Below are 71,934 nucleotides of genomic sequence, written 5' to 3'. Positions count from 1 at the left end.
CGTCTGGATTTTCCCGGACATGTCCGGCTTTTTGGTCGTCAAATCCCCATCCAGGGGGAAATTCCAAAAAGCCGGACATGTCCGGGAAAATAGGGAGCGGTCGTGGGGCTTGGATCCGCGCTGGGGCCAGAGCCAGAGCCGCTGGGGCCGGCGGTGCTCGGCCGCTGGCCAGCACCGCTTGGCCGGGGCCGAGGCCAGGGCCGGTGCTGGGGCCGAACGGGCCGGTGCCCCGGGGCCCGATCCGAGCTGGAGTCGCCGGGGCCAGAGCTGCTAGGCCAGTGCCCCAGGGCCGGAGCCGCTCGGCTGGGGCCGGTGCCTGTGCCCCGGGGCCCGAGCCGAGCTGGAGCCGCCGGGGCCGGGGCAGGCCGGAGCCGCTCGGCCGGGGCCAGCGCGCTCAGCCGGAACCAGGGCCGATGCCACGGGGCCCGAGCCGAGCTGGGCCGGAGCCACTGGGGCCGGAGCCGCTCGGCCAGGGCCGGTGCCCGTGTCCCGGGGCCTGAGCCAAGCTGGAGCCGCCGGGGCTGGGGTGGGCCGGGGCCGGCGCACTCCGCCGGAACCAGGGCCGGCGCCCCTGGGGCCTGAGCTGAGCTGGAACCGCCGGGGCGGGCCGGGGCTGGCGCACTCGGCTGGAACTGGGGCTGGCGCCCCAGGGCCCGAGCCGGGCCCGAGCCGCTCGGCCAGGGGGCCGGACTGGGCCGCGCCTCCTCGCGCCCCCCCGCCCCAGCTTACCTGCTGCCTGCCTCCCTATTTCAAGCTTCCCGCGAACATTTGATTTGCGGGAAGCAGGGAGGGGGAGGAGCAGGGGGCCGGAGCGTTCAGGGGAGGGGCGGAGTTGGGGCGGGGACTTTGGGAAAGGGGCGGAGTTGGGTGGGGCCGGGGCGGAGTTGGGGCGGTGGCGGGGCCCCTTAGAGTGTCCTCTTTTTGTTATTTTAAAAAATGGTAACCCTAAGCTCAGGTGGTTCATTTCCCCCATTCTCTTCTATGGACTAGACTCCTTGGCAGGACTACATCTTCCATGATGCACTGTGGTCTTCTCTCTAGTTAAACCGCTACTGTGAATCAATGACACTGATGCATCATGGGAAATGTATTTCAGACTGAGAGCCTGGCCCATAAAAGGCATGAGGCTGTTCTACAACTACATCACCCATAAGTCACCCTGGTAGATCAGGCAGATGCAGTTCAATGTCAAACGAAGCTGAAAGAAAATGTTTAGTCATTTCCAAACTGAAATATTTTGGAAACTTCCATTCCATAAAAAGTTTCGTTATCCTGGGTTTTGGGCCTGCTTTGGGATGAAAACAAATATTGAAATACTGGGATTTCCTGCAGGATGAAATCCCAATTTCCAGCCATCTCTAAGTATTTCCTGGGATGGGATGCAGACAGACATACACAGACACGTGAGCCCTACTCCCTGACCCCTACGCCCCGATCCATAAACCACTCTGTGGTTTCTGTTACACAGCAGTGATCTCTATGGGGTTTGAGGAGAGCCAAAATGATGATGGAAAAGTTCCACCAGATGCTTCCCTGCTTGTCATGGGTTTCCAGAAGATTGCACAGGTGTAGCTGGCAGTCAGCTGACCCTTTATTCATTAAGGTTGAGAGAAACCAGATCATGACAGAGCCTAGAGTGTTATGCTGCTTTTACATCTTCTTTTCTAAAGCAGTTATGTTACTGAGGGCCAGACTGCGTTCTCAGATACCCTGGCGTAAATCAGGAGTAACTCCACTGAATTACACTGGTGTCAAGGTGCGGCGAGACCAGGATCAGGCTATCAAAGCAATGACAGTGACTGATCTGGGCACTTCCATGTGGTGCAATTAGGTTTTGGCACTGGGAAAGACCTGAAGTCACAATTTTCTCAGAGAACATAATTCTTTTGTTTTTGTAGAGACAAAGGGAAAGGCTGGCCAAGCAGGCATCCAGCCTGTCAATTCTGGGAAGCCTGGAGAAAGGTGATAAAGAATTCCAAAGTCAGCAACAAATAACATGGTAGCAACAAAGAGAGAAGTCCTAGCTCAGGGAAAAGTGGTGGAGAAGAGGAGCCAGAATGGCCAGGCACTTGGGATTATTGATACAGAGGATGACCTAGGTCAAGGGGAGAGCATGCCACATGGGAACGGCAGCCAGCAAACTGCAACAAAGCAAGACTTCCCAGATGCAGCACCTCCCATCCTTCTGATTCATCCTCTGCTGTTAGGTGGCCAAAACACCACCCACCTCATCACTGCTCTGCAGTCTCCTCTGGTAGCTCGTTAGTTCTCCAATGCCTTAGTCCATCTGAGACTGAAATATTTCCCCTCAACCAAAATCTGAATATGGGAAAAGGGGGGAAAGTAAAATAAGATGATTCATATTTTTTACTAGCTTGACAAATGGTACCATGTCTAGTGTTATCCTTTTCAGGCACAGAGAATAGACAGATAGTTACACTCACTGTAACCTTGATTTTAGATTCAGAGACCAGCAAAACAAGAATGAATTTAGTCAGACTGCAAGTTCTTTGGGGAGGGACCATCTTTTTGGTTCTGTGTTTGTACAGCACCTAGCACCATGGGGTCCTGGTTCATGAAAAGGGCTTCTAGGCTCCACCACAATATACATAATTATAATGAACAAAAGTCAGCTCTCTGAGGGTATGTCAACACTACGAGAGTAGTTCGATTTTACTTAAATCGAATTAGTGGAACCGATATTACAAAGTCGAACGTGTGCATCCACACTACGAACAGTAATTCGACTTTGTGAGTCCACACTAACGGGGCAAGCGTCGGCATTGGAAGTGGTGCACTGTGGGCAGCTATCCCACAGTTCCCGCAGTCCCCGCTGCCCATTGGAATTCTGGGTCGAGCCCCCAATGCCTGCTGGGGAAAAAAATGTGTCGAGGGTGGTTTTGGGTAACTGTCGTCATTCAACCGTCACTCCCGCCCTCCCTCCCTGAAAGCGCCGGCGGGCAATCAGTTCGCACACTTTTCTGGTGAGTGACAGCGCGGATGCCACAGCACTGCGAGCATGGAGCCCGCTGCGACCATCGCTGCAGTTATGGCCGTTGTCAACACCTCGCACCTTATCATCCACCTTTTTCAGAGGCAGATGCTGAGAAATCGGGCGAGGAGGCTACGGCAGCGCGGTGAGGACATTAAGTCTGAGAGTGGCACAGACCTCTCGCAAAGCACGGGACCCCGCGCCGTGGACATCATGGTGGCAATGGGTCATGTTGATGCTGTGGAACGGCGATTCTGGGCCCGGGAAACAAGCACGGGCTGGTGGGACCGCATAGTGCTGCAGGTCTGGGATGAATCACAGTGGCTGCGAAACTTTCGCATGTGTAAGGGAACTTTCCTTGAACTTTGTGAGTTGCTGTCCCCTGCCCTGAAGCGCAAGGACACCCGGATGCGAGCAGCCCTGACTGTCCAGAAGCGAGTGGCCATAGGCCTCTGGAAGCTTGCAACGCCAGACAGCTACTGGTCAGTCGCGAACCACTTTGGCGTGGGCAAATCTACCGTGCGGGTTGCTGTGATGCAAGTAGCCAACGCAATCGTTGAGCTACTGCTCTCAAAGGTAGTGACCCTGGGAAACGTGCAGGTCATCATAGATGGCTTCGCCGCGATGGGATTCCCAAACTGCGGTGGGGCTATAGATGGAACTCACATCCCTATCCTGGGACCGGAGCACCAGGCCAGCCAGTACATTAACAGAAAGGGCTACTTTTCAATGGTGCTGCAAGCACTGGTGGACCATAGGGGACGTTTTACCAACATCAACGTCGGATGGCCGGGCAAGGTTCATGACGCTCGTGTTTTCAGGAACTCTGGTCTGTTTAGACGGCTGCAGGAAGGTATTTACTTCCCGGACCACAAAATAACTGTTGGGGATGTGGAGATGCCTATAGTGATCCTCGGGGACCCAGCCTACCCGCTAATGCCCTGGCTCATGAAGCCCTATACAGGCGCCCTGGACAGTGAAAAAGAACTCTTCAACTACCGGCTGAGCAAGTGCAGAATGGTGGTGGAGTGTGCTTTTGGACGTCTCAAGGGGAGATGGAGAAGCTTACTGAGTCGCTCTGATCTCAGCGAAACCAATATCCCCATTGTTATTGCAGCTTGCTGTGTGCTCCACAATCTCTGTGAGAGCAAGGGGGAGACGTTTATGGCGGGGTGGGAGGTTGAGGCACATCGCCTGGCTGCTGATTACGCCCAGCCAGACAGCCGTGCGATTAGAAGAGCCCAGCGGGACGCGCTGTGCATCCGGGAGGCTTTGAAAGCTAGGTTCCAGAGTGAGCAGGGTAACCTGTGACTATTAAGTTTGTTTAAAGAGAAGCTGAACCTGCCACCGTTTCTTTACCCAGTTAATGTTGACTATCCTCTCCAGTTACATACCCCCTTCACCCCGTTTCCCCCCTTCCAACACACCTTTAAAAATAAAATAAATGGAACTTTGTTCATTAACACCGTTTTCTTTATTAAGGGTTTCGTGGTAAAGGGTTGAAACTGGGACGCAGACTGTGGTGGGGAGCGGGTGTAGTGATGGAAAGGATGCTTCTAAACTCGAGGAATGACAGGCTCCTGCTCCTAGAGAGGTCCGCAGTGGTGGACTGGTTGTTTCAACGGAGCCTGCCACCCCTCCTTTTCGGGACTCTGTGTGTGGGGGCTATGTGACTTTGTGGCGGGGGAGGACGGTTACAGATCCCCTGCTGCATGGCTCTGTCATCCAGGCTAAGGACCGCTGCATAAGATCTGTAAGCGCCCTCCCCCGCCACAAACTCACATAGCCCCCCCACACAGAACATGAAAACCACCTCCCAGACTGACCAGGGTGCCTAGTGACTGCAATGTGTGTGTGACCTGCTGCTGAACCTGCCCCCGTGTCTGTACCCTGGTAAAGGTGACTGTCCTCTCCAATTCCCAACCCCCTTCCCCCCTTCAGACACACTCTCCTCTAAAAGAACCTGACGGAAATAGTAATTAAAAGAAACGTATTTTTTATTAACAACTGCACAGGTAGGGGATGACACTGGGACTGGGGCTTGGGTGAGGTGCTTTTGGACCGAAGGAAAGGACTTATCAAAACTTTGGGAATGAGAGCCGTCTGGTACTTGAGCAGTCTGCAGGGGTGGAGTGACTGTTTTCACGGCCTCTGCCACCCCTCCTTCTTGGGACTTTGGGTGAGGGGGGGATGGGAATTTGTGGCGGGGGAGGACGGTTAGAGATAGACTGCAGCGGGGCTCTGTCCTCCTGCCTCCGGTCCTGCAGAACATCTACAAGGCGCCGGAGCGTGTCCGTTTGCTCCCTCATTAGTCCAAGCAGCGTTTGAGTCGCCTGCTGGTCTTTCTGCCACCACCTGTCCTCCCGTTCGCTGTGTGATCGCTGGTATTGTGACATGCTCTCCCTCCACTGGGTCTGCTGTGCCGCCTCGGCTCGGGAGCAGCCCATAAGTTCGGAGAACATCTCGTCCCGTGTCCTTCTCTTACGGCACCTAATCTGCGCCAGCCTCTGGGAGGGGGATGCCGGGGTAGGTCAGGAGACACTCGCAGCTGTGGGATGGGAAAAAGGGAGTGAATTCCTCACAAAGATACATTTTTGTGAACAATGAACATAGTCTTTCTCTGTGAACAAGACCATGCACAGCACCTATCACATGCGCACTCAGGACAAGGTCAAATTTTCGGCCTTCCCATTCACTGCCTGGGGTCTTGCTGTACAGATCACACAAGCGGGGCAGGACAGCGGAATTCGGGTAGCAGGCGGACATGGTAAGCCATAGACTTTTGGCTGCTGAAAGCTCAATTTATAGCAGTGCCCTCCTTTCACGTTCAAAGCAATGCCCCTAGCGTTGGCCAGTTCCTGCTGCCAGCAATCCGGCCAGCATGAACTCTGCCCCTGTCCCACCCCCATCGCGGCTGTCCCCGGGAAAGATCCCTGTATGCTGCCCCTGTCCCGCCTCCACCGCGTGGCTGTAAACCGCCGGTTACACTTATGTAAAGGAACAGGCAATCAGTCCCAATACTAACATTCCCCTAATTTAAAGCAGGTCACCATGAGTGATATCACTTTAATGAGGATTTCGGACATTGAGAAAGACCGCATGCTGCGTGAATGCCAGCAAAAACCAGGGCCGTATGCGGCCATGCTGTGCGAGGCACTGATCCCAGAGTACTTGCTGATAGCCTGGCACGGAAAAGTTTCCTACCATGGAGGACGCAATAAGGCCGCTCTCCCCAGGAACCTGATGCAAAGGCTTTCAAATTACCTCCAGGAGAGCTTCGTGGAGATGTCCCAGGAGGATTTCTACTCTATCCCCAGACACGTTAACAGACTTTTCCAGTAACTGCACTGGCAAGGACTAAAAAGTTAAGCGCCTAGGGCAAAGTAATCAAGAAAAACCCATTGTTAATATTCCATTCCTGTTCTGTTCCAAATAAATGTTTACATGTTTAAAACACTTACCGACTGATCCTTCCCCTGATTCAGGGTCATGGTTAACGCCTTGGGAGGGTTGGTAGGGGATCTCCATGAGGGTGATGAAGAGATCCTGGCTGTCGGGGAAATCAGCGTTGTAAGTGCTGTCGACTGCCTCGTCCTCCTCATCTCCTTCCTCATCTTCCCCATCCGCGAACATCTCCGAGGAAGCGGCCGTCGACAATACCCCATCGTCAGAGTCCACGGTCAGTGGTGGGGTAGTGGTGGCGGCCGCACCTAGAATGCAATGCAGTGCTTCGTAGAAACGGCATGTCTGGGGCTGGGATCCGGAGCGTCCGTTTGCCGCTTTGGTCTTCTGGTAGCCTTGTCTCAGGTCCTTGATTTTCACGCGGCACTGCGTTGCATCCCGGCTGTATCCTCTCTCCGTCATGGCTTTGGAGATCTTCTCGTAGATCTTCGCATTCCGTTTTTTCGATCGCAGCTCCGAAAGCATGGACTCATTGCCCCACACAGCGATCCAAGACTTCCCGATCAGTCCATGCTGGGGCCCTCTTTCTATTCTGCGATTGCATGGTCACCTCTGCTGGAGAGCTCTGCATCGTTGCCAGTGCTGCTGAGCTCGCCACGATGTCCAAACAGGAAGTGAGATTCAAACTGGCCAGACAGGAAAAGGAATTCAAATTTTCCCGGGCCATTTCCTGTGTGGCTGGTCAGAGCATCCGAGCTCGGACTGCTGTCCAGAGCGTCAACAGAGTGGTGCACTGTGGGATAGCTCCCGGAGCTATTAGCGTCGAATTCCATCCACACCTACCCAAATTCGACATGGCCATGTCGAATTTAGTGCTACTCCCCTCGTCGGGGAGGAGTACAGAAATCGATTTAAAGAGACCTCTATGTCGAACTAAATAGCTTCATTGTGTGGACGGGTGCAGGGTTAATTCCATTTAACACTGCTAAATTTGACAATCTCCTACTGTAGACCAGGCCTGAGAGAGAGAGAGAGAGAGAGAGAGAGAGAGAGAGCACAGTGTGTGTGTCTCCTCTAATAATCTGCACTGAGCTATAAGAACAACAGGAACACTTAGCATTTAAATTTCCAGATAAAAAACAATGTTAAAATAGAGTTAAGGTCCAGACTAGTACGTCAGTAACTTCTGGATTTAAAACACTATATGTTGTAATTATCCCCAAACCAATGATTATATAAGCAGAAAATCCAGAGTTAAAATTAAATTTAAAAGTAATCCAGGCATGTTAAGAGATGGAAACACACAGTTAATTCATACTCTGCCCTTTGTGGTGCGATGCAATAACCTTATAGTTATGATTTCCACTTCAGTTCAAACTGATTTTAAAACACATTTTAATAGTTTTCCACTCATGACATTACTACAGGGCAGAGTTAAGGTTGTTTTGGTATATTTCCATACCTTGACAGGTCTGGGTTTCTGATTTAAAGGGGGAGGGATTCTTAACCATTAAAAGACAGCACTTCTTGAATTTGCTTATTCAGACCTTTGTGTGAAACAAGTGTTAAGAAAAACAAACCGTTTCATATTCCTGTCCTTTCTCAATTGCTCAGGTTTCACTTCCTTGGTGTCTGTGATGTCATACACCCATTAGGGCTCCAGTAGACCATGGAGTCTTCCAGGTTAAGCAGTGTTAAGATGGATGTGAATATCTAATGTAAAAAAGCCCCCCAAAATAATCCACCTTTCAGACCCTCTCTATGGGCCATCCAGGAGAAAAAAGGGCTTTGTAATCTCAGTAGTAGTCAATATTTCTTATTTTTGTGAAAGTTTTTGACAAAAACTAAAAAGTTTTAGTTTAATTTTTTCTTCAAAAGTTTTTGCTTTTCAGTGGAACCCAAGAAACTTTTGTCAAAATCAGACAGTGCTGGAAATGACGTTTATATCAGTTTTATGGACAGGCGCAGTTCCAGGTGTAAAGGAGCTTGGAAATCATTTTCCTGGGTGTGGCAGGGGCCGGAGAGTATGGGTTACTCACACTGACCAGTAGCCAGAGAATTTCTCCTTAGGCCATGCCTACACTACAAATGGACACAAGTCACATTGGCAAGAAGCAGACGCTGTTAATATATCACTTGTGCACGTGCATCAGCGCTGCGCATGCTCACCAAGAGTGCTTGTTTCAGTTCACAATACACCATGGGTAGGTCTCCCAGTGTGCAATTGGCCACCATCCAGCACACTATTTGGGAAGTTTTGGCAATTCACGGTGGGCCAAAAATGAGTTGAGCAGGGGTGACTACTCTCATGCTACTTTCTCCTCCCTATGACGCCATCTCCATCCCATAATTTTTGCATCTATTTTGAAAATCCAATGAACCCATGTGGGACTTGATGCCATCCACTCTCTCTGACAGAAGCATGGAGCCTGCACAGCTCTGTGCTATTGTCATGAGCATTGCAAGCACAGGAAAGCCCGATCCTCTGGTATTGGTAGAGCCTTATGAAGAGCCAGGTGGAGCATGATGACTTCCTGGTGGGCAGGTTGCTGTGAGACATAGCGAGAGCCAATTCAAGATTGTTGTTGGGTTTATAGGGCCGCTGCAGATGAGGGAGCCACATTTCTGGGCCCGAGAAACAAGCACTGACTGGTGGGATCATGTCGCAATGCAGGCTTGGGATGACAAACAGTGGTTGCAGAACTTTTGGATCCACGAGGTTAAGTTCCTGGGTCTGTGTGCCAAGCTCATCCCCATCCTCCAGTGCAGAAATACCAAAATGAGAGCAGCACTGACAGTGGAGAGGCGAGTGGCAACCCACGGTGGAAAATTGCAACACCAGATCGCTATCCGTCAGTGGGAAATCACTTTGAAGTTGGAAAATCCACTGTGAGGGTCATTAATCATGCCCTGCTAAGCTGAGAGTCACAGCCCTGCAATGTGCAGGACAGAATGGATGGATTTGCAGCAATTGAGTTCCCAAATTATGGCTACCTGGTTAACACATTCTTGGATGGTCTGATCCTCATGCTGGGGAGCAATGAGATCAAAGGTGTCGTCTAGAGGATGGTAGCCCAGGGCAGGAAGGGTCTCCATCTCTTGTGAGTGGAGGTTAATAGGGGACCTTTCAGGAGGTGCCTTCCGGGGGTCCGCTTCTCGGGACAGACTCTTTCCAGACCTGATTGGGGAGCCCCAGCACAGGCCCAAGACCGACTCAGCCCTTGAGCATTGCCTGCGGTGAGAGGCACAGAGTGTCTATTGAGGAGCATGGGGAGGTGCTTCCAATCCTGAACAGGATTACGGACCAAGGAAGGTGCTCTGCTACCCCCACCCTGAGACGCCCCACCTGGTTGGCTACTTGTAAAATAATAGAGGTGGCTGGGTAAGTATGTCTTTCCCCATGTATGCAGGAAATTTGGACCGTTCAGTTGGGTGCAAGGACTTTGGGTGGGAGCAAGTCTCAGTCACACTCCATCATGGGGTACTCTTGCCACACGTGTCCCGGCTGACCCCAATGATAACATAGGATTGAGCCCTCTTACACGGTTGACAAAGGCCCCCACGGAGTCTGATGCCTTGGAGTGCTGGGCCCTTGATATCCCTGGGGAGATAGGGATTATGTCCCTCAAGGGGGCCCAGTACTGTGGGTGCCTTCTTGTTCTGGGGGCCCCAAAACCCAGCCCAGCTCCAACGAGCTTTGAATTACCAGCTGGCACAGGAGCTCCTCTTCCAGCTGGTGGTGGCCACCACCCACTCAAACATTGTAGAAAGGCTTTGAGGTTATCAGAGTGAGTCAGTTCGGTTAGGATCGGCCCAGGAAAATCCTCGTGGGAGTGCTCAGCAAGATTTGTGCAAACTTCCTGGATGCCTCAGCCTGGAACAGCAGATTCCGTCCACATTCAGCCAGCTGGGCCTCCTACGTGTGCTGCTGGGTGGCTAGGAAGGCCTCCTGGAGCTGAAGATTTCCTCCATGGGCCCCTCTTGGAGGCAGGGAGGTTCACATCCCTGTTCAGGTGCCAAATGTAAATGAGTTGGCCACCCCCGGTGCCCTCTCGTGGCTGGGGTGTCTCGCCCTTCATTCTCCCTCTTCCAGGCCCGTTTACAGAGACTCCACACACTTGCTCGTCCAGTCACCACGTTGACTGGGGTCTGGGTTTATTCCGACAAATAACTCAAAAGGAAAACTCAAAGTCCCAAAAATCTGTCCCCAGGCATGGCTGTCCCCTCAGAGCCTGGGTGAGCAAAACGATTCCTTCCCAGAGTCCCATTCAGAAATGACCCACCCTAGGATTTGACTTGCAGCTGTCCTGCTCAGAGCTGACTTCCTAGAGTCAGCCCTGTCAAACAACTGCTGCAGCTCTCTTATAAGGAACCAGCTGCTGGAGATAGGGAACCTCCCCACAGCAAGTGTCATTGGTTAGCTCATTTAGCAAGCCTGCTCCAGGCTTTGAGTCTCCTGCAGACAGCTCCCTCATGTCCTCTGTCTCCCTTTGCTCTCTCACAATCTCCCTAGAGAGCCCGTTCCCCTCAGGGACCACAAATGAAGTGGCCCTAACTAACAAACACAGACTGCAATGGGAAAATAGGGAAATGGCCCACAGTGAGACACAGCTATGAGCTTCTAAGACCTGTGATGAGCCTTGGGATGAGGGGGAGGAATAGCTCAGTGGTTTGAGCATTTGCCTGCTAAACCCAGGGTTGTTAATTCAATCCTTTAGGGGGCCACTTAGGGATTGGGGGCAGAAATCTGCCTGGGGATTGGCCCTGCTTTGAGCAGGGGGTTGGACTAGATGACTTCCTGACCCTGACATTCTATGACTCCAAGTAGTGTGGGGGGCACTGAGGTCTGTCTGAGTCAGCTCATGGAGAGAAGAAAGGGCCTGAGGAGAGGAGGGGTAGGTCTGCTGGATTTGGAGGAAAGAATGTGGGACAAATCTGGGATGTGGGCAGAAAAGGAAGAAGTAGGAGCTCAGGCAGTTCATATAAAGGAAGTCAACATCATCAGGTGAGCACTCGGGCTGAGCCAAGCTCTGAAGAGACACAGGGGAATGACAGGGCCAGGATTTTAATCCTTTCCCAGCTCTCTGCTATGTCTCTCCCTTTCCAAGGTGACCTGAGCCTCCCTCATCTGGCTAACCGTGTGCTGGGGCCCTTTTAGCTCAACCCCCCAGAGAACTGTCTCCAGCCACACAGCAGCAGCAACAGCCTCGTGCCAAGCCTCTCGGCCCTTTGACCTGCTCATGGTAGTAATCCTGGGCAAGATGAGGAATGCTCATCTGGAACTGGGACTATTTGTTCTTAAAGGTGATCTGCAAAGGAATAAGAAAAGTTTGATCCTCTTTTCTCCTGCACAAGGAAGCCCTGATGGTTGGTTTTTTTAAATGTATTTGTTTAATTCCGCTTGATTTTACATTGAATCACAGATTTTAAGGTCAGATGGGACCACTTCGATCACCTAATCTGACCTCCTGTATAGCACAGGCTAGAGAACTTCACCCAATTACTCCTACATTGAGCTCAATACCTGTCTGTGACTAAAGCATCTTCCAGAAAGGCTCTGAAGACACCAAGAGATGGCGAATCCACCACTTCCCTTGTCCAATGATTAATCACCCTCACTAGGAAAAATCTATACCTTATTTCCAATCTGAAAAGTCTGGCTTGAACTTCCAGCTGTTGGTTCTTGTTTTGCATTTCTCTGCTAGGTTAAAGACTGGAAATACCCTGCCTTTTTGTCTGGAAGATCCTATGGATGACTTGAGGGCTAGTAGCTTTATAAATAGAGGCGTCTTCACTGGGGTTCTGGGCTGGCCCAAATAGACCTGTGATCACAGCAGCTCCAAGTCCAGATTCTCACCACCTGGTCTTTCCAGCTGGCAGTGATGTCGTCCTACTCCTCTTTGGACAATCTTGTTGCCCTGTCCTTTGCTTCTGTGCCAGGGCACCTTGGGCAGAGCACTGCAGGATCCTACCAGGCTCTCAGCTCTTCCCTCCAGGCTCAGACGGCTTACCTGACCTCTGGACTTGGACTCGTTGTTTCATACTGTGGTTCCCAACTGCCTCTGGATCTCTGCCTTGGCCCCAGTTCAGGGCCGCACAGAGGATTCAGGGGGCTTGGGACAAAGCAATTTTGGGGGCTCCTTCCATAAAAAAAAGTTGCAATACTAAAGAATACTATATTCTCGTGGGGGCCTGGGGCAAATTGCCTCCCCCCCCTCTGGGCGGCCCTGCCCCAGTTGAGACCAGGCCCCAGCCTGTGGCCAACAGGCAACGTGGTTCTCTCTAACGGACAGTGGAGGGAGCAACGCAGGCAAAGCAGAGGTTGGCTGCTGTGGATGTAGCTCATGGCTGGAGTGCACTGAGGGGTGCAGCTGCTGTTTGTACAGGTAAAGAGTGCCCCGCCTGGCCTCTTTCTGCCCTCCCTATTGGCTGGAAGCCTCTTTACTCTGAGGATGCCTGCAGACCAGCTGGAGAACATCTGTGTATGGGTGGATCAGGGAGATCAAAGGGTTCTTAGCACAGTCAGTTTCTCCTGGGCAGACAAAAGTCAAGGATTCTCAGCTCCCCCTATAGAGTAAGCCACTCTCATGGCACCCTTCATTTTAGGATCCTGCAGCACTTTGCAAACATCACTTAAGCCTTGTTGGATCATTTAATCCACCAAGGAAACCCAGCAGCCTGTCTAGGGCTCCTGTTTAGCAATGATACAAAGCAACAGAAGTTTAGTAGAGCACTAGGCTGGGGGTCTGCCTGATAGTGAATCACCAGCACGACTTCCTGACTTGCAGAAGAATTTGCTGGAGGCCTCCCATTGAAGAACTGGCCCATCCGTGCCCTGTGAGCTTGTCAGACCTGGCCAGAATGCAAAACAAGATGGCATGATGGACACAGGCCATAAGGGACGTCTAAGGGCCTGATGCAGCACCCATTGAAATCAAAGGGAGACTTTCTGTTGACTTCAGTGGACATAGGATGGGGCATACACCACAAAGAGAAAGCAGCGGCACTGTAGAATTGTTTTTCCATGAAAAGAGATTAGAGCAGGGGGGCTGGGAGTTGGGATTCCTGGGTTCCATTCCTGGCTCTGGGAGGATTGTGAGATGTCGTTGCTAGAGCAAAGGAAGGTAGGAAGCAGGTTTCCCAGCTCTGGAAGAGGAGTGGTATATAGTGGTTAGTACAGGGAGGACTGGGAGTTTGGATACCTGGATTCTATTGGGGTGGTTAGCGTGTAGTTCTACTCTAGTTGTTAGAACAGGAGTGTTGGAGTCAGAACTCATTAATTTAATTCCTGGCTCGGGGGGTGGGGGTGGGGGATGTGTCAGGGATCGAGTGGTTGGGGGCAGGGGAGGCTCCTGGTTTCCATTCTCAGTTCTACCACTGTTTATGCAAGTCTCCTAACGTCTCTGTGCCTCAGTTTCCCTGACCATAATATGGACATAACAGCTTCAGCACGGACTGAATTCCTCAATATTTGTACAGTGCTTTGAGACCCTCCAATGAACAGAGCAACAGAAGAAAACTTAACATTGTGTTAAAGCTTTTTGCTTCCAACTTACTTTCTGATCTCAGAGCCAAAGCAACTCTCCAGATAAAGACACCCATGATCCTACAGATGTTCTGAGCCCAAACCCACACTCATGTTAGTAGCAGCCAATTTTGAACATGCTGTTTTGTGCATGTCCCTTTGCAAAAGGAGAAACCACGGCGGGGCAGAACCTACATTGCTGTCAGCAAAGTAAGTGCTTCTGCAAGGATCTATCTGAGTGACTGCTGCCCTGGGGCCCTGAACATTTTCCCTTGGAAGGAGAACATGCTTTGCTTGGAACTGGGCTGAATAGTTTCAGTGCGATGGAGCCTATTGGCCTATTTGTGTTTGGTATCAAATAAAATAAATAAATATATCCTATCTCTGGAAGGGACCTTGAAAGGTCATTGAGTCCAGCCCCCTGCCTTCACTAGCAGAACCAAGTACTGATTTTGCCTTAGATCCCTAAGTGGCCCCCTCAAGGATTGAGCTTATATCCCTGGGTTTAACAGGTCAATGCTCAAACCACTGAGCTATCCCTCCCCCCTATATTAATGAAGAATTCCCTGAGCTGAAGTGAAAGGCTGCCATGGAACCCAGGAGCGCAGCAAACTTCGGAGCCTTTCAAGCATCCAGAGGTTGTTTTGTTTGCACTTTGATTATTTTGAATCATGTTTAAATTGCAGTTGTAATGAAAACCACTTTGGGTGGAAAGCCAGCCCCTGGGTATGGCGTAAGCAAAAAGCATAAGGATCCAGAGCATTGAAGCAGCTGGCGTTTGCTTTCTCAGCTACATGCCAGCTGGGTATTATGATTATCATCCTGCATTACACGTAACACTGGCATACCTTACCGTGAAAATGCCACCATTATTGCCTCTCCAGAGCAAATGTGCTAGTGGACAAGAAGAAAGATGTTTGTTTGTTAGCTGCCAGTCTAGCAAACTCTCTTATCGCTTGTACAGCAGCACTGCAGGGACTGATTGCAGGATCTCTGCATCTAAAAGCGTGCGTCTTTACTGCTGAGCTGAGCTATCGGCTTCCATAACTGTAAGGCAGACTCATAAATGGCTATATGTGGATTAGCCAGTAGAGGGGGGCCAAGATCCACATTGTTAGTGGGGGGTGGGGTTAGACAAGGATCTGAGAGTCAAGCTGGGTTCATTCCTTCACATCTGTCGTCACCAGTAAAAAAGGTTCTGCAGGCCTAATTCGGCACTTAGTGACACCTGTGTAGTCCCATTTCCCATAGATTATGCCCTGGACTACACAGCCACACAGGGGTGCCAAGAGAAGTAAGACCCCAGCCCCTCACCTTGGGTCTGAGTATGCAGAAGTCAGCAGGTGTTGCATGAACTCCACGCCCTGAGCTGGTCGGCATAGAGCTGGAGGGGAGGGCTGGGGATTGGGCTGAACCACAATGCACAGCCTAGCAAAGCTGAGCCAGCACAGAGGGGGAAGTATTTCAGTTATTCAATTCAATGAGGTATACAAGTGAGAAAAAGATGGACTCCTCTCCGGTGTCTGTCACAGTGTTGCCAGTTTTATCATGAGCCTTGCAATATTTGGTGTTTTTCTTAAAGCCCCAGCTCTGGGAGTCATGTGATTAAGTAAAAAATCTCAGCTTTCATTAACTCCCCTCATAAGTTTCTCTCCCTCATGGTTGCAGAGCAGCGGCGGCAAACCTGAGCCTGAGAAGGAGCCAGAATTTACCAATGTACATTGCCAAAGAGCCACACTAATATGTTAGCAGCCCCCCATCAGCTCCCCCCACTCCAACCTGCAGCACCTCCTGCCCGCCGGCAGCCCCACCAATCAGTGCCTCCCACTCCCTCCCCATGCCTCCCGACTACTGCAATCAGCTGTTAGGCAGTGCGCAGGAGGGTCTGGTGGGGAGGGGGGGAGAGCAAGGGCATGGCAGGCTCAGGGGAAGGGGTGGAGTGGGGCCAGGGCCTGGGCAGAGCAGGGGGTTGAGCACTGAGCACTCCCCGGCACATTGGAAAGTTAGCATCTATAGCTCCAGCCCTGGGGTCAGCGCCTATGCAAGGAGCTGCATATTAACCTCTGAAGAGCCACATGTGGCTCCGGAGCCACAGGTTGGCCACCCCTGGTTGCAGAGAAAAGCCGGGGGTGGGTGTGGGGAACAGGTATAAACCAGGGCCTAAAGACAAACATTTTTTCAAAAAGAAACAAAAGAACAACCAACATTTATCATTGTTTTACAAAACACATGATCCTCAAGCCAATCTCATGATATTCTGAGGCCTGATTAAGGGTTTTGGAACATCTGGAGTTGCTGATGCTGTTGTCAGAGGCAGATCACACACTGCGTATGGGCCCTGGATCCCTTTGTCTGTTTCGGACCTGGCGGCAGGTTGCTCAGCAATGCGATGCCATCTCTGACATCTTTCCTTTCCCCCAACATCCGACACACTTTCTCCTCATTGGTGAGACATCTTCTAGGAGCCTGGATTGGTTGAGGCCTTCTCTGTCTCACACTCCCGCATACCTGGGAGATTGGAGAAGAATTGTTGGTGCTTGGTCTGTTACTCCCTGATGTGGTTTTCAGTCTACCCTATATTGGTTGTCGTGTTCTCCCCTCCTGTTACGGGTGTATTTTACTCTCCTCCACAAGGGGGTGTTTAAATCCTCCCTGAATATCAGGGACTATTTTTACTCCCCTATCAACCAGGGGGGTTTATTCTCCCACCTCCTTCCCCCATGTGACAGAGGAAGTTTAAAAAATATCCCAGTAAGGGGGGGAAAGGAGAATAAAAAGAAAACCAAAAACGAGTGGTAGTTTATTAAAAACCCCATATTTATGGGGTGTGAAAATATGGGGCTTGGTTTGGGTTATTTAAAATAACCCTCTTGGTATGGAGGGGAACCCATATATGGGGGCAAGTGACAGAATCCCAGCATGAGGGGAGGGTTAGGGTTAGGGTACAGAAAGCCTACCTATATGGGAAGGAGTGTAACACCCTGAACTGGTATCTGGGGTGCATGTACAAATATCTAAGTATGTGGGTGGGTACGTGTCAAGGCTCCTTCCCCACTCTGAACTTTAGGGTACAGATGTGGGGGCCTGCATGAAAACTTCTAAGCTTAACTACCAGCTTAGATCTGGTTCGCTGTCACCACTCCCAATGTGCTAATTCCCTTCTCTGGGTAGCCTTGAGAGACTCTTCACCAATTCCCTAGTGAATACAGATCCAAACCCCTTGGATCTTAAAACAAGGAGAAATTAACCATCCCCCCTCCTTTCTCCCACCAACTCCTGGTGGATCAAGATCCAACCCCCTTGGATCTAAAAACAAGGAAAAATCAATCAGGTTCTTAAAAAGAAGGCTTTTAATTAAAGAAAAAGGTAAAAATCATCTCTGTAAAATCAGGATGGACAATAACTTTACAGGGTAATCAAACTTAAAGAGCCCAGAGGACCCCCCTCTAGCCTTAGGTTCAAAGTTACAGCAAACAGAGGTAAACACCCTAGTAAAAGGTACATTTACAAGTTGAGAAAACAAAGATAACTACCACGCCTTGCCTGGCTGTACTTTCAAGTTTGAAATATGAGAGACTTGTTCAGAAAGATTTGGAAAGCATGGATTGATGTCTGATCCCTCTTAGTCCCAAGAGCGAACTCCACCAAAACCAAAGAGCACAAACAAAAGCCTTACCCCCACCAAGATTTGAAAGTATCTTGTCCCCTTATTGGTCCTTTGGGTCAGGTGTCAGCCAGGTTACCTGAGCTTCTTAACCCTTTACAGGTAAAAGGATTTTGGAGTCTCTGGCCAGGAGGGATTTTATAGTATTGTACACAGGAGGGCTGTTACCCTTCCCTTTATAGTTATGACAGGACGTAAAAGCAATCTTGGACGGGAGAAATTAACCAAGACACTGGGGATAGGCAGGACAGCTCAGTGGTTAGGGCACTAGCCACGGACTTGGGTCTGAGTCCCTGCTTTCTCCCAGACTCCCTGTGTGACCTGGGACAAGCACTTAGTCTCTCTGGTCCAGCTTCTCCAAGAGATTTAGGCACCTTACTCCCATGTCAGTGGGAATTAGGCACCTACTTACCTTTGAGGATCTGGGCCTCAGTTTCCCCTCTGTACAATGGGGGTAATAGCACTGTCCTACCTCCCCGAGGTGTGTGCGGACCAGTGCCCTGAGCATCGGGGAGAGCTGGGATACTGAAGTAATGGGGGCCAGGGAAGATTTGTATGAGGGGTGTGTGTGGGGGGGAGGGGGTAGTTAAAACCTCTATGTGGGGGGAGGGGTGTTAAACACAGCCCCTGTATGAGAGCGAGTGACTAGGCTCCCTCTGTGGGGTGGGCTAAGCTCCGTTCAGTTCTGTGAGGCTTTGCCAGCTGTCCCTGTGTTACCAGCGTGCAAGGGGAAACGCCCCCTTTGGCACAGACCAGCACAAATTACTGCCCTCCTGGAGCAAGCAGGACTGCAGTGCTGGAGGGGACTGGGCTGACACGCCACCCACAGACAACAACGCCCGTTCCCCCATGGCTCTGACTCCCTTCTGCACTCAGTCCTGTCCCTGCACTGGTTCTTTATTCCTGCACGGCTTGGCAGACATGGTGAGCGTCCCCTGAACGACCCCACCGTCCCTCCAGTGGTGGGTGCTGACCTCCTGAAGGCTGGAAGGGAAACGCATGAAATTTGTGCAGTAATTTATATCGGGGCTCGTGTGATTTGTAGTCGCTAACGACAGTGCTGCAGGCTCTTGCCCCAGTGCATTAAGACGCACCAGTCAAATAAATAGATAGCAGCTTTATAGGACACATGCCATCCATCCACGTCTGCAGAGCATTAACTAAAACTCCCAGCATGCACTGGGTCTCATGTAAAATCTGGAGCGGCTCAAGGCGGGGGAGGTGAAATAAGGGAATAGTATAAATTCTGGAAAAGTTCCCAGATTTTGAGATGGGCTCAGCTGCAGAGCCAGGCTGTGGGTCCTGACTGGAATTTCCAACCCCCCCTCCAGCCCCGGCTCCCAGGGGCTCAGGCTTGGTCCCTTCCTTATCTATTTGTCTCTTTCACCCCCTTCCCATTCCTCACCACATTCTCCCCACTTAGTGACCAGCTTAGATACTGCGTCCAGGATGACATCTTCCCTTCACGTCTTATTAACCCTTTCATGCAGGTCTCTCTAAAGATCTCCTCCCCCTCAAGGCCTGTACCTTGTCCCCACCCTCCCAGACCTCTCCGCTGCTTTGGAACATCATAAATGATTTGGAGAAAGGGGTAAACAGTGAGATGGCAAAGTTTGCAGACGATACAAAATTATTCAAGATAGTTAAGTCCAAAGCTGACTGTGAAGAGTTCCACAAAGCTGGGTGACTGGACAACAAAATGGCAAATGAAATTCAGTGTTGATAATTGCAAATTGGAAAACATAATCCCAACTATACATACAATATGATGGGGGTCTAGCTTAGCTGTTACAACCCTGACTCCATTGAAGTCAATGGCAAATCTCCCATTGACTTGGCTGGAGATAGGATTTCACCCATTGTCTCCCTGAGTCTGATCCTACAAGCCCAACTCTGCCAGCGCTCCCATCACTACAAACAGGACACATAGCGACACTGCCAGGAGACATTGGGTGTGTGGAGACATTGATTTTGATGCCTTAACTGACTCCATTGGAACAGCAGGCATTACCTCCATGTCCAGAGAGCAGTGAATGTTGTCCTGGCCCTTGGTGCTCCCATGTGCTGATAGCATGTCGTGATCTGGCACCCCGACATTAGACATGTTTCCCAGGCAGAGTATAATTTGCCTATATATGTTTGTTGTTCTTTTAAACATCCTGTGAATGAATAAAAGTAAAGGGACCTGGACTGAGAGGGGCCTAGCCCCAAATCTAAACTCCCCACACCTTAGAGAAGTGCAGATCCAGAAAAATAATGACGCTTTAAAATCTCTCAGCATTCTGCTGTCTGCAGAGTCAGGCAGCCATCTCGTGTTGAGTTCAGTCTGAGTCTGTGTGAGCTCAGGGAAACTTAATTTGAGACTGGGAAATTACCAGAACAAGAAAGAACCAATGTAAATGCCCTTCTGACTGTTCGTGTGCGGGGGAAAAACATATCATTTACTAATTTGAAACAAGTGCAAATTTCATTTGGGTATAAATTTTATTAAGAAAATTATAAGTGCATACACATTTACCAAAAGACATGATATAGCTATAAAAAGTGTTTATTTTCAAAATACTATATGAAAAGGAATTATTTTAAAAAGCACAAATGTATATAATATCTCCATAAAGCTGCCTTTCAGAAAAACTTTTTCACATTATCTGGGAAGTGTTTTTTTTTCCTCAATAACAATACAAAATACAGTATTCACCACATTCTTACAACACTGATTTCTCAATGATCAGAGGTTGGAGGATGCATGCAGCCCTTCCATGGTGATGTATATGCCTTCTTCTCTGGGGTCAATGAAGATCTGGATTTGCAAACAAGGCTATTATGTGATTGGATGGTGGTAAAGGTTAAGTTTGTATTTTGGTATGAGCACTGACAAGTGCCTATATGCTGTAATTGACATAGATCAGTACAAGTTTTCAGAGAAGAGGGGATCGTCAAGATCCCAATAAAGGCAAAATAGCAACAAGAAATTATAGGAACTGCATATTCAATCAAATGTGTACATTCAACTCGGAATACAGCCTCCGTTGGAAAAGACCAACCACAGTCACCCTTGCTCAAATAGCACACTGGTTAGTAACACATTGAAAATTCACCCTTCACACTTTCTCAAGCAGGACTCAAATAAGACATCAACATCTAAAGCTACTACAGTTGTAAAGCTCATATAAACATGAGTATTGGCACAGTGATAAATACCACATTTTCTTTCCTTTCTGGTTTTTAAACCTGGGATCCTATGGCTGTCACTTAGAACATAGCCACGCGTGAACATTGCACATTTGTGGAAAATGCTCTTTTGGCACCGTTTCAGTGTTATTTTTTGTTCTTCCTCTTCACATTCACGTGTGGCCAGCCATGGCATTACTCCTGTATGCTCCTGCTTCCTTCCCCTGAATTTGTCTTTGGTCGACAGCCAAATGTAGAAAGCAAAACTTACCACGGATCCATGTCCGCGGAACCAGATTTATGAAACCAATGCACCGTAACTTGCTAACATCGCAGAGGGCCACAGGAATCATAAAATCATAGAGTCGTAGGCCTGGAAAGGACCTCGAGAGGTCATCTAGTCCAGTCCCCTGCACTCATGGCAGGGCTAAGTATTAGCTAGAAGTGGACCACAATTCAAGTATTAGTGCAAGAAGCTTTCAATTGTACAGGGATTGATTTCTCTAGTGTAAATTGCCTGTCTGTCATTTCTGTTTCCTGATTAACACTTCTGATGCAAATACTATAGAGCAAACAACAGAACCCTCAGAGACCCCAGCAAGTCACTTGCCCATAAAATAGGTCATTAATGTTCCTTTCTCCCACAAAGCATCTACTTCCCTGCGTGACTGGGACAGCCCTCCAAGTGACCAATGCCCTTCCGTCCATGTGATCGGTGCTGCTGCACCAGCCTTGCTGGCTGTTTTTGTCTCCAGCAGGGGGAAATTGCCATGCATGGCTTACAGTGGCTTTGCCTGTCTACACTAAGGTTTGCACCAGTTATGATGGCTGAAGGCAGGGAGACTGCATGGGGGAGAGCCAAATGCAGTGCTCTGAGCACTGACCCACTGAGGCTGGCTCTGTCACCCAGGAGGTCAGTCCTCACACTGAGGGCTGTTTAAAGGAGGTCGTCATGGAAGGCAGAACATGGTTTCGGATTTTAAAGGGCCGCTGCTGTGGTAAATGCACCCCGGAGTCAGAGAGCGAGATTTCAATCTAAACTGGATTCAATGGGAGCAGGATCTGAGCTGGTGCCCAGTTCAGACAACGTGCGTGAGGAGTCACTGTCCAGCAGGTGGGAGAGACAGATTATAATTCTGTGTTAGAATAGAAATTAATAGGCACTTTCTCCAGGACATCTTTAAAAACCTGGGGGTAACCCCTGCCTCTGATGCAGGTATGTACTCTCCAGCCACGTCACTGGCAACTGCAGACACCTATATCAGGAGGGAGTCTGGCCCCTAGGTGATAAAACACACAATATGGAAGATGCACTAATCTATGGTTTTCTTGGTCACGTAAGCTCTTTTTGCCTTTACACAAATGACAGAGGGTCTGATCTTGCTCCGATTGAAATCAGCTGTAAAACTGCCATTGATGTCAGTGGTGCTGGATCCCTACTCCCCAAATGCCTACAAAAGTGGGTACACAAGACATAAAAGCACCAACGTAGTAGGAAAAAATGATGGACCAAATCACCCGCACTGTTTTCAGGCAGAGCTCCTGCTTGGTTTCTGCTTCAAAGCTGATGGGGCGACCTGGTGCCCACAGAAGCACATCCTGCGCTAGCACGATCATTTTGTAGGGAGGAGAATACTTAGTTTGCAACAGTGACCAAAGTGGAAAATAAGACATCCCTGGGACAGACAGAATGGTCCTTTGGCATGTAAGTTACTTGCAACAGAAGAGAGTGCTTAGTATAGCAGCCCTTGCATGCCCAGAATACAAGCTCCACATAAAGGAGAAGATTCCTTCGGAAGAAACCCACCTAATACACAATGTTGGGTATCACACAGATATTTTGCTGCTTGCGGTTTTCCCCATTTCTCAGTGCACAGAGTAACAAAGAGATTGCCCCGTCGCTGAGATATCTTTCCTCTACATTTCCTATTTCATACATCTTTATACGTGGCTACAGAGCTGGGAATCAAGAGGAAGAAATAACAGGCCTGCGGGGTTGCCGGAGGTGGCACGTGACTCCTGAGTGATACCTTGTTGCAAATGGAGCTCTGGATACTAGATCGTTTCACCGGCAGACAGAGGCATCTCCGCCTGGGAACTGGGAACGTTTGCCTGCACGCATACTCGCAAAATCTCGCTCTACTGTGCAGACTTGGGCCAGCCCCAGTGTTGCTCTCCTGCCCTGTGTCCTGTCTCAGGTAGGGCTGCAGACAAGCTCTGGTTACAGGAATGGGAAAATGCATTGCTTTTTGTGCTGAGTCATTGGGAGCATAGGAACATAGGAATTACCCCATCAAATTGCACCTCACAGCTCATGTCCTGCTAGGTAAAAACTCTTGGATGCTGGCATGAACTTAACAGCAATTGCTAAATAATACAGGCAAGGAAAACGATATTATACTGTAGGGTTAGTCTAAATTCATCGCTGCCACCAGTGCTAGATGATAAACCAAACTACAAAAAGATTGTTTTAAAAAAAAATAAACACATTACTCCATAAAATCGTACTGTGAAAGCAAGCCAATTTGTGCAAAAAAAAAAGAGAAAAGCCTTTGGAAACGCATGAAGCCTTGCCTTTGTGCTGCATGATAACAGTGAAATGCATTCATTCCCTAATACTGGTTATCTGCTCTCTGGGTCCTACAGTAAGAAATCCTGTAGACGGCTTACAATGCTTGCCTCTTACATCTTGAACCTCCTGTTGATGAAGAACAAAGTGAAATACTATTAAGGTTTCTTTCAGTGGATAAGAGCTTAGTTATCAGGCCTAGTCACATAAGGGCTGCCACTACATTGTGTGTCAAGACAAAAGCAAAGGCAGTTTGGCTGCGTGGTGCCTGAGGGAGGAGCTCTTGAGGCCCTGAAGCCTGAGCCCAGCATTGGTGGTTATTTTTGCAGGTAATGCTGATCATAGTTAGTAAAGTGTCCAGCGCTAAGCAGGAAAAGGGCTGCCTAGGAGGCTCATTCTGGACCTTGAAGCCTGAGCAAGGAACGCTGCTGCGCACAGAGATGCAGCAAAAACGAATGGGGGAAGTGGGGATAGTACAGGGTTAAAACATGATCAGAACTGGCCCAGGGAGCAAAATGCAAGGCACTGGGACAGCTCTGCAAAGGGGGATGGTGCGGAGAGCAAGGAGCAAAGGCAGTACAGCCAAGTCATGCTGCTCTTGTGCTGCACGGACGTACATCACCATTCCCTCATCTCTGAGCCACTGGGCGGAATCTAGCTCTGAAAGGGGCCAGGCCAAGCCCTGCTCTGTTCAGCTCCCCTTGGACGTCAGAGCAGATGGCAGGCAGGTGTCTGCCTTCCCCTGGAGTTAGCTGGGAGTGACCATTTGCTTGGGGTCATTTGCTCAAGGAGAGGTGGTCCGTTACAGCCTGGTCCCTCAGATCCCAGGAGCTCACTGTGCTCTTTCTTTGGTGCATCTGAGGAGGATCAGCTTTGCAAATGGCTGTGGATTAATATCAGGCTATTAAAAAAGCTTCAGACCCAACCCTACCCCAGCCAGCTGTTCAGAAGCACATTCTGTCCCTTGCTGTTACCTATCTGAGCAGATCAGCCTTTATGTGATGAGACCCAATGACAAGAGCTGCTCTCAGCTCGCCGCAATCAGTAGCCTCGGACACTCATTTGAACCATGACAGTTACTAAAAGTTAAGCAATTTTCTTCTCTCAGAAAGACACAGAAGATCTTAAGTCCCATACCCTGCTCTCCCTAGCGCCGGAGATCTCAGGTCTGTGCATGCGGAGAGAGCAAAATATGGGAGCCAAGATCCACCATCCACAAGGGAGAGGAGAATGTTGCCCATCTGCATCACGACATGTATAATCTTCTGCCAAAATGTAGCTAATCACTCGGTCTAATCTAATAGTCCCAAGAAAACAGGTGGCTTTCCTTAATACCCAGAAACGTGGCCAATGTAACAGTCTGCGCTGCACACCTACATTCTGGTTTTGTCATTTAAAACATCAATAACAAATCCACAGTTATTTATCTCTGTCACTTAGTTATCAGAAGGACAAAACTAAGCTTAAGACAGGGAGCCACAAGCAGCTGAATCCTTAGCCTGCCTCCGATTCTGGCTTGCTGCAGGGCTCGCTGTGCCTCAGTTTCCCCACCTGTGAAATGGGATGATAATACTTTCTCCATCTACCGACCTCACACACTTATCCTGGGAATGAAGCAGCTAACGTCCATAGGGTGGCTCGGAAATACGAAGCACTGGTGAAGCACTAAGTATTTTCCTCTGTCGGGTGTTTTAAGTGGGATGAAACACGCTATAGGACATTAAAAGGTTTTGCATTTTTTAAATAACAAAGCTGAAATACTGTATTTCACGTCTTTGTGTACAGTGTTAATTAGCAAGTCCAGACTGTGTGAGTGCCCATTGGAGGCTCACTGGTGGTGCTATTATTTCACCAACAAAGGGCCTGTGTTTTTAGAATATGCCATTACATAAAGGTGGGTCTCTTTTTAACAGTGTGAAATCCCCACCCTCTCCTGCTGGCAAGTGCTATCATAAGCAGGTGCTAATACACAGCACGCACAGGCCTTTCTTAGCACCCACGGCAGAGTGGGGAATAGTCAGACAAATCCGCCTTGTGACTTGCAAGCTGGATTCTTTAAGCAGTTTTTGAACTGAAGAAAATGCATTACTTTAATCAGTGTAAATGCAACAAGGCCATTTTAAGAGTGTGAAAATGAGTCCTCTTTGACCATAATTTCTGAGACCCTGACAATCTTTTACTGTATGTATCCTTGCAACACCGCTGGCAGGCAGGGCAGTGCTATTATCCCCATTAGGCAGGGCACACAGACCCAGCGACTTGCACAAGATCACAGAAGAAGGCTGCGATGGAGCAGGAATAGAACCTGGGTCTCTCCCAGGCTAACGCCCTACCCACTGGGCCATCCTTGCCCTCTGGGAACTGGCACCACACAGTCGAATTGGGCCATGTGTCTCTTGGTGCTGCTATTTATTTAATAAGGATCATGAAGTGGTCTAACTCCAAAGAAAAATAGAGAGAGACGGCCATAGAAATTGGCCAGATACAAAGGAACTGATTTGCATTGACACCAAGACCCCTTTACACCACTCTGGCAAGGTAAAGTGGCCTACTATAAATTACAGTAACACCCACTTCCCGGCACTCACTGCCAAAGTGGGGTAAAGGAGCCTTAGTGTAAACCAGAACCAGGTCCAAAGTGTCCCGGTGATAAGCCATTTCCACATGCTAAATAATCACCATCAGAATATTTCTACAGCATCTGGCATATAAGGATCTCAAAGCAATGTACAAGTACCAATTAATGGGGCTGACTACACTACACACCTCGTTCAGCAGTGTGATGGGGGTACATGCAGCTGCATGCCGCATGAAAAGCAGATTGCGTCCACACCGCAGCATGTAGCTGCATGTGTCCATGAAAGGCTGGGGCAGGGGGGCAGTCAATGGGGAAAGGCTGAGCACTCAGCACCCCTGAGGATCAGGCCATCAGTGGCTTGCCCATGATCACACTGAAAGGCGGCAGCAAAGGCCCAGCGTGTGACACAAACACTGGAAGGGCTTTCTAGAAGATCAGGAGATATGGACCGTGACTTATTATACTTAGTTGATATTTACAAAGGAGGAAGAGCTGCCACTAATTGATTGACAAGTGCTAGAACTAAGATTGCAGCCGGCCACAGGAGAGTTCGAAGTTTCCTTATTTCCCCCAGAAGACTCAAGAGGAATCTTTTTCTATTTTACTTTCCTCTCTCTTCCAGACCCACCAGCTTTCTTGTTTGTACCAGAGCGGCCAGCTGAGCTTAGAGAGCTCCAATATCTGAGGCTTAAGGAAGGGTTGGAGTCTGGGCTACACTAATGCTAGATGGATGGGCAAGGTGCTTACTCTGCCCTCTCTTTCTTCTTGGATCTGCTAACTCCTAAAGGGCCCCATTTTTCAAATCTTTACTTGAGTGAGGAAGGAGGATTACCAGGGTTGAGCTGTAAGTTATTACGGGAAGGGAATTACGGGTTGTTAGCAGTTTCAAGAAAGATATAACTTGCGCTGTGCCGATCAAAATGTATGTGAGATTAATAATGTTGACTAGCATGGTTACGCAGTAGTCTTTAAAGCCAGATAGAAGATCTGGGCTCCCAATTCCCAATGATGTTAATTAGGGCTCTTGATTAATTACGATTAACTCATGAGATTAACTCAAAAAAATAATCGCGATTAATCACAGTTTTAATTGTACTGTTAAACAATAGAATACCAATTGAAATTTATTAAATGTTTTGGATGTTTTTCTACATTTTCATATATATTGTATTCTGTTTTGTAATTGAAATCAAAGTGTATATTATTTTTATTACAAATATTTGCACTGTAAAAATGATAAACAAAAGAAATAGTATTTTTCAATTCACCTGATACAAGTACAATAATGCAATCCCTTTGTTGTGAAAGTGCAACTTACAAATGTAGATTTTTTTTTGTTACATAACTGCACTTAAAAACAAAACAATGTAAAACGTCAGAGCCTACAAGTCCACTCAGTCCTACTTCTTGTTCAGCCAATCTCTAAGACAAACAAGTTTGTTTACATTTACAGGAGATAATGCTGCCCGCTTCTTGTCTACAATATCACCAGAAAGTGAGAACAGGCATTTGCATGGCACTTTTGCAGCTGGCATTGCAAGGTATTTACGTGCCAGATATGCTAAACATTCATATGCCCCTTCCATGCTTCGGCCAACATTCCAGAGGACATGCTTCCATGCTAATGACACTCGTTAAAAAAATAATGCGTTAATTAAATTTGTGACTGAACACCTTGGGAGAGAATTGTATGTCTCCTGCTCTGGGGTTTAACCACATTCTGCCATATATTTCATGTTATAGCTGTCTTAGATGGTGACCCAGCACATGTTGTTCATTTTAAGAACACTTTCACTGCAGATTTGATAAAACGCAAAGAAGATACCAATGTGAGATTTCTAAAGATAGCTACAGCACTCGACCCAAGATTTAAGAATCTGAAGTGCCTTCCAAAATCTGAGAGGGATGAGGTGTAGAGCATGCATTCAGAAGTCTTAAAAGAGCAACACTCTGATGCAGAAACTACAGAACACGAACCACCAAAAAGAAAATAAAGTTTCTGTTGGTGGCATCTGACTCAGATAACGAAAATGAACATGCATCAGTCCACTCTGCTTTGGATTGTTATCGAGCAGAACCCATCATCAGCATAGACACATATCCCCTGGAATGGTGGCTGAAGCATGAAGGCACATATGAATCTTTAGCGCATCTGGCATGTAAATATCTTGTGACACCGGCTACAACAGTACCATGAAAACACCTGTTCTCACCTTTAGGTGATATTGTAGACAAGAAGCAAGCAGCATTATCTCCTGCAAATTGTAACCAAACTTGTTTGTCTGAGTGACTGGCTGAACAAGAAGTAGGACTGAGTGGACTTGCAGGCTCTAAAATTTTATATTGTTTTATTTTTGAATGCAGTTATTTTTGTACACAATTCTACATTTGTAAGTTCAACTTTCATGATAAAGAGATTGCACTACAGTATTTGTATTAAGTGAATTGAAAAATATTATTTCTTTTGTTTTTTTACAGTGTAAATACCTGTAATCAAAAATAAATATAAAGTGAGCATTGTACACTTTGTATTCTGTGTTGTAATTGAAATCAATATATTTGAAAATATAGAAAACATCCAAAAATATTTAAATAAATGGTATTCTGTTATTGTTTAACAGTGCAATTAATCGCGATTAATTTTTTTAATCCCTTGACAGCCCTAATGTTAATATATTCTACTGATGTCACATAATTGTGTATATTACGTGAAGGTGCAATGAATATAAAGCAGTAATAAAGGGTAAGCAGAATTAGTGAGCAAAATGCTTTTCTACTGAAAACCATCCTGGATATTTCACTATCAAATCAAACCCATTCATTTTTCAAATCAAGTATTAGACTATTGTATTTGGAACACCTTCCGTCCCCCATAGCTGCAGGATCATAGCGCAGAAGAGACCTAAGCATTTAAGCACCGGCATAGAGTAAACTTGACACATAAGTAAATGAAGTGAACTTTAAGCAATTTGCAAGAAACCCTTCTATAAAATGTATTAATTTTTTTCCAGAAAAATAAATTCCCACATACAGTTGGGGGGTTGTATCATGAAACAATTAGCCATTTTTATTGCTGGTGCATAGAGGGTAATGTCACATTTGATACAATTTCAATACAAGTGAAAAAATATAATATATGGCTGATTGAAATTGATACGCTACATTAACATTTATAGATCTATAATTATTTATTTTACAAGCTGTTAGTAGTTTGGAGGGATATCAGTTTTTGAACTACCAACGTTTGCATGGCTCCAATTCAAATATATGACTTGTTTAATGAACTATGAATATATTCTGAAATACATGTAATTGAAAAAGTCAAAGCTGTGCACTAAAATATATCAAAAACATGCTCCATGGAAATATTACAGAGAGAGACCAGATCATCTATGGATGATCTTGGAGCATGGAAATTTCATGGGTGCCAGCGTTTCTGATTGGAACATGAAGATCATGCCACAATTGTAAGCTTAGTGGACACAAACATATGCTTTAACTGAACCAAATTCTCATCTGTTACCCTGGTGTAAATCTGGAGTAAATCTACTGAATTCAATAGAGCAGCTTCAGGATTACAGTAGGGTAAGTAAGATCAGAATCAGACCTGAGACCAGAATTAGCCCTTTGTTCTCAATGGAGCAGACCCAGGTCTCCATTGATGTGAGAGCAGAAGGTGACCCAGGGTCATTAATTTGCAGGTTCAGCAAGGTACTTAAGCTCTTGTCTGTCTTTAAGGGGGCTACTCATGTGTTCCAAATTAGACAGATGCTTGAGTACCATGCTGAACTTGGGCCTTAATGCAGCACAACGCTGCTTGACAGCAGGTGGAGCTACCTGTATGTGAAAGGCCACATTCTGCTCTTAGCATCGCCTGTGCCGAACTCCAGTGCCACTCCAGTGCAGACAAGCTCTGTCCACATGGACTGAAGTTGGCCCAAGGACAACGGGACAGCACGCTGGAGGCAAAGGAAGGCACAGAGCAGGGCAGGGCTGGAATCGCTAGTGATTTGCGTAGTGGTTTCCATGCGTCCCACTCTCTGTAGCCTCACCCCAGTCCCAAAGGAGTTTGACTGCCTCTGGGGGAGGGTGCCCCCATCCCTGGCTATTGCGAAGCCCCCATGCCAGGAAGAATTCTTATCCCTGGCTCCTGAAAGCGCTTCAGAAAAGCAGAGGATGGAGTCTCTGCAATGCACCAGCCTACCCCACCTCCTTTTCCCCTCTGATGCCCCTGACCCCTCCCTCCTTGAGGTGTCTCTTCCCCTCTGCAAATATCTGGATTCCAGCCCTGCCTCACACTGCGAAAAAAGCAGCAGCTGGGGTGGGATTCCGCATGGCTGAATGAGGTGCAGAAAGGGGTGAGGGGTTCTGCGTGCACAGGGGGCCTCGCTGCTCCAAAGGCCACTGCTGGCTGGTCCCTTGGCTGAGCCCTTCCCAAGCAGGGAGCTCCCTCCCCTCTTCCCTTGATTCATTTCCCATCTGAGGCAGACTGCAAAGACCTGTTTGTACAGAAATGACTGACAGTCTCTGTTCTGTGCTCACTCACAACGGCAGCCAATTGACCTGGCTTCTAATGAGCCAGGCTGACTGGTGTGGGACCCTCAGCAGGAGAGCCACATTGCAATGCCATGAGGAAAAACAGGCCTGCTAATTCGCCAGGTGTGGCTGAATACCATCTGGCAGGAATGGAGAAGGTTTGTTAGCAATGGATGTTGCCTTGGCAAATTTTAATGGCAAAGGCATGATTTCTGCCTGCCAATCCCCACTAGCCGTCAGCTGCCGGTGCACATAGACTCCCAGCACAAAGAGGAGAAGGGGCTCCAGAGATACTTTAGTAACAAAGATTCTGAGATATTTGTGGATTGTGTGGGGGAGGGGAATAAAGGAAGCATTTTCCTTGGGAGAACTGCTCTTTTAGAAAGAGGGAATCCCATTTTTGACTTGCTAGGATACCTCTTGCCCCAAATACTGACAAATATCTTAATATAAAGTATAAAAAATACTGTAAGCCACTGTTTTAATATACACTGGGTAAACTCAGATCCCATCTTCATAGCAATGCCTGATTTCACTGAGTACTTGGTCCATATGATTAAAGCCAGCCCTAAACGTCCTACCCTTTAAGCTCTCAGGGTGTGTTATCTGTAAGTCCGTATGTTTCTTGCCTTACTTGTTTAAAGCTTTCTCCAGATATTCCTGAATCCACTTTAACTTGGGATCAATGCATACTTGCTTACTGTTGTTCTTCAGTCTTGCGCTGTCAAAAGAAAGAGAAGAGTTGTGGTGTGAAGACAAGGGATAACATTGCACAAAAGGTCTGCCCTCCATTCTACCTGCGCACTTCTAGTGAAGACAATGGAACTGCACAAGCTTACACCAGATGTCAAATTCTGCTCTCAGCTTCACAAGGGTGAGTCTGGGGTAACCCCACTAACTTCATGGGAAATGCTCTGGATTTACACCAGTTTTAAGGGCTAGCATAATTCAGCCCCTCATCTGAATCTCATTTGTTGGCAGCTGTTGGGTTGCATGGGCGTGAATGAGGAAATAAATTGATTCTCCGGATTTTATTATTAGCATCCGTGTTGCTGTCATGTGGGAGCTGCATTTCATTTGGAAAGAACTGATGAGCATACGCAGTCTCTGCAACAGATTAATTAACAAACACCTCTGAACACTGCCCGATGCTCAGCCCGACTCTGAACTTTCACCCAATTTTAGAACAGAAACCAAACTGGACTTTTGAGAGGATCCAAAAGGTTCTTCTGTTATTTTTTTTTTTTAATTCTCACATGAGTTTGAACTTCTGGCAGGGAAAGAACTGGAAATGCCATGTTGCCAGAGAGGAACAGTCTCTCATGTGTTTTCCACTCGGCCCCGGAAGTGGAAGTTCCAGAAATCTCTTGAGAAAGCCTGTTCTCATGAAATTTCCAGCCTGGATTTGCAGACTCAGGAGGTTTAGATTACATACGTTACAGATAAAGATCCAATCTTCTGGATGCTTATCTGAACTAAACTCCATCTCCCAGCCTCTGGAAATTCATCTGTCACTGGCTTCTGGGTTCAATGGGATGTGTCAGGTAGAAACAAGATATATAGCACTTTATCCAGAACATGTAAAGCTCGGTAAAGCCAGGCGCTGATCCTTCAAAGTGCTGAGTACCTGTTCTGAGTGCTGAGGTCCCTCACCTCCAGCTGAGCACAATGGGAGTTGAGGGCACCTGGCATCTGCAGGAGTTGCTCAGCATCTTGCAGGATCAGGCCCATCAATGCCACACTAACAGCACTGGCAATATGTTGTAGAGGCATTACCACCTATTACTATGCATTGATGTAGACAGGCCAAATTCTCCTCTTCATTAAGGACTCAATCCTGCCAGGTACTGAGCACTTTGGCCTTGATCCAACAAAGCACTTAAGCACACGCTTAACTTGAAGCACCCGAGTCTCATTGACTTGGGCCAGACTGCTTAGCTGCTTAAGTAAAGCACATGCTTAAGAGCTATCTTGGATTGAAGCCAAAGTGCTCCACACCTGCAAGACTGAGGCCTTAATGTCTAATAAAAAGTAAGCCAATGAAAGAAGCAGGGGGATCTAAAATGTTGCTAGTTCTGCAGCCGTGTGAATACTCATGTACTGGTCGTACTGCTGCGGACCCGATCCTGCGGTCCTTCCGCCAATAGGGTTTCCATTGGGCCTGGTTCTGATCTCACTTATGCCAGTGTAAATCACTATACCAGTGTAAACCAAAATCAGTGAAGTTATAGCAGTGCAAAGTGTGAGCAGAGTCAGACTCATTGTCTTCACATGGGAACTGCAGAATTGGCCTTATACAGGAGAGTAACAAACTGAAAGCACAAACAACCACTCTCCATGCACAGAGTATTTAAAGATAAAGACCAGCTCCTGTACAATTTGCTCAGGGAAAATTGCCCTTGACTTCAAAGGGAATTTGGCTTGGGGAAAAAAAACCACAGGATCACTTCATAAATCCATAATATGGGGTTCCAATTAGATGTTTCAGTCCTAAAAAATGATGGATTTCAAAGTAAACAGTTTTGATTACTTATTTAAAGTACTCACATCCACCATCCAGAACACATCATGCCACATAGCAACTGAATTCAATGTTTGGATAAAATCTGCTAAAATGGGACTTTTAGAAGTTAGCATTTATTTTGTTTTTTAATTTCTGTTGGGTTCAAGGGGCAGAATTCCCTAACATTCTGTGGCGTTTGATTTTAGGGTTCCATTTCGGGTACATCTCTTTTATGTCAAATTTTAAACAAGGGGGAGGGGGTTGGATCATCTGTTCTGTAGACCATAAACATATTCAGACCATGTCAGGGGGAAAGAAAACAGGTTTTTTCCATTTCAATACGTCATGGTCTTTGCCATCTCTAATTACTTCGCTCTCATGTTAATCAAGAGAAAAATGCATATCACATCAAATCTCAAATTTCTGTCATTATGTTTAAACTACTTCAGATCATTCCAAATCCCCCCAAAGCCTTCCCAGTGGGTTTCTCTTGACTCTCACGATGTGTATTAGGCATTCCCAGAAGAGCACAAATCCATGTACTTTAGCTGTTTAGATGCATGCCTCTCCATTCCATCAAGTAGCAACCAGAGCTGGCGAAACACACAACACATCATGTTTATGCCATTTTCAGGAAGAGAAAATTATTTCTCAGTTTGGACTGAATTGTCCATTGTCCTCCACCAAAATGAAAGGCGGGGTACAAGCAGGAAACTGTGTGGGTAGGATATTTTTTTTAATATATATATATATTTTTACTTGAAAATAAATCTGACTAAATATGTGCATTTTTGAGAAATCACATGAAACCTCACAGGTTTTTGGCATGCAATAGTGGAGAGTTTTTTCCAGCTCTGATGGTGCAATTTAAAAGGCCATACGGAGATCTAGATCCACGGCAGAACTGCTGACAGTAGCAGGAACTGAGCACAGAGGATTGGACCTGATAATCATGCCTCCCACAAGAGTTGAGGCTACTCCGCACTAGGGCTGCTGAGGAAATGATATTTTTCCCCATGAAAATTTTCAACAAAAACTATTTTTTTTTATGTTTACATTTTTATCATCTAAATTTGTCTTTGTTCTTTTTTGGATTTTCGTTTTTTTGATGAAAACCCTCAAATTTCCATTGTGGTTTTTTTTTTCTGAAAATTCCCCTCCCCCATCAATAAAAATGAATTCTTTTTTTCTGAAAACCATTAAAAAGCCGTTTCCCGCTGAGGAAATGTGCTGAATGAAACTGTTCTACTTGCTCTGCTCCATACCTTGCAGAAGGTGCTGGGCCCCATGCAAATTCAAACCCAGGCTGGGGCAGTGCATGGAGACTGTGGCACCTTTTACAGAGGTTGGCGAAATCCTTCTGCTCCCTTCCTTGCCCAGCTTACCGTCTGAGGCCAAGGAAAGCCTTAAAAAGCACCCGGAGACTTACACAATCTGCAGCGAGCAATTCGGGGTGGTCAGGATTTTGAGGTGCTTGATGTTGGCTTTAGCCACGTTGCTCTCGTAGAACCTGCAGGGGCATCGGTAGGTCAGGCTGACGGGTTTCTCTGTGGGATGCAGAAATAGAGAGGACACACGTTACTTGTTCCTTCTTGGCAGTGGTGACAACCTGCAGCCCAGTGGCACCTACAGTTCCTCTCCTAGATAGGCATGAAGAAAACATATAGATGAAGAGAGCCATGGAACAGCTGTGGCCTTGGAGCAGTGTGTCAAAACCCTCTCCTGTTCCCATCCGGGCCTTCTAATCCTTCTGCTTGTGATTTTAGAAGACAAAGGAAGGGGTGAGAAACTGGACCCTAAGAAATGGAGAAGAGATTAGAATAAGGAGCCACTCAATTGTCCTGAGTTGCTGCTGGTAATTAGATGAGATAAAGGATAGAAGAGTGAGGCACTTGTCTGCTCTGTTATTCTTGCCAAATGATTTTGACCTGAGGCCAGATTAGAAGGTAGGCAGCAGAAAGCCAGGAATTCCAAGGAGTCCAAATCAAAACAAGGGGCTCTGCCCAGGTGCAAGCTCCTGGCTGGGAACTGATCTGAGGCAGCGTATGCCAGGGCCTTTGGGAGCTTTCCCAGGGTCCTGCCATACGGCCTGGCCTGTACTCACATTGCCGAGTGCCTGCTGGCAGGGGGCTGCTCTCAGACTAGGTACTGTGCAGCGGGAGACAGGGCATCAACAGTGTGGATTCGGATCCTTCTGAACTTCCTGCACATGACACAATCACAGCCATTCAGGACACCCGGTCATGAGTCATTCCATGCTCTACATGGCCCAATTCCGTACTGCTAAAATCAATGGGTAGTTTGCCATCTACTTCAATGGGAGCAGGACCATATCTAGGCCCTGAGCTTAAAATTCTGCAGCAGATGTGTATGCAGGACAGCCCAGCTCACTCTTGGGGCTGATCCTGACCTCTGTCCCCAGGCTGAGCCCCCACCGAGGTCTGGAGGGATGCATTATCCAGCCCCCAGTGTGTACACAGCTGAAATTGTGACTCCTTCCTGAAACGTCTGCACACTATAACAGAGTCAGGGGAAGCATCTCTGGGGCCTTGGGACTTTCATAGGATTTCAAACCGTTTCCCGTTGGACAGTTGTTCAGTTGCTGGTTGTGAGCTCTTTGAGGGAAGCTGATCCATGAAGTTTGGCGCAGGATCTGGGTTCAGATCCAAATTTCCCAGCGCAGCGTCTGAAGGAGTTTTGGATCCAATGTTGCCTTCCACATCTCTGTTTGTTTTGCTACACAGCACAGCTCAGTACCCAAACAAAGCTGCCCTTAAAGGCTATGGAACAGAAAGGGGCTTTGAATCCCGCGCAAGCTGCAAGCTCCTTAAACTGCTGTCTGGGAAGGTCAAAAAAGAGGCAGCCAGTAAAACTGCACCTGATCTACAAACACTAGACACTGACTGATGTTCGTCTCCGGTTACCCTCAAACAAACCCTGGGGCACAATGCTGGGGGATGCCACCATTTCTCCAAGAAGGAAATTACAGGAAAATCCTTATCACAAGCAACCTTTATGAAAGATTGTGTGAGCCAGTGTCTGATCCCCACTGCAGAGCAATTGCAATTGCAGGGAAGAAATGCAGAGTATCCCCTGACCTCAGCAGAATCCTCCAGTTTTACTCTGGTGGTCAGAATCTGGGCTGTGCATAACGACCATGGAGGCGGGTGTGTAGGGATTGTTGGTCAGTATCCATAGCGTTTCTCCCATAGAGTGAATCAGGGTATTCTCCTGGACTAGACGTGACTATCTACTGACTAGTGATTTTATAACCCAAGGAACATATATATCAAAGTGAGGCTGCACAAGTCTTAAACCCAAGCTCTTTTTGCACAGGCAGCATCTCATTACAGTGGGCATTACAAGCACTGGGGAGTGGGCAGCATGTGCATCAGGTCAGCTCTCCGCATCAGCCCTGGGAAGCCAGGGGACCTCTGCTTGCAGCTGCCCTGCTAGTGCTCCAGCCTAGAGAGGCAATGACTTCCCCAGAGCTCCCCCTCCCCAGTTCAGACGGACATACACTAGGGCTATGTCTCCACTGAGAAGAAGGCAGGTCTCTCCCAGGGGATCACTGAGGCAGGTAGCATTTTACCGGGATAGCTACAGTGCTTCAGCAATCTCATTAAAACACACGCACCCGGCTCTGACCCACAGGATGCCTTTCCACCTGGAGCTGGAGGTGTAACTCCCCACCCCCATATCTGCTCTGATCCAGCTAGCAGGCTAAAAGCAGGATGGAGGTGGAGCAGAACAAGACACCAAGCCCACCATCAGGGCGCCTCTCTGTTCTAAGTTTGCTAGCAGATCAGAGCCGGTGCGGGTCCCACTGGGGCTCGAATTTACCCCTTCCAGCTCCACCCCTTCTTATCTCCCTGTAAAATCCTGAGCGGAGGCAAGGCCCTTAGGTGGCCAGGTGAGTCCAGGGTGATACCCCTGGGGCTGGCCGCACCTGGCTTATCCTGCAGTAAAACAGAGCCTCCACTCCACTGTGTTATTACAAAAGGAAAGCCAAAGGCTTGTCTACATGGGACAGCTGTACCAGTTACACCAGCACAACCACACACATATAGTTAAACCCAGCTAGCCCTCCATGTGGATACTCTTATTCCAGGACAGGGTGGCTTTCCCCTCTTTGGCTTAAATCCCTTCCAAACAGGTACAAGATAACATCCCAAAAAAGGCCTCTTATACTGGAATGAGTGTGTCCACACAGGGGTTACAGCAGTTTAAATTTTCACCTGAGTCTCTTATTTCCCCATGTAGACAAGCCCTGAAACCTTACGTATCCTGCCCTACAAACACACCTCTGTGTAGGGGAAGACAACAGCACCTGCCGAGCCCACCATGTCTGCTTAGGCAATGGATGACGGGGAGTTTTGCCTGGGTAAGGACAGCAGAGGTTAACTCAAAGGGGCTATTTTACCAGGACACTGACTCATCTGCTGTAGCCAGCTTTCCACCGCGGATCAGAAACCAACTGAGAAAGCCACCGTGGCAGGCTGAGTATGGAGGGGGCAATCACCCTCCACTTCCACTGCAAGGAGCAGTCCCTGGGACCCCTTTATCAGGCATTTCTCCCCCCACCCCCAGCACCACTCACAAGTGCTTCCCTGGGCTCCTGCCGGTCCTGGGGGCTTGGGACATCACTCCTATATAGAGGGTTTGGGGCGGGGGGGTTAAATATTGCTGTATTCAGCAGTTTCACACCATGATGAAATTGCTCCACTTTTAATAAAGTGAGATTGGGGGGCAAAGGTCTGCTCCTAGCTCACTGTTTCCTTTATTTATTAATGCAATCCCTGACACACACACACCCCTTAGTCTCTAAACCCACAAACTGTGATTCACCCGGAGAAGTCAGCCCCTGCAAGGAGCCTGCCTGGAGCTGCTGCCAGAGCAGAGAGGCCCCTAAAGGAAAGCAGCATCCCCTTCCCAAGTGTGCCAGGGACGAGGGGCTGCAGGAGCCCACCGCAGCCAGGGCAGCTTGACTGTAGGCAGGGCTGTGCCGCTGTGAAGCCATGCCCATAGGAACAGTGAGATGGGTTCAGACGGTCACCATCCCTTGCTCAGTTTACCCAGGCTGCAGCCAGTTACAGTCTGCTCAGGAGTTACAGTCCAGATTGGGGGTGGGAGCAGGAGAGGTGAAATAGTGGGAGAGCTAAAATCTCTGCCTCCCAATGCCTAAACAGAGGGGGGCACGCACATGTAAGCGAGTCCGGGGCTGCTAGGGCCCAATCCTGCACCCTTCAAGGCAGTGGGATTTTTGCCATTGGAGGCAACCGGATCGGGACCCTTGTCAATATCTTGGGAGTGAAACTAACACAGCGAAATCTCCCGCCTCCCTTTGGGTTTTCTTTCTAGTTCCGCGGAGGAAACCGATGCGGTGAATTCCTGCAGGGAGACCTTGGGCAGGGATCGTGCAAGTTACAAAGAGCCGTTTGCTGGAACATATCCCAGCCTAGAAAAGGGGCTTCATAGGCAAAGGAGTGAGAAACGCGCGTGTGATCAGCAATCCATCTACCTAGAGAAAGATCCCGCGGGGTAGCAAAGGCTAATGCACAATGAGCAAAAAAAACCCTTCACGCTCTGCCCCGGAGAGACGGGGACTGGTTTTATTCATGTACATTTGAGACCAGTCCGTGTTTACATTTTCCTCCTTCTTAAATACAATTTTGCGCCTCCAAAATGTTGATGAGCCAGCGTCTAAACGCCCCCGGCGCTCAGTTAAGAGAATCCGAATTTATCCCGGGTAGGGTGTTATCTTTATACATCGGATTCATTTTCACGCCAAATAGATTTTGTGAAAAGCACATTCCCGATTTATCACGCACAGAGATACCTGCTGCCGCGATTGCGCTTAGGAGTTCTTCTCTCTCACGTCACTACAAACATTCACGGACTTATTTCTGAAAGGATCTGATCGCTCGAAGGACCCGGGTGGGTATCAAGGAGGCCGGTGTTTTGCTTGATTTCCCAAGGGCAGGGGCTATTTCATGGAAAACGTCCCATGAACTTAGCAGCAGCGATTAGTTCGCATTTGCAGCCTAGCCGCATCTGGTCTGGGCGCACGGACAACCCCGAGGGGCGCACCAGGATCGACATAGGTTCGCAGGCGCCCGGGTCAGGGCTCTCCGGAGCGCCACAAGACACAGGTGTAAAACCTGCAATCAGCACACCCGCCGCTGCACACCCAGACCCAGAGACACTCAACACACGTGCCACCCTCCAGCTGCCCCGGCTCGCCGCGCGCACCCAGGCCGGCAGCGCATGCCGGCCCCTACTAGCAAAGTTACCCGGTGCCCCCAAGATCCAACCCACAGCAGATCCCGGGGGGCGCCAGCTGTCTGGGCTGGAGCGGCCAAGAGCCGAGACATTTTCGGTTTTCTCCCGCTGCTCTCCAAAGGAGGGAGGCTTGGTCTCTGCTCCAGGGGAAGGAGTCCCACGGACAAGTGGCCGCCCGGTGCTGGCTGGGAGCAGACCCAGAGCTCCGCAGCGGCTAACGGGTAGCGTGGAGCTGCGCTCCGTTAGCTGGAGGAGGAGGTGTCGCTGTTGTGTAATTACAAACACAGCTAGGGCGGCTCTCGCTTTGCACCCAGAAACCCCTCGGCAGCCTGCCCGAGCAGCTTGCCCCGCTGGCACCCCCGTTCCCCGAGCCCTGCCGGGGGCTGCCGCTCCCTGCTCAGCGATCGCTGCGGCGCACGGAGGGGCTGGGGACTGTCCGGGCCAGCGAGCTTTGCACACAGCCGGACGCCGCTGGGCAAGGACACGCGAGCAAATGCCCACGGGGGGCGGACGCCAAGTCTCAGCCGTGGCGAGATCCGCCCGTAGGGGTCGCTCCCAAACCCCGCGTTGCTGGTTTCTCCTTTCCAACGGAAACCTGGGCTCAGCAGTCGCTGTGGACCGGCCAGCTCCACAGACACGCACCCCCCAGAAGCCGGGGAAACGAGCTGCAAGCGGGCCGAGACTTCTGCCAAGTTTCCCTCCCGTGGGCTGACAGCGCTCCTCCCGCCCGCCCCATGCCCCGATCCCAGCTCCAGCCCCACCGTGCCTGGGCAGACGGCTGCAATACACGGGGGCAAAGGCCGCCGCGACCTGGGGGGCTGGAGTGGAGCCATCACACTTACCCTCCGAGAGGGAGAGCGAGAGCAGCAGACAAGCGAGCAGCGCTAGGGCTTTCCCGTTCATGCTGGCGAGGGGGGCGAGCTGGGAGTGAAAGTCCGGAGGCTGCTGCTGCCGGCTGAGCTCTGCTGAAATGCCTGGTCCCCTCCCCTCTCTAGAGGGGGGCGGCGATGCGGGGCGAGGGGGAGGGGAGTAGCCAGCGATGATTTATTGCCCGTGGCATGTTATTACATCCTTCCTCTGCTCCCATTGCTGGAACCCGACCAGACAGCGAGTCGCTCGCAGCCTGCGCCCAGCGAGGCCGGGCTCGGAGCGAGCTGCGGAGACCGGGGACCCGAGAGGGTCGCCAGCTGCAGAATCGACGCCTCGCTGCCCCGGGGAGGCTGCAGGAGCAGGGGGTGGGCAGGCTTAGGGGACAGGCCAGGAACCCCCAATGAACTTGTCGAGCGAGGGGGGAGGGATTAGAGCCTCTCGCCCCCGAGCCTGCAAGGAGGGGTTGGCCGAACCCGGGTAAAGCAGGCAATTAAGATTAAAGCGGCACCCACTAAACTGGGCGGGCTGCCCACGTGGGATGTGGATCGCTGCTGGGTACCCCAGCCACACTGATCCGGAACCCACTTGGCGCTGGGCCAGAGTCTGCTGTGGGGTAAATCTCCTGGTTGCCATGCACTGACACTGGGGTAACCCACTGCCCCCTTCCCTCCAGCGCATTGACACCGGTCAGTCTGACAGCAGCAGCAGGCCCTCAATGTCTTGGCATCGGGGATGCTTTTCCTTGCGTCTAAACACCGTACTCTCGTGAGCTGAGCCCAGCTCTACATCTTCAGGCCCATCTCTGCTCCTTTGTCTTGCAGATGCCGCTGGGTTAGCCGGCAACTCCCCTGAAAAGGCCCCATAGACTTGCAGAGCCGGCCGGGCTAATGGGGCCACTTACCACGGGCCATTACAGCATTGTCAAGTGTAATTGACTTGAGCATGTCTTCACTGTCTCTGATCCAAGCCCACAGGGGCCTGTTTGTTGCCATTCAATCCTTTAAATAAACATTGTGGCTTTGAGTCAAACTCAGGGGCTGCGTTCTAGAGGCGCCCGCATGGGAGGCTAGGGGAGGGGGGCAAGCCAGTTTATAATGGCAATGCTGGGCTGGCAGGGGTTGGCAATGAAGGTGCTGATCAGGGTGGTACAGGAGGGGGCTCACACCGAAGCAGGTATACCGAGATAGCTCATTTCTCTAGCTCCAGGCTCCTTTTCTTTACCTGCCCAAAGAGCATGGCGCTATTAGACACCTTTGAGCTGGTAATAAAGGGCTGAAGGGTGCCAACTCCCCTATCAATGCAGTGGGCAGGTCTGCCTCCAGGGTCTCACCCACACTCTCCTAAAGTCAATGGAAAGACCCCACCAGTGCGCAACACAATGGGGCCCTGGATCTGGAGACCAGTGAGATGAGACAGATAGATGGATCCATCGATCTATTCCATACACACCATTCTATCTATCTAATCTCCCAGCACTGTGGTATCTGAGCAGTAGTATAATCCAAATTAACTATTCTTATTATATTTTCAAAAGGACCTATGAGATTTTTGGAGCCCAAGTCCCATTGAAAGCCAACACAATTTAGGCTCCTAAGTCAATTAGATCTTTTGGAAACTATAATAAATTTGCATCCTATGGAAATTTGTACAGCTTTTTTTAAAAAAGAAGTTGTCTTTATTTTTCCTTTACGACCCACACAGAAAACAACAATGAAACAACATAACAACGATTTCACTCCTCACTAATGTTCCAGTGGTAAGTACACTAAGAATGCTGAACAGTACCGCATTCTGCACAGTAAACAAAAGAAAAGAAATGTGTCAACCCCTAGTGAAGCTGCTGGTGAAGCTCTGTTTCTTAGGGCAGAAGTGGACACAAATTTGCATGGAAATAACTACATCGGTTTTACTTCACAGCTCTTGTTATTTCTCTGTGAGGACACTTATTTCTGAATAACAGAATCCTATTTCAGTTTTGCATATTGACATCAGCAGAAGGAAAATAGGACCCTTCGACTGTAAACTCTTTGGGATAGTGTGGTACTGCCTTTGTGTTCTGGGTTTGTACAGCGCCCAGCACCATGGGATACTGGGCCATGACTGGGGCTCCTGGGTGCTACCATAATCATTAGCATCTGAAATTAGTGTCCAGACATAGACTTGCACCAGAGGAATGAAGGTGTAAATTAAAACTGATGCAGTTTCTGTTGATTGCTCCTTTGTATGCAGACCAGCCCTTAGCACATCATCTAGAGATAGTCAAATGTCATTCACCATGAGAAAATTAATGCAATAAAAGTCTATCACACAAGAGAAAAAGAAATCATCTAAACAGCAGCTCCTGGGAGAGTGACTAAGAACCAAGTATGGAGAACAAGTTATAGATATATAAAACTCTGCACTACTGCACCTCACATAACACTAATTGGCTCTTTGTCTCCTGGTCCAAGCCTACTCTAATGTCAATCATCCCTCAGCTGGCTACTCTAGTATGAGCACACTGGCTCCCTCGTGTGAGAAACTGGCTGAGGTGCATCCTTCAGTCCAGACCTCGAGCATCGCCCGGCCGCAGTGCAGGGAAAGTCCCAGCACATCAGCGGATGTGCTGCTCTGAGCATGTGAAGATGGTCTAGACAGTATTTGGTCCTGCCATGCGGGCAGGGGACTGGACTCGATGACCTCTCGAGGTCCCTTCCAGTCCTAGAATCTATGAATCTATGGATGGGTTGTTTCTTTAGATACAAGAGCAATGTTTTAACCGTGCCCTATACTCGGGGCTGGTCGCTGGGACAGAACCATTTGCCACCAGAGAATGCAGTGCCATCGAAAGGCTTCCGGGAATTATGTTGGCGTCACTGAAATTTCATTTAAGAGAAAACCAGGAAAAAACCCAACTTTCTGAAAATGTCAAAAAGCGTCACCATGTTCAGAATGAAACATTTCCATTGTACAGTCTGAATTAACTTTTCCTCTTGGAATTGTTTATTTTGCATAATAATGGCATCGAAAATGTAAAGTAAAAAAAAATCAAAACAGAATGTTTCATAACATTTTTGTCTCAATAAATGTTTTGATCAAAACCAAACTATATTTTTAAAATTTTCCTTCCTGGGGACTTCTGAAAGTTGCGTGTTACCTTTCAGTTCCGGACCCAGCCAAATTGCAACATCTCATTTTGAGATCTTTCCCCGTATGGAACTTCTAGCCTCTGCACAGATCTAAAAAAACCTGCAATTAGAAGAAGATGGTTAGAAGAATTTTTTAAAGATTTAGTAGACAGAAAAGGAGGATTCTATAAATACCATAAAGATGTAATCTACAGAAAACTATGTTTTTATCTACTGTGTTGAACGAACTACCTTGCAAGTACTTCCTTGTAATAACAGTAGGACAGAAAAGTCAGCAAGAAGGAAACTGCATTTTGCCAAAATGTAAATGTTTTCTTAGAGTAGCTAAACAAGAAAAGTAGATTTTACTCAGATAAAAAACTGTTAAACAGAAGTTAAGGTTGAGATTTAAAAACATCACAGGGGTGTTTAATCACTCCCAAACCCTAGTATTACAAACCTAGGAAATTCAGAGTTATAGATAATCTTTAAAAAAAAATCTAAATTAACTGACAGTAGGTGTTACATTTCTTTAAAAAGCTGATTCTTAATTCGTTTAAATTCCCAACTAAGTAATCTATTCTGTACTCAAAACGTGTGGTCATTCTGGGGATGATAAAATGTATTTTTAAAATAGAACAGAATGGTTCAATCCCTACTTTAAATGCAAAACTCAACATAGCTATGAAACTGCAATTGGATCTTCCACTGTGTTTTGGAGATTTTAATTTTTTTTCAGCGCACTGGCAAAGCAAGGCTGAAGAGTGAGAGGTGAAAATTGACTCACTCCTAGTTTCTAACAAAATTTAAGACAGCCTACTTTTTATAGTGGATAATACAGTCATTGTTATATTATGATCAGTATTTCTGACAAATATCGTTATATGCTGTAGTTTCTGTCATAGAATAATATTTGGATCACATTAATTGTTACATATAATGGATTTATTCAACATGAACAAAAAATCTGTTTTGTGGATCTTTAGATGACTAGACTGCCATCATCTAAACCTTAAACGTTTTATTATGTAAATTTTTTTTAAAAAATACTCCATAGATTTTGCCTAAATGAAGCAAAACCAGAAACCTGCATATCTCCATTAATTATGTGAGGTAAGAATTTTTAAAAAGTTCTTTTCTCAGACTGGGAAAATTTTAGCCCTGATTTCATTTTGTTTTAATTAATTCAGTAATAGTTCCCAATATTTCATGGCTTTATTATCCATGTGCTAATGTCAGGGACCTGTACTGAGCTGTTAAAATTGACAAATAAAAACTATGTTAAACTACTGCTATTAAATGTCAATCTTAATTCCAATGTAGAGTAAAATACATTGCAGGAAAATTATAATTATCCCCAAACTAAGTGTTATAATCCCAGGAAATTCAGAGTTGATGTTAATAAAATTTAAGAAATCCAAACATGCTGTGGGGTGGAAATGCACCATTAAGGCATACAGACAACCTTAACTCTACCCTGTAGTGACACCATGAAATAATCAGACCATTATGATTAAAGCATTTTTAAGTATCTGTTTCCAGGTTAGATTAAAGTGATTTTTAAAGATGTTCTTTTTTCCCTCTCTAGTGACATCACTATAGGACAGAGTTAAGGTTGTTTGCATGCCTCAACTGTATCTTTCCATCCCTTATGATGCCGCCATGTGAAAGAAGTGAAAAACTCCTTTCTCTTTAAAATCAGATTAATCTAAACTGGGACCCCACACTAACATATTATAATCATAATTAGGTAAGTATTGACTGGCATCATTACAGGGCAAAGTTTAGGTTGTTTAGGTGCCTCATCTGTGCATTTCCATACCTTGACATGTTTGGATTCCTTCGAAGTTTGACCTTGACCCTGAATTTCTTTGATTTATAATGTTTGTTTTGGATATAATTACAACATCCCAGTAATGTTTTTTACCCTTAGGGTACTGACACATACTATCATACTTATTCCATCTTAATGCATTTTTTCTAAGAATTGTATATTCATTGTTGTTATTATTTACATAACACACAAGTCTATACATTTTAAAGCCAAAAGAAATAGACAGGTCCTGCCCTGGAGAACTGAGCAACATACTGACAAATGGGAAAACAACCCAAAATATGTTTTAATTATTATTGGGCTAAATTTCCTCCCCAACCTCCCTTCTTTATATTTTTTTTACTTAAAAACAACCCCCTAGCCTTCTTCTTTATTACCGTGTCTGGCTTTCTACCTAATGGCCTTTGGAAAAGGTAGCAAGCCCAATATTCAATATTACCTATTTGTCATTAAAGCAATACACCCTAACAAAAGCATGTTTTTTGATTTGCCTGCTTTACGCTGTGCAAAACAACTGGGTTTCAGATGCTGTTCCAAGAAGTCTGTTCCCATTGCAGCTAAATAGATTCCTGTTTTCATGTATATATCGAGATTCCTTAGAGGGGGCAGGGCAAGAGATCAACCAGAGGTCAAGTGCATAACTGTTTGTAGATGGTTAATTAGCACAACAGAGAATGATGGTTGTGGTTTTTCAGTACAATATTTTAAGGTTTAAACTTGCTTCGCGGGGAGGTTTGCAACTGATTTCAGTGGGGGCAAGATGGGTCCTATAGGGCTGAATTCCCCTTTCCTCACAGAGACTCTCCTTCTCAGCTGAGCTAACCTTTCGCAAAAAAACCTAAACTAGGTAAAATTTGCCTGCTTTCAAGTTTTGTTCCACACCTAGATCCCGGCCCAGGCTTGAGGAAAGCTTTCAGCGAATCCCAGCCAAGTATGCACAAGCGGCTTATTTCCCCCAGAAAGCCAACGTCCAGGAAGGATTTATAGCTGTGAGCCCAGACCGTGCAAAACCTTGGCTTTGGCTCTGCGTGGGTTTCGCTTTGGGGTTTCAGGGCTATTGAGTTTTCAGGCTTCTTCAATGGACCAAAACTAGAAAAAAAGGTTGATTAGCCCCCATGCAAACAGAAACCAGCCAGGTTTGCACATACTATATTTTCCCCCCCGACAGGACCCCTCCCTCATTCAGTGCACAGGACGGACGGGCTCTGGGGATAATCAAGGTTGTGTTGTGATGGAGACTGTTTCCAGGACCTCTGCTTCCTCTGTTACAGCAGTGGGAAGGTGTGTACTATTTGTAGTACTGGGCCAGCGGGTCAAGGCGGCCTGCCCATCAGTAAAGGACACAGTGCTAAGCTCAGTGCCTCCCAGGGGAGAGCCAGGCATGGAAGGAGAGCAGAGTATTGGACTGGAGATCTGGCAGCCTGTATTCGAGACAAGAAGATGGAGCTGCTAAGCACTCTGGCTTGTTCCATGGCATCCGATGCACACTTTTTCTTTGGTCTCTTGTCAAGCTCAAGGCTGGGGGCGGTGCACTGCCTCCTCTGGACTCTGGAAATGGGCATGCACCAAAGCTGCAGTGCAAACCCCTGCAAATCATAGGGAAATTCAGACCCAGAAACAAACTTCCCAGCCATCTTCCAGATGTATAATCATCAGACCAGCAAGTGAAGGTGTAATACACTGGCCAGTCTGTATGTGTCCTACTGCCCTCTAGTGACCGGAGACTAGAGAAGCTTGAATTTATGTTTGAAAAAATGCCACAAAAATGTATTCCACTGTTTGCAGTGTTGTTGAAGTCATGTCGGTCCCTGGATGCGAGAGAGACAAGGTGGGGGAGGTAATATCTTTTATTGGCCCAACTTCTGTTGGGGGCAGGGACAAATTGCTCTGGTTGTCTTCCCCAGACCAAGAGCTCCGTGAAGCTTGAAAGCCTGTCCCTTCCTCCAACAGAAGTTGGTCCAGGAAAAAATATTAACTCACCCACCTTGCTGCTCACAAAAATATGTATAAGTCTGGAGAGGCAACCAGCCCATTCCACTGGGGTTTAAAAGGTTTCTGATTTTTGTTCCTCAGAAGTTTTCAGGTTTTTGTTTTATTTATGAAAATTGAAATGTTTTAAGAATATTATTAACATTTTGAAATAAAAAGTGTTCATTTTTGAAATTAGATTTTGAAAAAAAATCCATGTAACTAAGCTTCCCAGCCAAAATTGCCAATGGGGAAAAAACTAAAACAAACAAACAAAACAAAAACACCTGCAGTGCAACAATTGAAAATGGGAAATCAACCAGAGAAGAAAAAATGAAAAGACATTTTTGTCAAAAAATGGAAACAATTGAGAAAATCATTCATGAAAATGTCTCTGTTAAAAATAAATTGCCCAATTTCAGTAAAAATGTTTTTCAAGTGAAAATGTTTGACCATTTCATAGATTCCAAGGCCAGAAGGGACCATTGTGATCATCTAGTTGGAGCTCCTGGTCTGACCTCCTATATAACACAGGCCGGAGAACTTCCCCACAATAATTCCTGGAACAGATCTTTTAGAAAAACAGCCAATCTTAATTTTAAAATTGTCAGCAACGAAGAACCCACCACGACCCTTGGTAAATTGTTCCAGTGGTTAATTACTCTGACTGTTATAAATTTACATCTTTTTTCCACTCTGAATTTGTCTAGATTCAATTTTCAGCCATTGGATCATGTTAGACCTTTCTCCGCTAGATAAAAGAGTCTATTATTAAATATTTGTTCCCCATGTATATACTTATAAACTGTAATCAAGTCACCCCTTCTCTTTGTTAAGCTAAATAGATTAAGCACTTTGAGTCTATCACGATCAGGCAGGTTTTCTAATCCTCTAGTCATTCTCATGGCTCTTCTCTGAACCCTCTACAATTTATCATCATCCTTCTTGAACTGTGGGCACCAGAACTGGACACAAGATTCCAGCAGCAGTGGCCCCAGTGCCAAATACAGAGGTAAAATCACCTCTTTACTCCTACTTGAGTATCCCCTTTTTGTGCATCCCATGACTGCATTAGCCCTTTTGGCCACAGTGTCACGCTGGGAGCTCATGTTCAGCTGATTAACCCCCATGACCCCCAAATCTTTTTCAGAGTCACTGCTTCCCATAGAGTCCCCCAGCCTGTAAGTTTGGCCTACGGTCTGTGTTCCCAGATGTGCACATTTACATTTAGCTGTACTCAAACACATATTGTTTGCTTGCGCCCAGTTTACCAAGCCACCCAGATCGCTCTGTATCAGTGAGCTGTCCTCTTCATTACTGGCCACTTCTCCAATTTTTGTGTCATCTGTAAACTGGATCAGTGATGACTTTATGTTTTCTTCCAGGTCACGGATAAAGCGTTGACTAGCATAGGGCCAAGAACTGATCCCTGTGGGAGATTTATACTGGAGGCCATCAACAGTTAAAAGCTAACAGAGATTTTCCTTCAGCTTTAGTGCTGGAGTCATGTTCCTAGAGCCAGAAGGCCTGAGTCAGTTCTCAGTGCTGCCTGCATGTACTGTAGCCAGTGACCAGGGTGTCTGCACAAGGCAGTCAGTACGTGAGAGGCAGAGGGAATGAGGGGAGTTGTTGGCTCCCCCTAGAGGCAGGATAGGGAACCCTTCCTGCTTCTCATCTCTGGGGAGTTGAGAGCTTGTGGTTGAGGGGCGGGGGTGTCCCATTTCCTGCAGCGCCATGTGTGTCAGACTCGGCGTTTCAGTTCACAGAGGGCCACACTCTGATCCCACACAGACACATATCTCACCCCTAGAGCCAGGGGCCCCAAATTCCGAACAAAACTCATGAATCCAGAGGTCGGCCACAGCCACAAAGTGCAGACCTAGCTCTGAGTTTTCCCAGACACTGGGGTGTTCGGCTCTGGGAACTCAGCCACACTGGTTAGGGGCACAGGGGCCAGCTGCAAAGTTTGGCCATGAGTGTGACCTTCCCTGCAGCTCAGGAGGGGCAGCTTGGATCCAGGGCTTTGGTTGGAGCCCATCTCTAGTTGATGCCGTGCAAATCCCCCAGCCTGGGATGGGCCTGACAGCAGCCCAGGTTGATTCACATGGCCCCAAACCTCCCCGGACCTGTGACAAACCTGGGCTGAATTTCAAAATGTGATTAATGTCCAAGAAAGGTGAGTTTGCGAGTTTTGTGCTCAGTGTCACCTTGTCTCCCCTGTGCTTTGTCTCCTGCCAGCGACCTCCTTAGCACTGAGTCCTTGGCTCCCTCACAGCCATCCTGCGCTCAGTGTACCCATTATCCCCCAGGTGGGGAGTGGAGCCTCTTGCAGGGTGGGAGGAAATGCTGCATTGTCTATGCTTTCCCTGGAGCACAGTCTCTGCCAGGTACAGCAGCCCAGAGCCAGCTGGCACCAACAGGAGCTAGGGCAGGGCAGAGACAAAGAATGGTTTGGGCCAGAATAGAGCGGGGTGGGATTTTTAAGCAAAACAAAGCAGCTTCAGCGACATCAAAACCCTTCACAGATCCATGTCGATTTCACCAATTTGTTCACTGCGGGGGGAAAATACTGGAACATTTTGCTTCAACATTTCCACAATGAAACTTTTCCATCTGGGGGAGTTGAAATGACCTTTCGGTTCAAAATGTCCTGGAATTTTATTAAAAAAAAATTCAAAACCATTAAAACCCTCTGACATTGGATAACGCTTCCGTTTTGTCAAAATGAAACAGGCCGTTGCACCTGGAATGAATCCCCCCTCCCCAAGTTTTTGGTTCATTGAAAATTTCCACATTTTTTGTTTCTGTCCAACCTGGCACAATTTTTTTTCAACTTTTCAAAACTGCCAAAGAACCAAAAAATTCTGTGATTCCCCCAGCTCTAGGACAGAGCAGCACAGAATAGAGAACATAAGGAGGGTTTGGCTTAGGGAAAGAGAGAAGACCCCTTTCCCTTTCTTCTCCCACTAGCCATAGGGCAAGCAAAGTTGGGGATCACATCTCTGGGGAGAGGGAAAGCATTATTACTCCCAGAAGTTGCTCCTCTGTTCACATTAGCTAAATCTAAGTACAGGGCTGTGATACGTATGTTATATGCCAGGAGAAAGGAATTAGCACCCAATTATTGTATACACTAAGTACCAGAGGGACCAATGAGGCAGACAATGTAAATATGATCTATTTTTCAAATCACTTTCAGCAAAACTTGTGGTCAAGGCTGCAAGCAGCTGTATGAATCTCAGACTGACACAGGATTAGGACAATAGTTTGTTTACTGGGGTGGAAATATTTCATCTGCTGGAAATGTTCTGACATTAGACAGCCAAAGTTGCCAGATGGTAGAAATGTTTCCTTTGCAATAAACAATTATTAACGTCACTTAACATTCAAGGCAGTCATACACTAGTTACATGCGTTTCTTGTAGCACTGCCCACCAGTGAACCCCCTTGGCAGACCTCATCCTCGCATTGAGGGATAGCCGAAGGATAGCATTGAGTTCATTGGGTATGGAGTAGCAAGGGCCAAAGCCTGCCACCTTCTTACCCACAAAAGTAATCTCTACTCACATTAGTAACCCAGTTGACTTGCTGATGTAACTAATGACTATTTGCATGAGTTAGGTCAGCGTCAGCTCCTGAAATTTTGCATGGCCCGGGGGGAATTCTGCATAGAGATAAAGCCGAGAAGTACAAAGACAGGAATACATTATTCCAAAGGGCATGAAAACAGAAGGCCAACTCCTCATCTGGGATAGATCAGTGTGTAGCTCTGTCAATGGGGCTACAATGGTCACAGTACTGAGCATCTTTCCTTTATGCTGTAGCATCTCTTCCTAATTTCTCCAAAATTTGCATTTGATGATAAATCTTAGGCCACTCTACTTATACTGTATATTTGTACTAATGGTTACAAATTCAAATACTAATAAAATCATAATGGATAATAACATCATAAAGTTATACAGCATCTTGTACCCCTCTGCAGCCCAAACTGCTTACAAAACTTAAACCAACAGAAAAGTACCCCAAAGAGTCACTCAGTCACAGACCCCTGGGGATGAAGAAGAATGGTGAGGTCATCTAGTGCATTTCATAGACTCATAGACTCACAGACTTTAAGGTCAGAAGGGACCATTATGATCATCTAGTCTGACCTCCTGCACAATGCAGGCCACAGAATCTCACCCACCCACTCCTGTAACAAACCCCTAACCTATGTCTGAGCTATTGAAGTCCTCAAATCGTGGTTTAAAGACCTCAAGGTGCAGAGAATCCTCCAGCAAGTGACCCGTTCCCCACACTGCAGAGGAAGGCGAAAAACCTCCAGGGCCTCTGCCAATCTGCCCTGGAGGAAAATTCCTTCCCGACCCCAAATATGGCGATCAGTTAAAGCCTGAGCATGTGGGCAAGACTCACCAGCCAGCACCCAGGAAAGAATTCTCTGTAGTAACTCAGATCCCACCCCACCTAACATCCCATCACTGGCCATTGGGCATATTTACCTGCTAATAATCAAAGATCAATTAATTGCCAAAATTAGGCTATCCCATCATACCATCCCCTACATAAACTTATCAAGCTTAGTCTTGAAGCCAGATACATTGGCATACAGGTTAGTTCCCTATTGAAGATTCATTACTATTTTGTCCAGGCTGGTTTAAAATGTCTCGGGACACTTGGCTTCTCCCTCTTCCATGCAGTGCTATTCCACAGTCCAATAGAGCTCACCGTCAAGAAGGTTGTCCTTATACTCAGTCTAATTTTCCCTCTCTTCATTTGATCCCGTTTCTCCTAACTACCCTACCCTAATAATTCCTCTCCCTGGACTTTTATGTTTCTCCTTAGGAATCACTCAGCCGAGCTATAGATGTATTGGTCATTTCATTTCCCCACTTAGGTCACTCCCTCCAGCCAGCCCCCAATAATTGGTATGGTTCCTGCTGTATCTCAGCGTACAAACACGGACAGACCATTTCTAGCATTCATAACGAGGTTACCTGATCATCAGGTTTTAGTTTGCAGTGTTGTTGTAGTCTGGTCAGTCCCAGGATATGAGAGAGACAAGGTGGGTGAGGTAAAATCTTTTATTGGCCCAACTTTCTTTTGATGAAGGAGAGATGCTTTTGAGCTACACAGAGCTCTTTTTCCAGTCTGGGAAAAGTCTCAGAGTGTCACAGCTAAATACAAGGTTGAACAGATAGTTTAGCATAAGGAGTTAGCCCATATTCTAAGAGACCATTCAAGGTGAAGTAGCCGGTTAAGACCTCAGTAGTCATAGGACAAAAAGGGGGTTAGTGGGTTACAGCTTGTTGTAATAAACCATAAATCCAGTGTCTCTGTTCAGTCCATGAGTTTTAGTGTCTAGCAAAGTTATGAATTGAAGCTCCCAGGCTCGTCTTTTGAAAGCGTTGTGCAGGTTTCCTTTGAGGCTGAGGACTGATTGTCTATCTCACTAACACCTGTCAGGGATGGTCTAGATCATATTTAGTCCTGCCATGAGTGCAGGGGACTGGACTAGAAGATCTTTTGGGGTTCCTTCTAGTCCTACGATTCTATGATCTAGAGTGGTCGCTTTGTGAGAAGTGTTCACCCACAGGTGATGGGGTGTTTTTGTTTTTTATCAGCTCATTACAACAATGTGTAACCCACTAACCCCCTTTTTTTCCTGTGACTGCAGGAGTATTAATGGGTCACTTCACCTTCAATGGTTCTTTAGAATATGTGCTAACTACTTATGCTAAACTATCTGTTCGAACTTGTATTTAGGCTATGTCTACACTACGGATCTTAGAGCGGCACCACTGTACAATGCAACCCGTCTAGCCGCTCTACGCCAGCAGGAGAGAGCTCTCCCACTGGCATAATTAAACTACCCCCAACGAGCAGCAGTAGCTTTGTTGGCAGGAGAGCGTCTCCCGCTGTCATAGCGCTGTCCACTCCAGCACTTTTGTTGGTGAAACTTACATCGGTCAGTGCTAGTGTAGACAAAGCCTTAGCTGTGCCACTCTGAGTACCTTTCCCAGACCTGAAGAAGAGCTCTGTGAAGCTCAGAAGCTTGTCTCTCTCACTGACAGAAGTTGGGCCTATAAAAAAATATTACCCCACCCCTCAGGTTTTTGTTGTTTTTACTTTTTGATTTGGCAAAGCACATACCGCACATGAAGAACTAATCCATGATAAATTTCATGTTAAGAATCCAGAATGAAATATGACCATGCAACTTTTTGGGGTCTTTTGTTTTTTCAGTGGGAAAAGTGTGTTTTTTTTCCCCACCATGTAAAATTCCAAAATTGACAGCGGGATTTTGTTCAAAGTTTGCTAGAAAAAAATCACCTTTGGGCAGCAAAACAAGCATGGAAAATGCATCCCCAAAGATTAAAGTTTTAGGAACTTACGAACCTCTGAAAAGAGGTAGTTAGAATGGAATCTGCTTTGCAAGCTTAATTTTAGGGGCTTTGGTCAGCTGAAAGTTGTTTCACTCAGAAAATCTGCATTCACATTATGACATCCCTGCTGTACTAGAAACCTCAGACTTGGCTTGTTTTGTACAACTTGTCGAGATCTAAACATAAAGCGTGTTTGAAGAATATTGGCTGGGGTTCTGCAAGTTTACATTTCTTTGGCATGTTCTCAGAAAAGGTACTTAACTCAGAACATTTGCAGTCAAAAAACTGCAGAACTGCTCCGGCTAGAAACTTTAAACTAATCTCGTTTCTTGATCTAAACATTAAGTCATGTTTAAAGAACATCAACCCAGTGGCAGTGAATTAGTTGAGTAGGTGTTTAAAACTGGCATATTTCCCAGCTATGTCCCATTCACAAAAGGGATATCTCAGTTGATTTGCAATTGATTTTTTAAAACTTAGCGAAGCACATGCTGTACACAAAGGGCTGCGAAGATTTAGGGCCAGCTGCTTGGCCCGCTCCAGCCCCTTTGTGCAGTTCCAGAAGCACAAAGAGGGTAGAAGTTTCTTAGATCTTAGATGCAGCTGGGAATGCCCAAGGGTGGAGGAGTGCATGGCAAGCATAGAGGTAACATAGCTGGTGTCTATATCACCCTGCTGTGATTCCCAGCATAGCAGAGAGTGTGTCAAGGGCAGGGAGGGGGTGTGGCATGCTCCGGCTGTTCCAGGCCGGGGGAATGTAACCCGCCAACATACAGGACAGCAACTCCCATGCTCTAGGAGCCATGATTGCCTCTCTTGTACCCCCTTCCCCCAACAGAAGTTACACGAGGCAGAGAATCTAGCCCTTAAAGCTCCTTTGTTTCTGTGCTATCCCCCATGGAAAAGAAATATCTCCGAGGAGGGCGATTATTTTTGTCCCAGTGTGAAAAGCCCCTTTTCCCACCCCTCCCAGCTCCAAAACAGCAGAAGGGTCAGACTTCAGCGAAAGGAAGCTAGGCGGAAATGGAGCACCGAAAATGTCAGCCCCAAGGGTGAACAGCTTGGAAAGTTAGGGGCTTCCGAAAACTATGATGGTCTAGCGTTATAATGGAGCCTGATTTGCAAACTTAGTTATAACAGGAGCCTGCTATAATAGCGCCAGGAAAAACAAAACAAAACACAACCTTTGCTAAGCCAGAGGTAAGGCTGAGAGTGCATGAGTCACTTCTGGGTATAGACCCTTGTATGCTGGTGGTAGTTATTAAAAAGGCAAGTGTCAGAAACTCATGAAATTCAGAATGAAGGTTAAAATTTAATAGAAAGGCAAACATGTGACAGCCTGGAAAGGCTGGTTTGCAGGATCGAGCCCAGAATGCAAAATCAGTTTTAGGCCAAATCCCTTGCTCTGTGCCCAGGACAGAGTGTATCAGAGCCGCCTTTTCCCACTCGTCTGTCAAGAAGAAGAATGCACTGGAGCTCACCAGAAAGTCACCGTTGTGCTCTGCTTTGTTCCCTTGCAGGACATATTCTCAGAGCAGACACACTGCAAAAGCTCCATGCACCGGTGTTGTCAGGGATGTGTTTGTACTGGTCCGTTTTGCACAAGGGAGGCAGGTATATGATGGGTTCATAAACACCAGGGTAAGGTCTTTGTTGGCATGATTTACAGCCTCGTTGGGTCTGTGGGGACGTATCGTTCTCTTTGCCAGTTCTCAGAGGCTGTCAAACAGGTGACCTTAAGTGGAAGCAGTGAAACAAAAGCCTTTTAGATCTCCCTCGGAAGGTAGCTTGTTCCTCTAATGCAAATGCCTCGGCCAGGTGGGCTGCCTGCAGCTGGGATGCAGGGGATGGAATGATTGTTTTAAAGGTCATAAAAATCCCTCAAGTCCCGTCTTCACTTGCAAACGAAGCAGGTGGCAGATGCTTTCCCCACTGATGTGTGTAAGTGACAGGGCCGGCTCCAGGCACCAGCGAAGGAAGCAGGTGCCTGGGGCGGCCAATAGAAAGGGGCAGCACTCCGTCCGGTATTGGGGCGGCACGTCAGGGTCTTCTGCAGCACTTCGGCGGTGGGTCCTTCACTCCGTCTCTTCTTCTTCGGCAGCACTTCGGCGGAAGCTCAACCGTTTTGTTTTTTTTCTGCCGCTTGGGGCAGCAAAAAAGCTGGAGCCGGCCGTGGTAAGTGAGAGCCGAATCAAACCCACTCAGGGCTTGTCTACACTAGCACAAAACCAGGTGAATAGTGCTTCGCCTGGGCAGCTCCAGAGGTGGGAGAAGTCGAGTAGCCTGGGCCCAGCGAAGGTTGATATAACATGGCAGCAAAAGAGCCTGAGCCCTGTTTTTAATGTTGGCTAATCACTGGGTTCATTCTTGGACAGATATCTGGTTAGAGGCTCACATGGCTACCACTACCATACAACCTTCAGTCTGTGCATATACCCCGTCTTTAATGACCTGATCACATACTATTCCCTCCACAGGGCCCTGCTTCATTCAGTGCACAGACTGGATAGTGCTCAGGGATACAGCAGCTGCTCAATGTTGCTTTTTATATCCTCCTCCTCCTCCATTGTGCAGTCCCTGCCTCATTCACCACCCACCATCTGCATCCGGCACAAAATACGTAATTATTCATGTCCACCTGGGTGGTTCTATTGGGCTTGTACCTGCAGGGTCTGAGCTCTTCATGGATATCCATGTATTTATCCTCACACGCTCCTGGGAGACAGGGCAGGGTTATTATTCCCCATTGCACAGATGGGTAACTGAGGCACAGAGGCGTTGAGTACAACATTTGCAAAACTGTCCACTAATTCTGGGTGTCCAGCTTGAGTGACCCAGGGCCTGACTTTTCAGAGATGCTGAGCACCCATAGCTCCCACTGACCCTAGTTCCAGGTGTGAATGAAAACAGGCTCTAGGACTCTCAAGGAAACAAGGAACACAGCACTACTGGCCACCTGTGGAAATTTTGGTTTAAGTGACTCACCCAGTGTTACCCAGAAAGTCTGTGGCAAAGGCAGGGCTAGACCTCAGTTCCATGGCATGGGAGCCCACCGCCTTTACCACTAGACCTGTGGTCTGCGGACTCCTGGGGGCTCGCAGACTATGTCTTAGATTTCCAAAGAGGTCTGCACCTCCATTTGACATTTTTAGGTGTCCACAAATGAAAAAAGGTTGAAAACCACCAGACTAGACCATCTTCACACCCCCTCCAGTATGAAACTTACCCCTTGTGAGGGTCCAGGGCTTGGGATACTTCAAATGACACTGCATGTTCACACACACACACACGCACTCTGCACAGTGCATACATACATACACATGCATGTACTCTCAGCACATTACATACATGCATACTGCACAGTACATATACATGCATGGACACAGCACATAGCACACACACACTGCATAGTACATACATGTATGGACACATACTCAGCACATTGCACACACACACTGCACAGTACATGCATCTACACACACACTGCACAGGACGTGCACACACACACATTACTGCACAGTACATGAATGCACACATACACACACGCTGCACTATGCATTTAAGTGCAGTGCACACTGCACACACACATACAACACAGCACGGCAAACAACATTTAATAGCAGTGTGCTTTAGACATTGCACACACACTGCACTTACATGTTCCTCCTGGCTGCATAGTGCTGAGTTAAAATTCTGATAGTACTAGACGAGTCAGTGACTGTATGACTCATGGTAGCTGAACCACACAGCACAGTATTATGTGTCTTGAATGACACAATTACAATTGTATGATACTTTTAATTGAGAAAATACGGACAAATACTTATGGAGTCATAGAGTTCAAGGCCAGAAGGGTCCATTCGATCCTCGATGGATAGCACAGGCCAGAGGATTTTGCCCAGCTCCCCCTGCATTGAGCCCAGTCACTTGTGTTTGGCTAAAGCATCCTCCAGAAAGACTCCAGTCTGGATCTGAAGCCATCGAGAGATGGAGAAACCACCAGTTCCCGAGGGGGTTTGTTCCAGTGGTTAGTCACCCTCACTGGTAAACACTTGGGCCTTATTTCTAATTTGCACGTCTGGCTTCTGTGTTCTGCCTTTCTGTGCTAAATTAACTCCCCCTAGTATTTTCTCCCATGAAGTTACTCACACTGTAATCAAGTCACCCCTAGGATTGCCAACTTTCTAATTGCACAAAACTGAACACCCTTCCCCCACCCCTGCCCCAAGACCACGCCCCTTCTCAGAGGCCCTGCCCCCACTCACTCCATCCCCCCTCCCTCCATCACTCGCTCTCCCCCACCATCACTCACTTTCACTGGGCTGGGGTGCAGGAGGGGTTGAGGACTCCGGCTGGGGGTGCGGGCTCTGGGGTGGAGGCGAGGGATTGGGGTGCGGGATGTGGTTCGAGGTCCAGGCTCCAGGAGGGATTTTGGGAGCATGAGGGGGCTCAGGGCTGGGGAAGAGAGTTGGGGTGCAGGAGGGGATGTGGGGTGCAGGCTCTGGGAGGGTGATCGGAGCTGGGGAAGGGTCTTGGGGTGCAGGCTCTGGGAGGGAGTTAGGGTGTGGGAGAGGTTCCGACCTGGGGCCGGCGGTTGGGTTGTGAGAGGGGGTTCGGTGTGTGGGCTCCAGCCGGGCGGCACTTACCTCAGGCGGCTCCCAGTCAGTGGCGCAGCGAGGCTAAGGCAGGCCCCCTGCCTGCCCTGGCTCCGTGTGACTCCTGGAAGCAGTCGGCATGTCCGGCCTGGTTCCTAGGTGCAGGGGCAGCCATGCGGCTCTGCACCTGCAAGCACCGCCCCCACAGCTCCCATTGGCTGTGGTTCCCGGCCAATGAGAGCTGCAGAACCAGCACTCGGGGTGAGGGCAGTGCGCAGAGCTTCCATGGCCGCTTCCGGGAGCTGCGCAGAGGTAGGGCAGGCAGGGAGCCTTAGCCTTGCTGCACTGATGACCAGACTTTTAACGCCCTGGTCAGCGGTGCTGACCGGAGCAGCCAGGGTCCCTTTTTGACCTGGCATTCTGGTTGAAAACTGGACGCCTGGCAACCAGGGCTGGTGCTACCATTAAGGCGAACTAGGCGGTTGCCTAGGGCGCCAAGCTTTGGGGGCACCAAAAAGCGGTGCCCCCAATTTTTTTTTTACAGCGTTCCTCCCCCAGCGTGCGGTCGCCACTCCACTTCTCCCGCCTCCCAGGCTTGCAGTGCCAATCAGCTGTTTGGCGCCGCAAGCCTGGAAGGAGAATTAGAGCAGGAGCGGCGTGCTCGGGGAGGAGGCGGAGCAGAGGTGAGCTAGGGTGGGGAGGTGCCGCGGGGGTGCCTCAGGGCGGGGGGGGGGGGAACTGCCGCGGGGGGGGCGCCTTAGGGCGGAAAGCTGCCGCAGGACTGGGAGGGCAGGAGCGCAAGGTGGAAGTTTCGCGTAGGGCACGAAACTTCCTTGCACTGGCCCTGCTGGCAACCCTAGTCACCCCTCAGTCTTCTTTTGGATGAGCTCCTTAAGTCTCTCGCTCTCAGGTATGTTATCCGCCCCTTTACCCATTTTTCAACACCCTTTTTAAAATGTGGACACCGAAACCGAATACAGTATTCCAGTCTTACCAATTGCACTTGCCTTTTTTGCAGCCACATCACATTGGTGGCTCATCATCATCTTATGAGGACCCGCACACTGAGGTCTCGCTCCTCCTCTGTCACTTCCAACCAATAGACCCCAAACTTGTAGCAGAAATTCTTATTATTAAACTCTAGATGCATGACCTTGCGCTTTGTACTATTGCATTTCATCTCATTTCTGTCATTCCAGTCTTCAAGATCAGCCAGATCTTCCTGTATAACATTCTGATCATCTCCTTTGTATTGACGATGCATCCCAACTTTGCAGCATCAGCAAATTTCATTAGCATACTCCTACTTTGTGCAAAGGGCATTAATAAGAAGATAGAATAAGATTGGTACTAAAACCAATCTGTGAGGAACTCCCCTAGGTTTCTTTGACAAGACCTATTTTCCATAAAGCCATATTGACTGGCATTCATTATATCCCCATCCTTTAATTCTTTATCCACTGAATCCCATATCAGTTCTTCAATTATTTTGCCCAGGATTGATGTCAGGCTAACCGACCTATAGCTACCCAGGTCATCTTGCTTGCCCTTTTTGAAGAGTGGCATGTTAGCACTCTTCCAGTCTTCTTCAATTTCCCTGGTCTTCCAATATTTATTAAAAATTAACAGCACTAGGCCAAAGATCTCCTCAGCCAACTCTTTTAGGACTCTTGGGTGCAAGTTATCTGTGCTGATTTAAAAATGATTATCCCTTTCTCTTACATACTCTTCAGTTACTAACGACCTGGAAAGTACTTCATTATCCTTATATACTATGAGAACATCATCCTACTTCTTTCCAAATACAGACAAGCAATATTTATTGAACACTCCCGCATCATTATTCATAATTTTACCATGTAGTAATGGACCTATACCATTGCTAGGATTTCTTTTTTTCCTCATATACTTAAAAAACTCCTTATTGTCCTTAGCCCTCCCAGCCATGGATTTTTCCCAGATGTCTTTTGCTTCCCTTATCAGTTTTCTGCACTTCATAACTTCTAATTTATATTGATTGCTATCTATTCCCAGTGGTTGCATATTGCTTTTTTAGTTCTAGATAGCTGTACTGCAGGGTCTGTACTGCCAATGGTGCACTGGTATGTAGGAAGGAAATGCTGGGAAGGAATCAAAATTCTAAAGCATCGAGTGTAACTCTAACTATTAAGAGTTCAAGTCTAGCAGATCCTTGGTGGCCTGGGACTGCCATCTCTAGCAGGGTCAGTGTCAAAAGGATTATTTCACTGGCTAAAGGCCCAGTGAAAACAGGACTTCTCTCCAAAACCTCCCAGCCAGAGGGGCTGTACTCAGCCTTAACACCAGATGCTGCAGAGTCAGAGGAATAGGCGTTTTCCAGACATGGCCACTCCTCAGGCTGTGAGGGTAATGCCAGGTTCATGGGGGGAAACAGCTCAGAGCAGTGACAAAAGGCCCTGCTGGGGGGCAGGGACACAAATGGGGCAGCAGAGCCGTCAGGTGCCACCTGGTCCTGCAAGATGCTGTGGGGTTTGAGAGCCCGCAGCATCTCACAGGAGATGTTCAGCACCTCACAGGGTCAGGCCCTCACTGATGCTGTCCTGACCCACCCTCCCTCCATATCTCTCTGCCTCCTCCCCCTGCTTTGCCTCTTGCCTCCTCACAGTCTCTCCCCTCCCCCATTCACCCAAACTCCCCCTGTTCTGCTTCTCCTTCTCCGTTCACCTCTTCTGCCCTGTACACCTCTCCGTTCTCCCCTTCACTCCTTTTCCCCTCTCCCTCTCCTCCCTGCCCTGCCCTGCTCTATTGCTCCTTTTCCCTCTTTCACCTGGTCCTGCGCCTTTCACTCCTCTTCTGCACCTCCCCATCCTGGAGTCTGTCAGACACCCACCACCGCATTGTCTCTCTTCCCCCAATGACCCAAACTCCGCTGGTGGCACCTGCCAGTAGACTGGGCCCTTCACGGCGTGGCAGGCACATGCAGGTAGAGTTGCTGTCCTTGGCCAAGAACAGTCTGACCCCTGATGGGATTCTGCCAACTACATCCCATTTGGCTCAGTGCAATGACCCTGCACCTGTACAGCATGGGCCCATCTGTCCACATGGCCAACTCCTGTTGTGAAGGAGGAGCTTTCCACCCACTGTTCCATCCAATCTTTGGGAGTCCCCCCATCCTACCAGAGCATCACTCTATGCACAGCTTGAGCATCAGACCTTCTCACCTTCTCCATGGCGCGCTCACAGTCCCTGTGAGAAAACAGTTTTCAAACCCTCCTATGCCAATCCAGCATTAAGGCTGTGCAGACAAATACATGTCAGGAGTCACCAAAGTTAAAACAGCTGGAACACGGTTCCATTGGCCGCACTGCACCACTGGAACTGTCTTTTTCTTACTAAATGTGCTGCTTTAGGTATTTTTGTTGAGGAGGCTAAATGTCCAGCATAAAATATATAGGATGCAAAATACAGGCAAGTTGACAGTATTGTAAAAATCGTCACTTCTGAGTGTTTTATATCATTTCATTTAAAGAAATGAAGGGAAAAAAGGGAACTTGTTTGTACATTGAGATAGCGATTCTAAACACGTGCTTAACTTTAAGCATAATTCAAGCGTAGTTGTTCGGGGTGCTTAAATTTAGGCCTATGCTAATGTGCCCTGCTGAGTCAGGATCCTGGTTGTGATATGGGAGCCAGAAAAAACATAGCTGGCATTTTAGAGCCCAAAGAGATTTTGCAGGGTTAGTAGTTACAAACAGCTTTGTACTTGTAAAAAAGGCACATCTAATATAGACGTCGCAGAGGGGCAATAAGCTAAGACCCCACAATGCAATTTTCACAGTCAAGCTTCATTGTCCAACCACACTTATGGGGTCATCCAGATGATCCCAATGAAACTTTGGAAGGTTACACTTCATTTAGGTGTATGGAGTAAGTCCCCATCTTCGTTGCTGCTTCATTTTCTGCAAAGCAGGGCTAACAGGACGACAGCAACATATCCATTTACATTGTCTTCACAATGGAAAAAATCCTTTTTGTTTTAGTGGAAGCTCAGAATTTGCAGTGGCTGGCAGAATTCCGGCGTAATGAGAGGAAGGCACTCGCATTAAGGGATCTTTTTTTTTTTTCTTTTTTTCATATCCACAACTTCTATCTGATATCCCTGATATCAAGGGGATTCTGTTTTGTGAATTTCAATGAGACATTTTAGTGGTTCCGCCTCCCCTGGCCCTGTTTTTCAACAGGGCTGGTAAAAAAAAAAATCCATTATAACTTTTTTTCAATGGAAAATTGGGGTTTTGACAAGCCAAACGTTTTTGTGGAGTGTCGGCTTTCCTTGAAAATTTTTGATTTTTCATTGAAAAACCAAAATTCAAACATTTTCAGCCAAAAATCAAAATAATAAAATAAATAATAATAATAATATTCATCACCAGCTAATGCAAAGGTTATCAACAAAAAGGAAAATGTTCCATGAATTCCCACCCCCACCCCATTTTCCACACAGTTCTAGAGCTCATTATATTTTTTTGAATTTCAACAATATTTCTAAACCTCAAATTTCAATCAAAAAATCAAATTTGCTCCTATTTTTCAACCAAATATTTATGATTAATATTATTAATGATATGAATATACCTACCAGCCGCAATCAGGGATCTGTGCCCAGTCGTGTTAGGTGCTGCATGTTATATAGAAGCGATACATGTGATGTGTGTGATATGGAAGAGAAGTTTGGGATTAAAATACCCTATTGATCCCCATTCTTTGTGTCACTCAAGTTCTTTGGCGGTTGCTTGTGGTCTGAACAAGGGACCGGCTGAGGGAATCAGGAGGAGAGATCCCAGAGGCCGTGTCTGCCTTCTTTGAAAGCATCAGGGTACCCAGCTGTGCCTCTCTGCTCCGTTCTCACCCCTCCCTCTCCCCACAAGCCAGGGAAGCTAATTGCATGGCTAAGCACCATGGGAGCCAGGGAGAGGTCTGATTGATTAGAGGCCCTGGCCTTGCTTGCAGATAGCCCTGCTAACAGAAAGCACAGGAAGGGTTTTCTCCTCCAGAGGAGTCCAGTGGGAATGTTCCAGCCTTGCCTTTGACAGTGTAAATCTGCAACATTTTGGGGGTGGGAAAAATGGCCCTGCAGGCCATGTCATAAAACCTGACTGTCGACCCAATGAAACCCGCCTCTCTCCACGGGGTCGCTTCATACAAGAGGGGCCTCACTCCACACTCAGTGCCTGAGACTGCACAAGGAGAGGGCTCCTTATTGCCTGACCCCTCCATGGGGGGTGGGGGGCGGTGAGGTCTGAGTCTAGGAGAAAGCCCCCTGACTCTCCAAAGACTGCCTCATGCGAGAAGGCTACGTGGAGGGTCTGACAGTGGGGTGGCGCCTGGAGCAAGCCAGATGCATTGCTGTGCACCAACCCCCCACTCTTTCTCAGGTCTCTGGGAGGCCTCCTAACCTGTCCTGCTCCATATAGGTAAGCCTGAGTGCGAAGTGAAGGCCTTTAACCACCCACAAGAAGAGACAGAAACGGCCTCTGATCAGGAGCAGGCGCTTTGCTCTTTCGGCTCCTGTTGCAGAGCAAGGTGGGTCTCTCTGATTCCAGTGCTAAGATGAAGCTGAACCAAGTTGGGGAGGATCCCAAAGCTCTGCAGCTGCTATGGAAATCACATTCACACACATAGATAGGGCAGACCTTTATATTCACAAGCTTCAATTTGGAGGGACATCGTCAAGTTACAAACTATGTAATCAGAGTGCCACAAAACCCAAGGGTCTTGATGCAGAAGTTAGGGCCTTGGATTCAGTGTGCATCATGTTATTATGACAGGTGTGAGCTCGTGGCGCTTTTACACAGGCTCACAAGTTCTTTTTCTTAGCATTTCTTCAAAGACTAAAAACTTGCTTACATTCTGTGTTGTTAGTTATGTTGCTGCACATTCTTTTGGGGGGGAACTTTGGTCATCAATGGGCGGGTTTGCGCTCTGCCTTTCTCTCTCTGAACGAGAGTCAGTTCTTGAGGCAGAGTTGCTTCCTGGGAATTGGGCAGCGGTGGTGGCCTGAGATTCCTGAGCGATGGGATTTCCTGCATGTTGTTTATGGCCGTGTCTGTTCCAGGACTGGTGTCTACACTGTAAATTAAGCAAGTTACCCCAGGAATATTCCTAGACTCTATATCATTGATTTCTTCTCCACTGGGAAACTGACCTGCAAGACCCTGGATATCTTCTCCCACGCAGCAGAGGGGCAACACTGGTGTCAATAACAGGTCACTAGTGTTGGAAAACAGGTATCAAAAGAGTCCAAAGGAAACATACTTTGGGGTGTAAAATAGCTCAGCCACCAGGAATTGGGCAGCAGCAATTGCCATGCTTTCTGACAGGAGCCTCTGCAGAAAAGGAGTAATTAGGAGCTCTCATGTCAGTTTCAAACCTCTCTCCTTTGCATTAGCTGGTGATGAATTTTGCATGGCTGAGTTATGCTTTCCTAGGCTGCAGCTGTTTATTTTGAAATCTCTTTCTGTGCTACAGGGAATTTACAAGGCAGCAATATTTCTCCTTTATAGCACTTCCTTCATTCACATTCCTTCGTCTGGTCAGTCACGGGGGCAGGGCCGGCAGGGAGAGGTCAAGGGTCGCTAGAGGATTGGAATGGAAACATGTTTTCTCACGCAAAAATAAATAACGGAGAAATATCTCCAATGCAAAGGGGAAACAAATTCTGAGCTATCAGCAGAGACCTACCAGAGAGCTACAGGGTGTCCAATCAAGGCACTTAATAGCACTTAGCGACTGACACATATTGTACAAAACATGTGTATCCTGCCGACTCCCTATTCAGCCTACTTAGGCTTTAATTGTAGATGTTTTCATAGTTTCTAAGGCCACAAGGGATCACTGTGATCATCTAGTCTGACCTGTATAACACAGGCCAGAGAACTGCCCCAAAATACTTGCTCTTTGAACCAGAGCAGATCTTTTAGAAAACTTCCAATCTTCACTTTAAAATTGCCAGTCATGTAAACAGAGAGGAGCTGAAACCCCACATGCAAGATCCAGCTATTCCAGAGCCCAATCTGGACCCATGTCCAGAGCCGAAGTTGGCAAACGGCCCTTCTCTGTGGGATTAACAATCAGCAGATTTTGAAGCAAAGCCATTGCCCGTTGACTGAGAGCACCATGTGTGCATGGCCCTTCTGGAGAAAGCTGCATCTGAAAACAAAATGGCGTAGAATTAGGGACTTCCTTCCCTTTAAAGATCCCGAACTCAGAAAACAGGTCGTAACAGATGCATACACCACAATAATGGGCTGAATGAACATCCCAGTAGTGAACACTCTTCAACTCAGCCCAAATATCATAACTGGATCTTGTCTCTGTTTTGTAATTATCTGTGCACCTAAATAGGTGTAGCAAAGCAGGAATGGGCTGCATTAAGGGCCTATGAGGCTGTTTGAAATAGCTATGCTCCGTGGAATCTCAGGTATGAATTCCAGCAGAATGAGCATTACCCTTCACCCCTATGAGGTAGATCAACTGAATTGCATGAAGTTGACTGCTTGTGTGCAGTTTGCACCTTCAAACTGAGGTCTTCCCTGCGCTACATGGACTTTAAAGGTAACTTAGCAGCTTTTGTAGGAGCAGGGGGTCTTTCCCAATAACCTTAGCCATATTTACTATTCCCCACTATTCTTGCATGATGTGCTCTGCACTGTTTGTCTTGCTACTGCCCGCCACCCCAGAGATGGCTGCATTTCCGCCTCAGATGATTCCCACAGAGGGAATCTGAAAGGTGCTTCACAATGAATGGTAACACCCTTAAAAGGAGCAAAAATGAAAATATATTTGGGATTATTGGCCTCCACATGTGGCTTCTATCATGAACCAACCCAGCCACATGGGGATGATGGCTGCTTGTCTCAAGCCAACAAACCATGGGATTATAGAAACCTCCTTAAAGCACCCAGGGGTAGGGCCAAATTCAGCACAGATGTAGCAGCAGGGAAAGCCACAGTGGGGTGTCAGCTGGCCAGAAAACCCTTGTGAGCAGCAAAGCAGTGCAACTTGCACAGATTTAGCATTCAGTGGCTCCAAGATCCTTGGGTCTTCTTTGGGTCTCTCCAATCCAGATGCCGTGTTTCTGCACAAGAACTTCTGTGTATCATTAGTGTACAGCTCACCCTGAGTCCCTCACTGGCAGCAGGCACTGAACCTGGGACCTCTGGGCACGAGTCACTACTGTCTGAATTAAGAGACCCACCTCTGTTCACCCAGGCTGTAGCAGGCTCCCTTCTAGGTGTGGCTCACGGCCACTAGAGGGATACAGAGCACCACATGGAGTGGGCGTGGCTTATGCTGGTGTGCAAGTTGGCCTCCCTACACTCCTGCGCAGCATTCACAGATGAACTGCTCTAGAGCGGGGTGGACACTCCCAAAGAATAGTACAGTATAAATCACAAGCTGCAAGGGGGAGATTTTCAAAGGCACAACGGAAAGTTAGGACCTGAATGCCCACTGACTGTCATAAGCGCTGTCTGTCCCTTTGAAAACTGACCCCTAAATAATCTGCATGGTAGTGCATCTGACTCTGCCTGTCATTTGGGGCCTGTCTGAAAACCATTTTCAAGTGCTTGGCAAAGCCGTCCCAGCAGGAAGACGCAGAGAAAGCTTTTAAAATTCTAATGGCTGTGGGATATAATTGAGACACAACATTTGTACTGTATCACCATCAGATGGGAACAATCCAGCTCCTACTGAAGTCCAGTGGGAAGATTGTCACTGATTTCCATGGAGCAGGATCGGGCCTGTTTTTACATTCCCTTGGCATCTTTGCTAAGTGTTATTTTACAGAAGAAGCATTTGTTTTTACTCCAGCTGTTCCAGTAACCTCCGGTCAGATTTTGTCTTCTTCCAACCTCTCCTATCTATGATCTGCAGCGGTGCAAGGAAAACGTTTGAGGGACCAACTTTGATCTCACTTACAACTGTTTTACACTGGGGTAGCTCCACCAATTTCTTTGGTGTCCCTCCTGATTTACACCAGTGTGAGAGCAGAAGCAGGGACAGTGCGGAAAATCCTGCGGTGTTACAGGGGTGTAAATCCAGAATATCTTGCTTGAACTCAAGGGTGTTAACGCTGAATTTGCACACCAGCGTAACTGAGAACAGAATTTGGCCTCTAATGTTTGGGATAAACTGCTGTGCCCCTGGAAGTTGGTGACCTTGACATGCGCACTTGTTCAGGAAGGAAAGATCTGCCACGACGCACATGTATAAGTTGCTGTAAATGTTAACTAGACTCCCAGCACCACTGTTCTCAGCTGGTGGCTTCAAGCTGGGTTACACCACCTTTGAGGTCTGAGCTAGGGGAGCTGGGCATGTCAATTGCAGACCTCTTTCTCCATTTGTATTTATTCACGTGGCGCTGCAATGGCAGCCTGTCACTGGGCACTCACTGAAGACACACAGAGGGCCCGATCCTCACCCCATTTACACCAACACACATCAGGAGACACTCTGGCAAAGCCACTGGCTGAGATTCTGTGCTGTGGCTCCATCAGCTTTACGTTGCTATGGGCCAGTGCAGCCCCAGGTGTTGCTAAGAGCTGCTTTAATTTAGGATGTTCCCCTGCCCCAGTCGTCCGTGGGCCTCCTGCTGCAGCAGCCAGGAATCCTCACAGCCGTGTGGGCTACAGGAACACCCTGTTCCTAACACCTCCAAGACGAGAGAGGAGGTCTGGGCAGGGCAGTGACTGCCCTATGCAATGGCCGCACCAGGATCTCACAGCTGGCTAAGGGGCTTTTATGGCCCTGCAGGGCATACAGGGGCCTCCTTGGGGTTCAGCCAAACTTCAGGTGTTCAGCCTGACTTCCTGAGCCTGCAGGATGTGACTCAAACAGGCATTGTTTGGGGTAATTAGGGGCTTTTGCTTCAAGGGCTTGATCCTACACATCCTTCACATGCAGCATCCCAGCTAGGGCTGGGTGAGAGAGGCGGGTGGGATTTTAATTCTGGGTGGCACAAAAATGAAAAATGGCGCAGAAAATTCAGAATGACAAAAATGATGCGCTCAGCTGCACCCTGGTTCTCTAGATAGGGACAGGAGAGGAGGGCAGGGCAGAAAGGGGAGCGGAAAATCTGCTGAACACTTTGTAGGACAGAAACCGTTAGCCCAGGAAAAGAGTGCTCATGCAAGCTGCCGTAGTCCTCACAAGGAATGAGCTGGGCCAATTTCTCATCCCAGCTGGCTCGGGGAAGTCCACTGGGAGGAGTGTTTGGCCTGGTAATTCCAGAGGGGGTAGTGCCCAAGACCATGAACGATTCCTTCCCAGACATCACAGAAAACTGGCTGCAACTCAAGGTTGAAATGTTTTGAGAGAGACACGAATGTTTCAGGATCTGATACAGACCAGAATCCCTGACCTCTGCTGTCTTGTTCCTCCATAAGCCTGGCTCCAGGACCAGTCAGCCAGCAGCCAAAAGCATCAGGTGGTATCACTTGCTAAGAACGAAGGCCAGGACTGAAGTGAATTGGTCCTTCTGAGCAAGGAGGCTCACCCTTTGCCTGCCAGCTCTGTCCCTGGGCTCTACCGGGCTCTCATTTTCATGGGAACTAAACTTAACTATCTCATCTGATATTGGCAGTGAAGAGTCTGGTGGGGAGTTTTCGACCTCCTCTCAGCCTTCTCAGAACACTGGTGATTATTACACTGCACCAGATATGCTCCTTGGCTTACACGCTGAATGCGGAAAGAAGAATACGAACATATGGCTAAGGAGAATGCACGGCAGAGCTGGAAAGCCCCTCCTACTCCTAGAAAGATGGAGGGGAGAGAAAGCCCACTTGTGGATGTAGAGCACTCATATATATTTGGGAGGCATGGAGATAGCACATGTATGTAATGATTTATTTACTTGTCATTTGTTATTCAGCCGCATTGTGTCACTGTGCGCTGTACAGAGCTCCAGGCAGGGTGTGATCTCTGGTAAACAAGGGAGACAAAGCTGGGACTGGAGCTGGGTGGAAGCCTGTTTGCTTGTCTCTATTGCTGTAGCCATTTTCTCCAATAAATGCCTCCTGTTTAAGATGGACTGTGATTCTCGCAATCATTCATGGCAGTGAACGGTGCAGCACTGATAAGACAGATGTAACATTCTGCATCCTCTCCCTTGCCCCCCCCCCCCCCGCTCTCCCGTGCAAGGGAGAGCAGAATCTCAGGGCCGAGATGCATCAGGCAGACAAGCATGGAATGCCAACCTCTAGGATCTTCTTTTCCTTCCTACTTGTGCCCCATCTTACATGTGCTGTACAGGCTCAATGGAGGGACAGAGAGACTGCATATCATGGCTGGGACTGGAGCTCTATTTCAGAGGGAGTAGTGTGCAAATGTAAACTGATGGGAGTGAGGAGACTTTGGCAACTCCCTCCAGTTTGCAAAAATCCTTAGTGCTGAAATGTCACATGGGGAGCTGAGAAGCTTCAGAATTTCTCCTGCATCCCAGTTTTGTTACATACACACAGTTCACTTAAGGGTATGTCCTGCCGACCTGCCACCTCCACAGCAGCACTCACACAGTGGGAAGGGAAGGGGGGGATCATGCTGCAGAGAGGGGCTCTGTGGCTGGGGTGCTGTGCCATTGCACACCAGCACACCGGGGGGAGGAGAAAGAATCAGGGAGAGAGCTGGATGCATTAGCCATCCACTCTCCCCACCACCCTGGAGCAGGCAAGGCCGAGTTGCAAGTGATTCTACAGCCCTGAATTTGCAACAGCAGCCGCAAAGTGGCTCCCCAACTGCTCTGCGGCTCTCCGGAGAGGATCTCTTCACCTCAGCCCCTGCCAAGGTCCCTGGCAGCACACAGCTCATGCATCAGGGAAACATCTTCATGCCAGTCCTGGACCAATGATCTGACACTGCTGCTGCCTCTCACTGCTGCACCACCAACCTGCCCTCTCCCAGCAGCGCCAGAACCACTCAGTGGCACCTAGAAGCCACAAACACCGACCCCCCTGCACGACCAGCTCTTCGGGTGGGGGTGTGCCTGCATGGACTTGGGAAGAGGAGGGGTGGGCACGTCTCTTTACACTAGGGATGACGCCTGTGCTTGGAGTATAACATCTGGGCTTGTCTGAAGGCCGAATCCTCCCTTCATGTGCCCACAGCAAACATGGTAGCTTCCGCCTCACACATGCAGAGAAGGGCGCAGTAGGCCGGGTGCAGTATAGGCAGGTTGGTGGCAGAGGCAGTATCTGCCATAGCAAATGCTGCCACGTTTAAGGAGGGCCTCTTGGCGAACTTGGTCTTGGCATTGCCCCTTTAAGGCGCACATTGTTCTCGGCTATTGGAGTCTGTGTCCTTGGAGGTGAGTGGGAATGGCTTTCCAGTGTAGAACACGTCCATTCCAGTGTCACTTCCATTGGAGGAGAGCTTTGCTCCGACTTGAGACCTTGCCTGCCAGCCACAATTCTGTCAGCAGACTTGAAATGCCCTGAAATAGAGGTGTGCAGTGAGAACACTGACGGAGCCTTCCTCTAGCAGTGGATCTGGCGCTGGGTGAACGACAGGCCCTCCTCTTATAGCATGAGAGCACAGCATGTCTCATGGGAAACTACAGACCTGGTCACCTCTATGTGAGAGCGTCCCATGTAACGGATGGGCTGTGATCGCATGGCACATCTCTCAGCTCTCCCGCCTGACTGCTGTATGCTCCGACCCCGTTATTAATAGATTAACATTAATATTAATCTCTCTTGGCCGGATGAGAGAATACTGCTTTTCCAGGCAATCTTTCCCTCGTAGACAGAGCAGGCAGAGTTTCCAGCCCTTCACAAACCCCCTTAGGCCAAACTTCAAAGCTGATGTGCAAGCTGATGCCCGTATCCAGCGTGGGGTGGATACGAAAGGAGGCTGCTGTGGTGTCCTGACGGCTCGAGGAGCAGTAAGAAGGTGTTGATTAGATTAGAAAGCGGCAGCCTGATTTACGCCTCCTTGTACCCCATTAGCAGCTTTATTTGCTACGTTCTTCTCCCTTGGCCCCTTGTTGTGTAAGTGACACCAGCATACACCCAGGTAACCTCAGAGGTGACGTGGGGGTGGGGGTTACATTGGTGTGAGGCTAGACGGAGCCTGCTCTGTCCCATCACGGATGAGCAAGGGGGGGGCTGGAGGGTGGGGTAACTTACACCAATTTAGACATACGCTACACCCAGACCTACCTCTGAGTTTGGCTCCTTGTGCAATTTCACACGTAGAAAGGCCGATATATTGTCTCATATTAGGACACGGTTAGCAATCTCTATCGTTTCAGTCTAGCCATGTACATATGTCAAAAGGTTTTGCCCATATTATTCAAAGCATAGCACAGGAATGAACTCACCCGTTGACTTCAAATGCCAGAGACCAGCTAATTAGGACAGAACTATCCAGACAGCACCACACATTGGTTTTTTTTTTCTTCACAACAGTAATGAGAAAGAAGGCAGGATTTTCATTTTAATCTATTTTGTGGCAGGTTTAGGAGTCACAGACCAGGACCCCAGTGTGCTCGGTGCTGTACAAACACAGAATGAAAAGACAGTCCGTGCCCCATAGATCTTACAATCTAAGTAATTTTTACTTCTTGTAGCCCCCAAAACTGCTGCTGAAGCTCAATCAAACACTGTAGCTAAACTCTGCCTTGCATAGATTTATGAATGATTATTATGTTGGTAGCTGTGCAGGTAAACAAGTCTGATGCTTCAGGGCATCAGCTGATAACTTGAAGGGGTCAGGAAGGACCATTTCCCTCATATGTAGCCAGTTGACCAGGTGCAATTGTGGAATTTTCCCGTCCTCTGAAGCCACTGGGTATTGGCTGCCTCCAGAGGTGGGTAAATGGATTTATTGGACCAATAATTTTGTCTGATATGGCAAAATCCTAAGGCACTCAATGCAAAGTAGTTACAGGAGGATGAAAATATGTTTGTTAAAGATAT

At 47.8% G+C, this 71,934-nt stretch overlaps 1 protein-coding gene across 1 annotated transcript; it reads right to left on the bottom strand.

The window, feature by feature from the left end:
* Positions 1 to 21,728: 21,728 nt before the first annotated feature.
* CXCL12 (C-X-C motif chemokine ligand 12) lies at positions 21,729 to 40,181 on the bottom strand. The gene is made up of 4 exons (XM_024210378.2): positions 40,065 to 40,181; positions 34,370 to 34,487; positions 31,072 to 31,158; positions 21,729 to 23,452 (listed from the first exon to the last, which is right to left on the bottom strand). The coding sequence occupies exons 1-4, from the start codon at positions 40,123 to 40,125 to the stop codon at positions 23,437 to 23,439; spliced, it is 282 nt and encodes a 93-aa protein (XP_024066146.1). The 5' UTR covers positions 40,126 to 40,181; the 3' UTR covers positions 21,729 to 23,436.
* Between the last annotated feature and the right edge of the window lie 31,753 nt (positions 40,182 to 71,934).

This window comes from Terrapene carolina, unplaced genomic scaffold, assembly GCF_002925995.2.
Source record: "Terrapene carolina triunguis isolate 2854851 unplaced genomic scaffold, T_m_triunguis-2.0 Scaffold402, whole genome shotgun sequence".
NCBI classification, from domain to species: domain Eukaryota; kingdom Metazoa; phylum Chordata; order Testudines; family Emydidae; genus Terrapene; species Terrapene triunguis.
Note: the sequence above shows the minus strand (reverse complement) of the source record. Positions and strands in the feature narration are given on the sequence as shown.

Coding starts and splice junctions, on each gene's coding strand:
- CXCL12 (XM_024210378.2), bottom strand. CDS start 40,125: ATGAACGGGAAAGCCCTAGCGCTGCTCGCTTGTCTGCTGCTCTCGCTC. Junction 34,488..40,064: donor CTCGCTCTCCCTCTCGGAGG/GTAAGTGTGATG, acceptor TGCATCCCACAG/AGAAACCCGTCAGCCTGACC. Junction 31,159..34,369: donor AATTGCTCGCTGCAGATTGT/GTAAGTCTCCGG, acceptor TTCTTTTGACAG/CGCAAGACTGAAGAACAACA.